Source organism: Spea bombifrons, chromosome 7, assembly GCF_027358695.1.
Source record: "Spea bombifrons isolate aSpeBom1 chromosome 7, aSpeBom1.2.pri, whole genome shotgun sequence".
NCBI lineage: Eukaryota > Metazoa > Chordata > Amphibia > Anura > Pelobatidae > Spea > Spea bombifrons.
Window position 1 is genome coordinate 45,167,396 of NC_071093.1, and position 60,948 is coordinate 45,228,343.

At 47.2% G+C, this 60,948-nt stretch overlaps 3 protein-coding genes across 6 annotated transcripts; 2 read left to right on the forward strand and 1 right to left on the reverse strand.

The window, feature by feature from the left end:
* The first annotated feature begins 3,460 nt into the window (after positions 1-3,460).
* On the forward strand, positions 3,461-35,124 carry PPL (periplakin). Its single transcript, XM_053470485.1, has 22 exons — positions 3,461-3,691; positions 18,142-18,241; positions 18,938-19,092; positions 22,468-22,591; positions 23,258-23,383; positions 23,520-23,561; positions 23,859-24,020; positions 24,955-25,062; positions 25,462-25,557; positions 25,676-25,798; positions 26,038-26,184; positions 27,314-27,465; positions 27,554-27,651; positions 28,394-28,560; positions 28,917-29,095; positions 29,308-29,446; positions 29,767-29,960; positions 30,046-30,196; positions 30,437-30,520; positions 30,970-31,083; positions 31,371-31,463; positions 31,664-35,124. The coding sequence occupies exons 1-22, from the start codon at positions 3,621-3,623 to the stop codon at positions 34,328-34,330; spliced, it is 5,292 nt and encodes a 1,763-aa protein (XP_053326460.1). The 5' UTR covers positions 3,461-3,620; the 3' UTR covers positions 34,331-35,124.
* A 2,687-nt stretch (positions 35,125-37,811) lies between these two features.
* UBN1 (ubinuclein 1) lies at positions 37,812-47,452 on the reverse strand. Of its 2 annotated transcripts, none has more exons than XM_053470487.1 (18): positions 47,403-47,452; positions 46,204-46,684; positions 45,493-45,573; positions 44,436-44,531; positions 44,156-44,290; positions 43,949-44,034; positions 43,354-43,768; positions 42,568-42,638; positions 42,194-42,323; positions 41,659-41,777; positions 41,339-41,461; positions 41,082-41,225; positions 40,722-40,772; positions 40,504-40,546; positions 39,320-40,375; positions 38,650-38,899; positions 38,368-38,460; positions 37,812-38,087 (listed from the first exon to the last, which is right to left on the reverse strand). In XM_053470487.1, the coding sequence occupies exons 2-18, from the start codon at positions 46,432-46,434 to the stop codon at positions 38,035-38,037; spliced, it is 3,177 nt and encodes a 1,058-aa protein (XP_053326462.1). In that variant the 5' UTR covers positions 46,435-46,684; positions 47,403-47,452; the 3' UTR covers positions 37,812-38,034. The 2 variants fall into 2 exon arrangements, with proteins under 2 accessions (XP_053326462.1, XP_053326461.1); XM_053470486.1 differs by having other exon boundaries at positions 45,493-45,576.
* Positions 47,453-47,781: 329 nt separating this feature from the next.
* Positions 47,782-60,693, forward strand: GLYR1 (glyoxylate reductase 1 homolog). Of its 3 annotated transcripts, XM_053470995.1 has the most exons (17): positions 47,782-47,947; positions 50,018-50,054; positions 50,264-50,343; positions 51,614-51,752; positions 53,652-53,822; positions 55,222-55,308; positions 57,522-57,593; positions 57,768-57,818; positions 57,925-57,998; positions 58,259-58,358; positions 58,597-58,650; positions 58,773-58,883; positions 59,142-59,243; positions 59,479-59,641; positions 59,786-59,965; positions 60,250-60,374; positions 60,480-60,693. In XM_053470995.1, the coding sequence occupies exons 1-17, from the start codon at positions 47,910-47,912 to the stop codon at positions 60,552-60,554; spliced, it is 1,659 nt and encodes a 552-aa protein (XP_053326970.1). In that variant the 5' UTR covers positions 47,782-47,909; the 3' UTR covers positions 60,555-60,693. The 3 variants fall into 3 exon arrangements, with proteins under 3 accessions (XP_053326970.1, XP_053326973.1, XP_053326971.1); XM_053470998.1 differs by lacking the exon at positions 55,222-55,308; XM_053470996.1 differs by lacking the exon at positions 58,597-58,650 and having other exon boundaries at positions 47,783-47,947.
* Positions 60,694-60,948: the final 255 nt, after the last annotated feature.

Consider the following 60,948-nt stretch of genomic DNA (forward strand, 5'->3'; position numbering starts at 1 on the left):
TCTCCGGTAGGAGGAACCCCGGAAACACGCGTGGAATTTAAAATAAGGACTATTTGACATTTTTTACGAAGTTTTCTGGACATAGCGGTCTTCGCGGTTATTTTAATGACCCCTGAGCTCGGGGTGAGACCCCCGTGCCGCGCCAGCACCTTCCACCCTAAATCATCTACAGCCCCACATTCATATCTGTTCCCTATCAAACACTTGCCTTCTGCCCCTACACTCTTCCTACGGCTTCACCTAATTATTCTATTCTGGAATTTACTTTCAGCCTAGGGGCAGCCCTGGGTCCCGTCCGTGTGCGCGAGCAGCCAGAAAGAGTGCTGCAGGAGAAGTAAGGGAGGGAGCTGGTGGGGAATGTATGTTAGAGTGTATGTGTACATGTGTGTTAGCATGAATGTGTGTGTTAGTGTTAGAGTAAATAGGTGTAAGTATGTGTGTGTTAGTGTGGGTATGTGTTAGTGTGTTAGGTATGTGTGTGAGTATGAGTGTGAGTATGAGTGTGAGTATGAGTGTGAGTATGTGTGTGAGTATGAGTGTAAACAGGTGTGCCAGTGCTGTATACATTGACGTGGGTTGGCATAAGCCTGGTTTTATCTCATTTCACTAGTATAAGAGTTAGTGTTTGTGAGTTTGCAGTAGCAGAGTCTGGTCAGTCAACTTCTTAGTGACCCAAAAGAGTCCAGCTGGGTGATGAAGACCGAGTCATTCTATTATTCCCCACAGGCAGTATGATAAGGAGTCAAGGTGTTTAGTAGATCGGGGCTCAGATAACAGAGCGAGAATCATACAAACGGCTGATATATTATATTATTATATTATGGGGGCAACAACTACAACTGGGGTAAAAATAAAAACGGCTCGGTATATTTGGAAACATTTGGTGGGAGTTCTCATTTAAGGGGCCGGTGGATTTATAATCCTCTGGATGATTTAAAAGTTCATTTTTGTTTTAATAAAAGTGACTTGTGAGGCTGTTATAAAAATACTTATGTCATATGCTGTAAGCAGGGCAGTTATTCAGCGTTGTGTATTATGTAGCAGGAGGCTGCAGATGACTTCCCTCCTCGTGAAAGAACAGATTATTCCCATCATGAAATCAATCCCGAGCTGCGAGGCTGTCAGGTGAACCCAGCCCTGATCCATTCCAGATCCGCTGTCCATGCCCGATGCTTTATTTAGGATTCCTCTCGGGGCGGCTTCTTCCTCGCCGCTGCTGTCCGGATCCTCTCCCCGCGTTCCATCCGGAATATCGATAATCAGAACGTTCTGTTTACGCTTGTTTGTGTTTTGTTACGTTGTCTACAGACAACGTATCAAAGGTTTCAGAATGTTTCGTTTTCCAACATTCCTTCGGTACCTAGAACGTGACCGTGATGTTCTTACCTCCCCAGCCCCATTCCCGCGATATGATGTCATGGAGTCTGTGAAGGCCCCCTACAGACCATTGATGAGGTCAGAGGTCTCCTATGTAAAAGGACCAATTCAGCAGCACACCAGGGGGTCCTGAAGGCCCGAGGGGACGATTTGCCCCTCTGGTTTTGTGGCAGGGATTCTGATGCCCCACTGGACCTGCTGCCCTAGGCCGAGGGTATCAGACCACGTCGCTGCTCATGGTCGGACCTGCAAACTGCGCAGTGATTGGGGGATCTGCGCTTAACGTGGGAGGGAAAATGTGCAACAGGTTTGAGTTGGGACTGTAACGCAGGGCACGGGGCAGATGGTTGATGTGGAGGACTTTCTTGTGACATGCGGGATAGTTGTCAGGTTTGCATTGCGGGCTGTTTGGTGCCTGAGTCAGAGTTATAGATTATTGTCCCTAATGGGGAGAAGACCGTCCTGCGCAGGCTGCCGGTGATTCGTGTTCTAGAGGAATTTGAATTATTTTGTGTCATAATACAGGAGGGATTGGTCTGCTGTCAGTGGCGCCTATGGTATTTAACCAATTCCCTTCCAAACACCGTTACACCCCACACGTCCACCCCACAGATTCTGCCGGCAGATCGGCCCCACATTCGGCCCCCGTCTAGTCGCCCGTTTCTCCCGCTGTAAAGACTCAAACCTTAATCAGTCGTTGGTCTCGTCTTAGATTCAGGAGCCGTATGTCTATCCCATGCATGTTTAATACCCTCACTGTATTACCCTCTACCACTTCTGCTGGGAGGCTGTTCCACTTAGCTACCATCCAAAAGTGGCAGAGAGACCCAGAGTTGTCGGGGAATCAGAACTACCGCAGACCACTCAACCTTTGAGGCACCCAGGTTCAGCTACTAACTCCGAGACGGTTTAGTGGGTACACCCCAAAAAGACACGCCAGGAAAAATACTAGGTCGGTGCCAAAGGGAGGGGTCTCTGAACCGTATCTGTCGACAAGATGAATAAATCCGATAAACTTGAAAAACTCGTTAAAGCCTCTTCTAAATAAAATATTTACCTAGCAGCGGCAAATAGGTCGGAACCGCAAGAAGCCGCAGATTATTGGGAAATTTCGCCACCAACTCCCTACGGGGATCAATGCCCACGTTTTTAACTATTTGGAGACCAGAGAGAGAGATTGTCACACACGTGCACTTCTGCCCGGTACTTAATGGGTTAAGTACCAAACCCCGCGTGTGAGCGTGTTTGCATGGTGCGTGGGCGCTGTCTTTTTTTAATAACGTTCTATTAAATAATTGATCATGTGATTTGGTTAATGGCGGCTCGCGTCCGCTCCCTGTGTTCGCTATTAGCCATGGCTGCGGGTTTGATCTATACGCTGAGATGGTATGGCTGTGGGTTTGATCTATACGCTGAGATGGTATGGCTGTGGGTTTGATCTATACGCTGAGATGGTATGGCTGCGGGTTTGATCTATACGCTGAGCCATGCACATGGCGGCTGAGGATCCCAAGCTGTATGTGTGGTATGCAGCCTCCCACCGGAGCTCTGGAGCTGTCAGTGCAGAGCACCTCCTCCCAGCACAGGGAGGGAAGGGCTGACTCCCAAAACAAAGCAGGGTTAACCCCTTCTATGCCCGGTTCTCTCTCAACAGCACTTTCCCAGTGTGTCCGCTTACTCTACCCTATACAGTATACAGTAACTCTCTAGTGTGTCAGCTGCCCCACATAGAGTTAACCCTTCCCTGTACAGTCTACAACACCTGCCCAGTGTGTCGCCTAACCCTACCCTATACTCTTCCCCATACAGTGAGCGGTACCTGCCCCATGTTTCAGCCGGCGCTCACAGGGTTAAACTCTTCCCTGTACAGTGAGGGGTACCTGCCCCATGTTTCAGCCGGCACTCACGGGGTTAAACTCTTCCCCGTACAGTGAGCGGTACCTGCCCCCTGTTTCAGCCAGCACTCACGGGGTTAAACTCTTCCCTGTACAGTGAGCGGTACCTGCCCCTGTGTCACCCGCCCCTCCCAGCAGGTAGCAGGGGCAGCTCCCTCTCCTCCCCTCTCCTACCTGTAGAGCAGGATCCCCAGTCTCTGTGATTACTTTCCTCCCAAACCTGCAGCCAGCACCCAGGGGACACCCAGCGCCTCAGCAGCACCCGCAGCACCCTCAGCCAGCGCAGGTTAGGAAGGTGCCCCAGCGCCCAGTCCTGGAACGTTTCTGCACCCGGAGGGCACTGCCAACATGAACTCCTTATTCAGAAAGCGAAACACGGGCAAATACAGCCCCAGCAACTCCGCGATCCAACCCAAAGTGTGAGTATTTACCCCTGTGCAGGGTCTGGGGGGTTACATTACCTACTTCTGGCTGGAGGGGGGGGTATAAACTGCAAGCTCTGTGTAAATATGCCACTGTGTACGATTTAACTCTGTGAGAGCCAGGGTAATCACAGCCACTAGGGCCCTCAGAGGGATCATTGCGTAGACCCCCGATCATTGCGTAGACCCCCGGGGGTAAATGTTATATTTAATGTGGGGACTGCAGCTCTCATAAAATGAACAGACCACCGGCTGGCTGAGATTGATGGGAGTTGTAGTCAGAAGATCCATAAAATGATGGCCGGACGTCGCCCGAATCTTACCCCAGCACCTGCCCCTACCCTTTTGTCCCACGGATGGACGCAGGTGTGGAGTATCTTCTCTACCATGGATGCCAGGGCACCTAATTTAACTGCCCCTTCTGCGCCCCTTAATGCTGCCGCTACCCTCGCTGCGTTCTGTCCGTCCCTCCGCTCCGATACTTTTATTATAAATGCGAAACAGAAACATTATACCTGAATTTCATTAGACTTCAAACAATTATGCATTGTAACCCTGCTGGAAATGCAAGGGTTAAAGTACATCCGTATACATTGTGGGGTAACTGGCTGTACCCCGGGGTCACAGTAATACCCCCCCCCGCACGCGATGTGTTTATATGAATAGGCGATTCTGACTCCCTGGGATGAATTTCTCACGGTTGTTTTCTCAATGAGTTTACGTCGGATTTATTTTTGTGGCGTAAATGAATTCCTGGGATGGCTTTTGGGTTATTATTATTATTATTGTTATTATTATTATTATTATTCCTTTATTTACGGGGATCCCCAGCGTTGCCGTCGGTGTCTGGATACATTTTACAAATATCATTTGTTTGTTTGAGGAACAAAAAGCCTATATTTTAGGGTTGCATTTGGCCCCCTTCAGGGTCTCAGTAGTGTCCTTGGCCCTCCATACTCCATATTCCGAAGTGGTAGAGGGTAATACAGTGAGGGTATTAAACATGCGCGGGATAGACATACGGCTCCTGAATCTAAGACGAGACCAACGACTGATTAAGGTTTGAGTCGTTACAGCAGGAGAAACGGGCGACTAGACGGGTTCTTAGTGATTGTCGATATCTATGTTTCTATAGAGGGCCAAAAATATACAAACTCTAACCCACTCACACTCACCCAATGGGTTTGCGAGTGAGAAGAGTGAAAAATGTAATAAATCCCACGGTACTTTGGATCGGTTGATCTCATTGTAATCTCTTTGCCTGTGCATAAGAAATCCTAATTGGTGGCAGAAGTGGGATCCTTGTGTTATAGAGACGTAGGACAGGCTCAAGCAACCTCCGAATGTCCAAATTTGGACTTATTTTTCTATTATTTTTGGCCAAGATGGGAAGTTATCTTATGGACGGTGGAGTCAACGCGCATTTAAGACCAGTCTTGACCTTGGTGTGGTGACCTTATTGTGGTTCTGCAGAACTGGAGATACTGGTACTCATCTGTAAGTAGGGAATGTAGACGTGATATTCACATTGTGGAAGATTCTTCTGGTTTCTATGGAAACACTTGTTAAGTAATCGTAACTCTTAAGAGGCGTGCAGGGCGATGAATGGCTTGTAGGTGTGTCCCGGGGCAGCACGATGAGCACGGTGACACCTTTCACACATAAGAGGGTGGACCTCATATTTGGGAAGAATGTGGAAACCCCACCTGGTCTACAGCCAGGGTGGAGACTGAGGGGTGACTCAGAATATTGGCAGCACGCATATATTTGTGCTTTCCTCTCTTATATTTACAACCTATCAGTGATTTTCAGGTTTTTCCTGATTGGTCGATCATTTGTATCTTTTTTTTAAAATAATTTTTATTTGCTTTATAACTGGTGCAAGACTCGGACACGGGTGGGTTAGATGTGGGCCCTGGTTTTTTTTTTTTTTAATTAAAATAAAAACCCTATAAAAAAAACTAAGAGGTTTGAATTTTTAAACATTTAGATACAAAATATGTGCAGATATTCGATAAAAAATGATAGAAAAAATTGATTATTCTAAACGTTTTTAGTGACTTATTTCAGTACTTTTTTTCAATAAAATTGGCGTATTTTGGGGCCATCGTGGTCCTCAAAACTCCAAATGTTTTTTGTTTTTTTTCGGAATTTTGACAATGTGTAAATGGCCGTCCACGCCCTCGCTTTAAAGTCACCTGGAATGAATGATGAACGTGAAATTTAGTCACGGAGAACCAGTTTGAGAACCGGTCTTTGCTTTTTATTAAATTTACTGCATCAAGAACTTTAAAGCTCCTTTTTTTAGGAAGAAGAAAACTTTATTAACCATTAATTAACCATTTTAACCAGAGTTCTAATTGGAGAAGTAGGCACAGTAGGACTCTGGATTTCTGTAGAAAGTATTGCTCAATATTTCAAACTTGGTTTGAGAAAACGTCAGTGGATGGAAGGAAGTTGTTTTCTGATCTCATATGATCTTTTTTTTGCCAGTGTGGATGACATCATGATTGGTGGTAACCGTGAGATCCTTGTGTTCTATAGAAATGAAAGGCTTAAGTAACCTGCAGATACCCAAATGTCCTTGAAGATTCTACAAACGTGGGAGGCTGAAACTTAAACTGGATGCCGGATTTAGCTATAAATTATACGAGGCCGGCTCAGCCCTTCCTGTAGGAGAAGCTCCCCGCGGCCAGCCCTTCATAACGCAAACTAGGCGAGGAAGCATTGAGACTCCCGTACCTTCCGGAGTTAGGAAATGCACCTTGTACAGGTTCTCCATGCTTCTACTGGAGGTCCAGTTTGGGAGTGGGTGGGGGGGCACTTTGACCTTTTTGGCTCAAGGTCAATGGGCCAGCGATGGGGGATTCCATAAGGAAGAACACTACAGAGCTACAATGTATCAAACCAGGGGTTACATTTTTTGGGGGAATCTGTTGGTCCTCTTGTCCTCTAATACACTTTTTCAGGGTTTTCTTATACAAAAACCCAAAATAATTCTTTTATTTCTAGGCGATTATATTATATTTAGAAGAGTCTGTGGCTGCCAGCCCTGACAAGGAGCTCCTCTTTCTCCTCCGCGTCTTTGGGTTCAGATTTTCCTTTGCAGGAAAGAAAAGGTTCTTTTGTCTGGGAAATAATATTTTGCCAGAAGGACGCTGGCGTTGGTTTTCATGTCGCTCGCGGGATTAGAGACGGAGCGTTGTTAGCGTCCTCGTCATTCGGAGAGGTTATGGAGATACCGTCACAATGACCCCTCATATCAACCAACGGAGAGTAAACTATATGATTAAATACAGGAAAGGGTTAATTAGTAAATCAATAGTCTGAGCCAGTTCTAAAAAACATTATTATATATTATTATATATACGGTAATATAGGAAGAGGTTTTCAGGTGCACGATGGGATATTTTATCTAAGTACAAGCAACAGGTAACCAAAATCTGCGATTAAAGTATCGTAAAGAATATGGAATTGTTTTATAGTTCATATGATAGTTTTTTGGGGTAAAAAAAATCAGCTTTTGGCCATTTTCAGGGCGTGAAAGATTTTTTTGTTCTTCTTTTTTAATCACTGATATTGCCCCCAAATTGACTGTTTCTTTTTTTCAAAGAAACCGTATAAAAGTCGATATGTGTTGAGGATACAAAGTTTCTCACTGTTTATCAGCGTTTAGTAAATCACAGGGGTTGAAAGTAATTGTTTCATCCGATCTTATTCTGGAACTTTCTAAATGAGTGGACCTTAAGATATTAACCCTTTAACAGTTGTGAAGAGAGTTGCCCATGAATGCATTTTTGGGCTGAAATCCTGGGTTTATAAGAATTAGATCCGGTCCAGAAGGATAGGCTGGATGTTCCGAAATGTTTTTCCGTTAGAAGGAGACCTGGGATGGGTCTCGGCCGTCAGATAACGGAGGGTGCAGAGAATCGGACCCTGACCTGGGTCATCGAAAACATGGGGGGGATGCTGGCGAGATTATTTCAGTGGGAGGGTTATTGGAAAGAATTTATTGGATATATCAGTGTATCTGCGCTGCAGGCATCTAATGGCGTTTAGACCAGCGATTAAATAACTTAATATGAATTATTTTTAATAGAACTCAGAAAAATGACGAGCGAAACGCCTGAATATGAAGAGATTCCTCTCATTTACTTACATTTCACCCCAAAGCTGAATTCTGATCGTATTTTATATAAACGTCAATCGAAATATTTCAGCCGCAAGAGTGTAAAAAATGTGAAGTATTTAAAAGAGTGGATCCAGTGTCAAGTGTATAAAACACGCTAGTACCCAGCATGCACCTGGCCTCCTCCTCCTGATTGGCAGATCTTTAAACATTGGTAACTTTGTTATAACGTATACAGGGCTCAGGATACAGTATCGAGTGATATTAGCGCCCCGAGCGCCATGAGCATTAATACGTCTCTCATGCGGCTCTCATCTCTCCGGCCCTCCAGAATACAGCTCTCTCCGGCGGACAGGAGGGGCATTCTTCTAATTACCCCATGCGGTGCATCTCTGCACGATCCTGGATACTTTTTCAGATACTTGGCCCTGTTGACCTAAACGTTCTTTATTCTTAAAGTTATGGAATGTGCTTCATAATCAAAAACGCATGGGAATAAAAATACAGGAGAAGCAAACACTTTGATTTAACCGGGAGTCGCGATTCTTCAAGGAACAGAAAACACTACAGCTGCATATCAGCCGTTTGTATGATTCTCGCTCTGTTATCTGAGCCCCGATCTACTAAACCCCCCGACTCCTTATCATACTGCCTGCGGGGAACAATAGAATGGCTCAGTCTTATATAACCCAGATGGACTCTCTGGCTAATGGAAGTCTATGGAGGAACGGAGTTCATTAGCATCGCCATAAAGCATCAGCTCAGTGTGGTGTTTGAGCCGGGAAAGTCTCCCAAAATATCACATGACTGACAGCAACGGCGGCTCTGCAGATAAATGCAATTATTATTTTTATTATTTTGCTAATATTGCAGACTTTTTCTGTTGCTGTGGGAGTAACGTGAGAAGTTAAACCTGATCGCCGGGCTTTTTCACGCACACACCCATATACCCCTCTGCCCGGCAGCAGATTTCGAGGCTTTTGGTGACATCTTCCAGTGGGTGCGGTGACAAATTCTGCGGATTCTGAGAATTTTTGCGTCTCGGGTTGACTCACTCTGCGCTCTGCAACGTTGTCTCGCCTGGAGCAAACATAACACGGCGGCGAAGCGGGGGCCGAACCCGGGACCTTCAGGGATTCTCCTTGTAAATGTTTTTTTTTGGTTCAATAACCATCTTAGACATTATTGATTTTAAGTAAATAAACACATTATTTTTCCAGATAAAATGTTCCTGGAGACAATGAGAAAATATAAATATGTAAGCCATTTATTGGCTGAAATTATAAATTAACTTGAGGTCATAAAGTATGAGTTTTACGTAAATGTATAGATTCCCTGCCACGAAGGGGGGAGTATTTAAGGATGCCCGCGGTATATGGATTTAGACACATTAGCCCTCCTTGGGTTATTTCATGCGCTGTATTCGCTATTCCGTGTACAGCCTCCCCTGGATTTGGAACATCATGCCCCAGAAACGCCCATAGACCCGAACCGGACGGGTGCCTTGAGATTATTTCTGCCAGAGGGTCCCGCAGGACCCTCATTTTCTCTTCTGATGGCTGCCCAATTTGTGTTATATGTGTTACGAGATTGGGCAGGGTGAGGGGTCATAAATGGTCATAGAAGGGACACTTTTTGGGATGTGTGGTTGGAGACGTGGCTGGGCCGGGGTTATTTGTGTAACTGAGTGGGGCATTTAGAAGCTGATGTGTCTTATTTACCCTGTTTACTTTTTCAGCCCTTTCCTGGTTTTTCACATTATCGGGGCTTTAAGAGCCGTAGAAGCCTGCGATCCCCTCATACCCAGCAAACATTCTGACCTCCTAGAAAAGAGGGGCATCAGGGGAGGAAAGAGAGGGGTATTGGAGCAGGAAAGAGTGGCATAGGGGAGGGCATTAGGGAAGGAAAGGGGGCATCAGGGTAGGTAGAGGGGCACATAGGAAGAAAAAAGGGCCACAGGGATTTAGGACCCAAACAGGGACACTTGGGAGGCACTCAATTTCATGTGACAGAGAAGGCAAACCAGTAGTGCAGGTTGGGTTGCCAGAGGGGTTTTGCTAAACTACTGGGCATCAATAATCAGTGTTTGTCACCAAGGAGAAATGCACGTGCCAATTGGAATGGACAAACTGGTCAGTTACTGGACTTTCCACTATAAGACTGGACCCCTGAATCGGGTAGAAGGAGCCCGGCTCGTACGCTAATGGTGATGTGTAGTGTGTGCGCAGAATTTATTATTATTTGTGCAGGGGTAATACAAGCCGTACATGAGCCAACCAATGGCCCCAATGGCCCTCGATCCTGGACCATGATGTCTGACCCCGGAGGCCATGCTGTAGTTACGTGATATGATGGTGTTTACCATCTTGAGACCTTGTGACCTGTCCTGACCTTCGGGGTGGACAAGTCCTAAAGGGAACCATGGTTAGTTCAACTGGTTTCAGGACAATGCAGTAATTCCAGTAAGAAGAATACGATTCACTCGCAGGGCTGTCGGACAGTTTATAGTCCTAGAGCTGGACGAAAACTTTTACCCATGTCCTGGAAAAAAATTCTTATTGATTCCATGTCTTTTTCCGCCCCCCCCATCCTTCAGTTTACGCAAAACTTAAATCTATATAAATTGAGATAAAGTTTAGCGCTTCCAGTGACTAAGATAGCAGGTTGTAGAGTTTATTAGGTTTTTGCAGTCTAACCGGAATGTTTGCAATTAATGATTCATACATAGCTCTGGGAAATGTTATAAAATCTTATTTATAAAACTTTACATAAAAAAACACATTTCTTAGTCAATACTCGAAACTTATCTATCAAACGGAACTTAAATGGCGACTCTGCAAATGTTATTACAAATAAATACGCATTTAAATAGTGTAATTAAATGATTATAACATATTATCTTAGTAATTTAATTACTAGGTAGTACATTTTCATGTACATGTTTAAAGATTCTTAAAAATGGCACTTGGCGGCAAAGAAGAAAATGTTCAAATATATAATTTATTCTACATATTTAATTATTATTATTTTTATTTTTGATTATTATTATTATTTGCAATAATATATTAAATATTAAATGCCATAATTATTATTATAAATTACTGAACGTAGCGACGTTGCCCACTTATTACTGAATGACAGATGCCTTTAAAGGTCAAATTATAATAAAAATGTCTTTTAAACATGCGTCACTCCCAATATGGTGCTATTAGCCCTGACCCCTCCTTATAAAATCACTTGTCTAATTTTTAGGACACCCGTCCTCTCTCGAGGAGCTTCTGACGGTTAAATGGGTTTTTATAGGCGCTGTTAAGATTAAAGCGATTACTCTGGGATCGTCTTCTCTGGTCTCTCGGGCTCCAGATTAAAGCGATTGATCAGTAGCTCTGGGATTGACTCCTTCGGCCTCTCGGGCTCTTGATTAAATCGAATGATCCTTGGCTCTGGGATCGACTCCTTTGGTCTCCCGGGCTCTAGAAAAGAATGCAGAAAATAGGATATATTGATTAATTTTATAATGAATAATTAGATTAGAATAAGAGATGTTTCTTTTTTTAAAATAATTGCAATAATATTGCTGGTTACGTGTAATGATTAATTCCAATAAAATGTATGAAAAATGAGGATAACAAAGAAAAAAAAAACCCACGAAAATAGTATAATTCAGGCTTTTTATTGACTGTGTGGACTTTGGGCTTCTTGAACAAAAAATGTAAATACTTGTTGTGCTTTCGGGAGACATAGATGTTTCCCCGTTCTCTGGACACGTCTGCGTAATGCCATTACCGGCCTTTTCTGTTTTAAGAGGGCATTTTTCCGGTTATTTCTGGTTATTGGTGAAATCGAGGGTTAGCCTCATCAGAGTTGGTGGAACAGCGGCTTTAATTGATGAGTTAATATATTTTTTTATCACAGTAAATTGAAAAAAAACGCATTTGGGACAAAAAAGGTAACTTTTTAAAAAAATTCTAAATCAAGGATTTGAAAGTAATATAAATTCTCGTACGGAATGTTTATGAGGATAGAGGGATTTCTATCGGGACAGTTACAGCGACAAAAAAAGACATTTATCTTTCAATCGGAAAGGAGTGTCCGTGCTCGCTGTCTTAAATCAAAGGAAATGTGACAGCAGGGTCAAAAAAATAAACTTTATTAATGCTTGGATGATACATTGTATCTGCCGCCAACGCCCTGCTCTACAAGATTATCCGGTGAAGAGGATCTGAATTATAGATGAGATCCGCGCCATGCAGAATATTTCACACGTCGTTTACATGACGACCTGTAGTCGGTGGTTTAAATATTTCTGCGTTGGTCTCGTCTTAGATTCAGGAGCCGTATGTCTATCCCATGCATGTTTAATACCCTCTGCCACATCTGCCAGGAGGCTGTTCCACTTATCTACTACCCTCTAGTGTTAGATTCCGGTCTCTTGTAACTTTTCTCGTTCTCTGAAACAAGACCCCCCCCCATACTTTGTTAAATCCCTGTTTATATTTCTAATGTCTAATATACGTTCGCATTTACAGAAATAAAAGGGTGCTCCCTAACTCCAAGAGCTAACACTCTTCACCCAAGTATTCATTTACCAGAAGGCTCTTATACAGAAATAAATACTCATTTTTATCTGATGAAGTCGTTTCCTTCCAAATCTGAAAATATATTGTTAAAATCCTCTCATCCCCCTTTATACTGCCCGGGGGTCTACCAATAAAACGGACTGGTCTGCGCAGGACCAAGTTACCATTATAGCGCCTGTAAAGCTGGCTTTGGACTGTTTTCTCCGTAGGAAACGGATGCATGTGGGGAGCCATTTTGTGTGTGTAAGACACACCCACTTCCTCTCTCTGGTCAGAGCACCACACGTGGATGTTCCTTGGTGATATCTTTGACCAAACGTAGGGCCCAAGGGTCATTTTTAAAGTTCCCATCCACACTTCAAGGTATACTTACTTACAGCTATGAGGAAGTGGTATTATTAGATCATCATAGAGGACAGCGAGAAGATATCAGCAATACTAAAATGTGTAAAAGAGAGTAAATTACAATCCAAAGCAAATATTTGGGCTGGGAATGACTTCATGGGAATTGCCCATCGTTTCATGGCAACAAAAGAAATAGAGGGACCAAAAACATTCCCACCGAGTTCAGGCTTTTCCTTCCTATTTATGAAACTTTGGGATTAATGAGGCGTTTATTGGTGAAGACGTGGGATTTTATGCCTCGTTAACGTTTATTGGTCTTTCTTATGTTATTCTGTTGAGAGGACTCTGTGAAGACAGGAAGGTATCGGGGGAAGCGTTGGTATAAAGTATAAAGTTGGTATAAAGTGGGGACTATTTGAGTTCAAACCATTTTTTTAAAAGAATTTTGGTGAATTTGGTGCCTCTTCTCCGGGTCTTCGGTGAAAAGTTGTGGAATCTCCTAGAAGAGAGGGCTCCGGGTAGCTGGAGCCTGGATGATCCCAGGAATGGCGGCAAGTCCTGGGGCAGTCCGCCCTCTCCAGCAAAACTGGAGGACTGATGGCCTTCTTGGGTGACCAGGCCCCCCGGTGTGCCGCTGCTCAATGGGCCGGTTACAAAGGAGATCTCTGATTTCCCCAAACTGGTCCATTTACACTACGGCTTCTGTGTCGTAGACTGTATTGAAAGGCTTTGTGCTGCTTGAAGTTACGGAGAGCTGGGAAATGATGATGCATCTAGACGCTCCGCAGTGACGAGAGACAGAAGCTTTCGGGACCTCAGAGGTCTATCTGGAGAACCTCTAACTTTACATTTAATTCTATGTTGGCCAAACACAATGTATCAATGGGGAAAAAAAGAAACAAGTTCTGGGTTTGGGCCTCGGGTGGAAGTCTATCCTGAACCTCCAGCTGAATTATTGGCCTTTCGACGACCACCATGGCGTAGCTTAAGTGGGTTTGTTTAAGGAACGTGAAGCTGGGAGATCCGGTGACCTCCCCTTCGACAATCGTGAATATGTGTCAGGCATAAATTAAAAGCTAAAATATTTTATAAAGAATTCATCCAACAGGCTCCGACCTGCCTGGGATAATACGATTTCCCTTTGAGGAGTCTTCGCAGGGAGAAGATTTCCTACACGCGACTTCTTCTACCTTAACCGTGGCGCCTCAACTGGCTATCAGGGTGGGAAGCTATAGAAACACCACCAGAACAGGAGACCTCCAAGCCGCAACCTGATGGCATCAACTGGAGACTCCGCTTGGGTCTTCAGAGACGGTCAAGTTGATGTCATATTGTTTCGATATTGTGCCAGGGAGATCCTTGAGTTGGCCAAAAGGAGGAGGCCATGTCTGCTAAACCTTGACTGTTACTATCTAGGCAATGAAAGGTGTTGACTCTAATCTGGTTTATCGATATGGTTCCTGGAGTAAGAAGTCCGGATCAGGTCTGCAGTAATAAGTATGAGAACATCACTGATGCACAATTAGGAGGCAGGGTGACCTCTTTGTAAAAGCTCTGCAAAAGCCAAAAAGTTAAAAAATTGCAACAAATTATATGTAGCAACAGATATTTGCAATGCAACATTTAAGACATACAGTGATTCCTATTGGCCGTTGGGACACTTTGATGTCACACCAACCAATAGAAAGTAAGGTCGAGGGTAACAGTAATACATCATGGACAGCTGCTCAAGAACTGGGTGAAAAGGGGAAAAGACATTTAAAAAACATGTTTTTTTTTCTCATTTTTTAACATTTTTCTGTCTCCGTGACGGTTACCCTGCTCGTTGTCTGTGTCCCAGCAAGCAGCAAAACTTGGATAAGTTACAACAAAACCCTCAGAATGGGCCAGGAGTCAGGATGGCCTCGGGATCCTCCGAGAATCTACTTTTATTTTTAACCAAACGTGTTCGTTGGAAATATTTCCCCCCCGGGAACTTTAGAAAGTTTTGTATTTGGTTATGAGAAGAAGTGCGGTATTTTGCAAGTCGATGCGTGTTTAGGAGCCTGAAAGGGTTAACACAGGTGCGATGGGACTTTGGCACCCGCAGGGGTTTAGAGCCTCAGATGGTTGGTTCCTACATACCACCCAACTGTCAGAATTACTGCCGAAATGCCCCGATGTGGGTCCTAACTCGCAGCTTTCAGCATTGATCAAAAATCATTAAGAATTGGCTGTAATGTATCCAGATCCAATGTATCTAATACTCGCCCGTTTCTCCCGCTGTAACGACTCAAACCTTAATCAGTCGTTGGTCTCGTCTTAGATTCAGGAGCCGTATGTCTATCCCATGCATGTTTATATCCCCTCACTGTATTACCCTCTACCACCTCTGCTGGGAGGCTGCTCCACTTATCTACCACTCTTCCAGTAAAGTGTCTCTTCGTATCTCTATAACTTATGAGAATATCATTGATTGATAATTAAGAGGCAGGGTGACCTCTTTGTAAAAGCTCTGCGGAAGCAAAGACATCAGACCAGAACAAGCACGGGGAAATCTGGCCCGCTTTAAAACGCGGGACTGTTGGCACGTAATGGGGAGATCTTGTAATCATAGTCAGAGATTTAGCACTTTGGCAGCAGAATCGTCCATCGTGGGTGAAACGTCAGGTCCTGCATTTACAGACCAGGCTCAAGGTCGCCGGCCGAGCCAGGAGATTTCCACATCTGTGACTCCAAGCATCCTTTATACAGTAATAACCCCGAGCGCTGTATACAGTAATATAACCCCCCCGCTGTATACAGTAATATAACCCCCAGCGCTGTATACAGTAATATAAACCCCAGCGCTGTATACAGTAATATAACCCCCAGCGCTGTATACAGTAATATAACCCCCAGCGCTGTATACAGTAATATAACCCCCCAGCGCTGTATACAGTAATATAACCCCCCAGCACTGTATACAGTAATATAACCCCCCAGCGCTGTATACAGTAATATAACCCCCAGCGCTGTATACAGTAATATAACCCCCAGCGCTGTATACAGTAATATAACCCCCAGCGCTGTATACAGTAATATAACCCCCAGCGCTGTATACAGTAATATAACCCCCAGCGCTGTATACAGTAATATAACCCCCCAGCGCTGTATACAGTAATATAACCCCCAGCGCTGTATACAGTAATATAACCCCCAGCGCTGTATACAGTAATATAACCCCCAGCGCTGTATACAGTAATATAACCCCCAGTGCTGTATACAGTAATATAACCCCCAGCGCTGTATACAGTAATATAACCCCCAGCGCTGTATACAGTAATATAACCCCCAGCGCTGTATACAGTAATATAACCCCCAGCGCTGTATACAGTAATATAACCCCCAGCGCTGTATACAGTAATATAACCCCCCAGCGCTGTATACAGTAAAATAACCCCCAGCGCTGTATACAGTAATATACCCCCCAGCACTGTATATACAGTAATATAACCCCCAGCGCTGTATACAGTAAAATAACCCCCAGCACTGTATACAGTAATATAACCCCCCAGCACTGTATACAGTAATATAACCCCCCAGCACTGTATACAGTAATATAACCCCCAGCGCTGTATACAGTCATATACCCCCCACCGCTGTATACAGTCATATACCCCCCACCGCTGTATACAGTAATATACCCCCCAGCGCTGTATACAGTAATATACCCCCCAGCGCTGTATACAGTAATATAACCCCCCAGCACTGTATACAGTAATATAACCCCCAGCGCTGTATACAGTAATATAACCCCCAGCGCTGTATACAGTAATATAACCCCCAGCGCTGTATACAGTAATATAACCCCCAGCGCTGTATACAGTAATATACCCCCCAGCGCTGTATACAGTAATATAACCCCCAGCGCTGTATACAGTAATATAACCCCCAGCGCTGTATACAGTAATATAACCCCCAGCGCTGTATACAGTAATATAACCCCCAGCGCTGTATACAGTAATATAACCCCCAGCGCTGTATACAGTAATATAACCCCCCAGCGCTGTATACAGTAATATAACCCCCCAGCACTGTATACAGTAATATAACCCCCAGCGCTGTATACAGTAATATAACACCCAGCGCTGTATACAGTAATATAACCCCCCAGCACTGTATACAGTAATATAACCCCCAGCACTGTATACAGTAATATAACCCCCCAGCGCTGTATACAGTGATATAACCCCCCAGCGCTGTATACAGTAATATAACCCCCAGCACTGTATACAGTAATATAACCCCCCAGCACTGTATACAGTAATATAACCCCCCAGCACTGTATACAGTAATATAACCCCCAGCACTGTATACAGTAATATAACCCCCCAGCGCTGTATACAGTGATATAACCCCCCAGCGCTGTATACAGTAATATAACCCCCAGCACTGTATACAGTAATATAACCCCCCAGCACTGTATACAGTAATATAACCCCCAGCGCTGTATACAGTAATATAACCCCCCAGCGCTGTATACAGTAATATAACCCCCCCAGCGCTGTATATAGTAATAACCCCAGGAAGTTCGTTCCTTCATAGACTTTAATTAGCCAGAGAGTCCGGCTGGGTGATTAAGACGTAGGCATTCTATTGTTCCCCACAGGCAGTATGATAAGGAGTCGGGGGGTTTAGTAGATCGGGGATCAGATAACAGAGCGGGAATCATACAAATGGCTGATACGCAGCTGTAGTGTTTTCTGATAAATCAGGGTATTTCTTTCTCCTATATATTTATTCTCATGCGTTTTTGATTATTCCGTAACAAACGGCGAATATGCAGCTGCCTGAAAACATTATATTTTAGGGCCAACGCATTACCCCTATTCCCAGATTCTCAGGATCACACAGTCTGGAGAGGCCAACGTGTGAGCTGAGGGTGCTGAGAGCTGGAGTGCCCTTGGCACTGGATCTGCAGTGTAACAATAGCCCCTGGGGTAAAAAGGAATTCCAGGTGTTCCCTCTAAGGTGACTCAGCCCTGAAGGAACATAGTGTTTAAAAAGCGTATGTTACACGGGATATACACGCGTGTGTGGGGTGCTCATGCAAGCCGTGTTTACAGCAGGCGAAGGCTCCGGGGTGGCACCGTTGGCTGTTCAGACCGTGGAAATAACAAGGGTGATGCCGAGCGTGCCGGCCAAAGCGCGCGGCTCTCGTCCCATCTGGCTGAAACTCACACATAGTTTATAAAGTAATACAAAAGGCGGCGGTGAGTCAGCGGCTAATGAGCTGGCGAAGCGCCCGGCCGCGCAGGAGGCTCCTGGCACCGGGCCCCGTCCCGCAGAGCTCCCAGCCCAGGGCTGGGAAGGATAGAGGAGAACATGTTCTGCCTGGCTGACGTTAGCTCTCCTTCTCTCTCCTTCTCCAGCGTCTCCAGCAAGGAGCTTTCGGAGCTCATCGAGAGGCTGCAGAAGAATGCCGACCAGGTGGAGCGCAACGTGGTGGACACCGACTCCAAGCTGCAGAAGGTACCCGGGATGGGTGGGAGGAGTGGGCACCGGGGCGGCTTCCCAGCGTCAGGGTCCCGGAATAAAACTCCATCGGCTCTTAATGTCGGTTTAATGTGTTTTAGAAGCTCACAAACTGAGACAGGGAGGGTAAAGGGGCCCCAGAGGGATGACAGGAACACCTGAGACAAAGCAGGTGCACCTCAACGCTGTCCTGAGTTTGAACTATATGTTTGTTCCATACGAAGATGTTAACGCTGTGAGGTTTATGTGTGATGGGCGTTAATTCACCTGCTGGGAGGGGCTTAATATACCTGGGGAAGGAGCTGGATGTACCCATAGGGAGTGGCCTAATGCACCTGCAAGGAAGAGCTTGGTGTACCTGCAGGGAGGGCCTAATGCACCTGCAAGGAGGAGCTTGGTGTACCTATAGGGAGTGGCCTAATGCACCTGCAGGGAGGGGCTTGATGTATCCATAGGGAGTGGCCTAATGCACCTGCAGGGAGGGGCTTGGTATACCCATAGGGAGTGGCCTAATGCACCTGCAGGGAGGGGCTTGGTGTACCCAGATTACATCCTGTTTATGTACCGACGCGTTTCTAGGAGGAACCTGGAATAAATTATTATTTCTGGGAAGAAGGGGTTAATGTCCTGATCCGAACGGATCCAGTATTAAAGGAGTGTTATGAATAGTAAATATCTAATGTTTTTTTTCAGGATGTGGATAAGATTCGCGCCTCTCAGTCTGTGATTTACAAGGATCAGACGGCGCACACCATGACGGAGTCCGAGAGACTGATAGTGGTGCTGGAGACGGACGCCATTCTAGCTCGTCAGCTCAACCACCCGCAGGCAGACATGATATCAGAGGAGTGAGTATCTCACCTTATACAACTGTGTTATATAATATATAATATGAGGAATATACAGGATATAACGGGTTATAAGGACGGGATTAGTTATACGGGGGAGAGTATATAATATATAATATGAGGAATATACAGGGATATAACGGGTTATAAGGACGGGATTAGTTATACGGCCGGAGAGTATATAATATATAATATGAGGAATATACAGGATATAACGGGTTATAAGGACGGGATTAGTTATACGGGGGGAGAGTATATAATATATAATATGAGGAATATACAGGATATAACGGGTTATAAGGACGGGATTAGTTATACGGCCGGAGAGTATATAATATATAATATGAGGAATATACAGGATATAACGGGTTATAAGGACGGGATTAGTTATACGCCCGGAGAGTATATAATATATAATAGGAGGAACATACAGGATATAACGGGTTATAAGGACGGGATTAGTTATACGGCCGGAGAGTATATAATATATAATATGAGGAATATACAGGGATATAACGGGTTATAAGGACGGCATTAGTTATACGGCCGGAGAGTATATAATATATAATATGAGGAATATACAGGATATAACGGGTTATAAGGACGGGATTAGTTATACGGCCGGAGAGTATATAATATATAATATGAGGAATATACAGGGATATAACGGGTTATAAGGACGGGATTAGTTATACGGTGGGGAGAGTATATAATATATAATATGAGGAATATACAGGATATAACGGGTTATAAGGACGGGATTAGTTATACGGCCGGAGAGTATATAATATATAATATGAGGAATATACAGGATATAACGGGTTATAAGGACGGGATTAGTTATACGGCCGGAGAGTATATAATATATAATATGAGGAATATACAGGATATACCGGGTTATAAGGACGGGATTAGTTATACGGCCGGAGAGTATATAATATATAATATGAGGAATATACAGGATATAAGGGGTTATAAGGACGGGATTAGTTATACGGGGGAGAGTATATACGGTAATATATAATATGAGGAATATACAGGGATATAACGGGTTATAAGGACGGGATTAGTTATACGGGGGGAGAGTATATAATATATAATATGAGGAATATACAGGATATAACGGGTTATAAGGACGGGATTAGTTATACGGCCGGAGAGTATATAATATATAATATGAGGAATATACAGGATATAAGGGGTTATAAGGACGGGATTAGTTATACGGCCGGAGAGTATATAATATATAATATGAGGAATATTCAGGATATAACGGGTTATAAGGACGGGATTAGTTATACGGGGAGAGTATATAATATATAATATGAGGAATATACAGGATATAACGGGTTATAAGGACGGGATTAGTTATACGGCCGGAGAGTATATAATATATAATATGAGGAATATACAGGGATATAACGGGTTATAAGGACGGGATTAGTTATACGGGGGGAGAGTATATAATATATAATATGAGGAATACACAGGGATATAACGGGTTATAAGGACGGGATTAGTTATACGGGGGAGAGTATATAATATATAATATGAGGAATAAACAGGATATAACGGGTTATAAGGACGGGATTAGTTATACGGCCGGAGAGTATATAATATATAATATGAGGAATATACAGGGATATAACGGGTTATAAGGACGGGATTAGTTATACGGCCGGAGAGTATATAATATATAATATGAGGAATATACAGGGATATAACGGGTTATACGGGGGGAGAGTATATAATATATAATATGAGGAATATACAGGGATATAACGGGTTATAAGGATGGGATTAGTTATACGGGGGGGGAGAGTATATAATATATAATATGAGGAATATACAGGATATAACGGGTTATAAGGACGGGATTAGTTATACGGCCGGAGAGTATATAATATATAATATGAGGAATATACAGGATATAACGGGTTATAAGGACGGGATTAGTTATACGGCCGGAGAGTATATAATATATAATATGAGGAATATACAGGGATATGACGGGTTATAAGGACGGGATTAGTTATACGGCCGGAGAGTATATAATATATAATATGAGGAATATACAGGATATAACGGGTTATAAGGACGGGATTAGTTATACGGGGGGAGAGTATATAATATATAATATGAGGAATATACAGGGATATAACGGGTTATAAGGACGGGATTAGTTATAAGGGCGGAGAGTATATAAAATGAGGAATATACAGGAATATAACGGGTTAAAAGGACGGGATTAGTTATACGGCCGGAGAGTATATAATATATAATATAAGGAATATACAGGGAATATAACGGGTTATAAGGACGGGATTAGTTATACGGGGGGGGAGAGTATATAATATATAATATGAGGAATATACAGGATATAACGGGTTATAAGGACGGGATTAGTTATACGGCCGGAGAGTATATAATATATAATATGAGGAATATACAGGATATAACGGGTTATAAGGACGGGATTAGTTATACGGCCGGAGAGTATATAATATATAATATGAGTTAATAACAAGAAAGCAGGGATTAGGACAGGATTTTTGAGACTTGAATATTTTTTCGCCTCGTGTTATAATGAAGACGTAAGATACCTCGCCCCGTTACTCGTTTTGAGGATTTAGTGAATGCAGATAAAAGGACATACAAATCCCTCCTTTACAAAAATAGCCGGTATGCAGACACTTGATCCGAAGCAGGTGGTCGGAACACACTGGCCCTGAGCGGCCGGACTTCTTGTCCGGTCAGCTGAACATATTACAGCCTCATTTAATACATCTTCTCAATAAATATATATATACACTAACTATATATACCATATATATATATATACACTAACTATATATATTGCCACAGAAAAAAAAATCACACAAAAAAGACATGCTGGTAACTGTTACCGGAATCTGCCAACATTCTATAAATAAACTGAAATAGTAAAAATAAAAAAAAGTGATAAAAGACCAAAATGTAAATGAAATCCAGGAGATCGGACGCTAGCAGGCGCAGCTCTCTAGAGGGGCTGGACGGGAGCCACCTTCGGAAGCGCGGAAGGAGACCTGTGTGGAACTCATTCTAGACTTGGCCGTATCTGAAGTCCACTTAAAACCCCAAAAAACATCACTTTTTAGCCATTACTTCTTGTTTTTGTGTTCTCAAAATTAAGTCCTTGACTCGTTCTTGGAGGACGCGTGTCATGGGAGCCCACCTTACCATAGGAGCCGTGTTAACCCACGAGGAAACAGAGTCTTTGCTCTAAGTTGATACTTTTTATTGGGCCGCCTTAGAAAGAGATGTAAAGTTTGACGAGCTTTCGGGGGTTCTTTCTCCGTGTCCTCTCTTCATAACGATCTTCTGTCCTCGTTTCAGTATCCGCCAGCTGAAGGAACGTGTCGGTAATCAGAAGAAGAAGCACGAGCAGATTTACAATCAAACGGCCCCAGCAGGACAAGTTCCCAAAGTCAACTGGAGCAACGTCATCGACGATAAGATGGTAGGACATACCCGAGTCACACCGTGTGCCGTACAAATAACTATAAAACATTCTTTTATCACATTATTTGTATTAAAATAATACAAATAAAAAAAGCAAAAGTGTTAAAAGGCTAATAAATGAAATACATTAAATATAACGGAATCAAAACATTTTTAGATGAAAAAGTCCCATTTTATTCAGATTTCAGATACATTATTTATTATTTTTTTTTTTCATGGTGGTCCCCCAGTATGTTTAAGTAAAAGGTCCTCTCTTTAGGGGGGAAGGACAACGGGAATAACCAAATCCGTTCTTACAACTAAATCGGGTTTCACCCTGAAAGTTTCTGCGATGAATCCTTCGTGATAAGAAATATTAATTCATGTAAACTATTTTTTTTCATATCAAATAAAAGCTGTGATTGAGAAAAATATATATTTTTTTGTTTTTATTTACTTTTATTTGCCACCCCCCCCCCAGTTATGCACATCTGCCCCCGAGGCTTGCCACTCTGCCTCCAGAAAGGCCTTATACCCCCCATATATGCCACTCTGCCCCATGATATGCATTTTAACCCCCTAAATGCCACTCTGCCCCATGATATGCATTTTAACCCCGTCGGCGGTGTGGGGGGGCTCCTAGACTTTTTTTTTTAAAGTATAATTAATTGAATGACTTTTGCAGGATCTGCTTAGCAAGCAAGGCTTCGCCACGGACCTCCCGAACCTGGAGAATCAGATTGAGGAGCACAACCTCTTTCACAACGAGGTCAAAGCCATCGGGGATCACGTGAACAAGGACAACGACAAGGTCAGGCAGGGCTGGCCCTGGGTCATGTATAATAAATGTAAAAGTCATCTCGGGGATTATCCCTTTTAACAAGGAAAGAGAAATCCTACCCGGACCCCAAATATATATCCGTTTATCTGTAATCCTTTTCTTACAGGAGTATATCAGCGGCCTGCAGGTCAAGTACCAGAAACTTTTGGTGAGTAATTACCTCCCCCCGGTTACTAGTGTCCGCAGAGTAACGTGCCCCCCCCCAGTACTGGTGTCTGCATAGTAACGTGCCCCCCCGGGTACTGGTGTCCGCAGAGTAACATGCCCCCCCCCCCAGGTACTGCTGTCCGCAGAGTAACGTGCCCCCCGGGTACTGGTGCCTGCAGAGTAATGCCCCCCCCCCGGTTACTGGTGTCTGCAGAGTAACGCGCCCCCCCCGGTACTGGTGTCTGCAGAGTATTGTAGCCCCCCGATACTCACGTCCGTCTTTTGCTTGCGCCCGCAGTCTGCGTCCCAGAAGCGCCAGCGCGACCTGGGTACCCTGCAGGATTACATGCAGCGCTGCACCAACGAGCTCTACTGGCTGGATCAGCAGGAGAAGGAGAGGATGGAGTACGACTGGAGCGACCGCAACACCGACTACATCAGCCGCCGCCGGCAGTACGAGGTGCGTACCCCAAACACACACCGGGGGGTCACTACATGAAAGTCTGAGCAGGCGCTCGAGGTTCAGAGACCCCTCCAAATCCAATCACCTCTACACAACACAACCGAACTCAACTAAGTCAACTCAAAGAGCAACTCAGCGATCCACAACAAGTACAGAGATGCTGTCAAGATGACTTGAGTGCTGCCGAGTTGAAATCTGCGATCGACTCGGGGCGCGTTGCCTCTGACTTCAGATCCAAAAATATATGGAAGGCAGCCACACACACTCCAATAAAATTAGAATCTAAAACTAGAGGGTCAGAGGCGTAGATGGAACGGAAGGAAGTTTTACTTTACTGAAAGGGTAGTGGATAAGTGGAACAGCCTCCCGGCAGAAGTGGTAGAGGGTAATACAGTGAGGGTATTAAACATGCATGGGATAGACATACGGCTCCTGAATCTAAGACGAGACCAACGACTGATTAAGGTTTGAGTCTTTACAGCAGGAGACGGGGGCCGGATGGGGCCGATCTGCCAGCAGGTTCTAGGTTTCTATGCCGATTTGCCTGTTTTCTGGGCACGAGGCAAGTTGGCAACTTCAACTGTATAAATCAACCTGGCAGTTTGTTTCAAGCAATGTAGCAAGATCATAATCTGTTTGTAATCAGATAAAAAAGTATCGCTTTTATTTTATATTCTTTGAAAATTGAGAGAAAGAGAGGGAAAAAAATCATTGAAAAAAATGTATATTTTTGGCATTGAAAGGGTTACGCGGGCGGACGATATTATCGGATGATCATTTGCCTTGATTTGAATTATAACCCGGAGATGCAAATCGTTCGCACGGACCGGATCATCCAAATATATCTAACCAATCAGCAGCGACGCTAGCAATTATTTTTATTATTTTTATCATATTATATCATTTGTCCTGATTTTCCCAATTCCACTAGAATTTCATCCAGCGGAGCCTGGAGACCAAGGAGCAGGAGATCAGTAAACTTCAGGAGGAGGGCGACAAGCTGCTGGAAGCCGGTCACCCCGGGAATGTCCCCATAGAGGTAACGAGAGGGCTGGGGGTCTTCCTGGGGGAGATGTGCGCACGGTGCGGCCAGTGGGACAGGAGCTTCACCGGCTTCGAAGTTATTCCCTAGGGCCTACATATGGGCTTCTAATACAAAATATGGCCTCGTTGGTCCAAAGCGACCAACGTTCATGGAGGAGGGTGTACGGTTCTATTAGCTTTCAAGGCCTCATTGGTCCCTTCTTTAGACATTTTAATGAATACATTGTCCGGGGTCACTCATGATGCCTGACAAGCCTTTGGCTGTTGCGCTGTGGCCGGGAGCAGCCGGGGAGAGGGCTCATTCGTCTGGTGCTGAGCACGGAGAGCGGTGTCTTGTACACCACTCTGGCGTATGTTGGCTGCTGGAGACGTAACGTGTTCCTGCCCCCCCCAGGCTCACATGGAGGCCGTGCACGCCGACTGGAAGGAGTATCTGAACCTCCTGATCTGCGAGGAGAGCCACCTGAAGTACATGGAGGATTACCACCAGGTGAGCAGGCTGCAGCGCCTCGCAGCTGGGGCTGGAGTATAAATTGAGATTGGGGGCTTTATGAGCTGAGGATACCCCCTCCCCCCATGCAGTCTGAGTGACTTTTACCCCGTTATAGTTCTACAGAGACGCCAAAGACGCCCAAGACCTCCTGAAGAGGGTGGACGGGGACCTCGACCATCGCTACAACCCGGACTTCAAGGATAAATTTCAGATCGAGGCTCAGCTGAGGGAGCTGGAGGTGCGACGGGAACCGGGGGCAGGAGAGGGGACCCCCCCCATCTAAAATACATCGCCGCTGCTTTTATGAGCTGATTTATTATCTTTCTGCGCTTTTCAAGCCGCATTGACCCAAATTTACAATTATTCACCCGTCTGGTTATAAGCTGCGCCCTTAAAAAAATGATTTTCAACCTAAAAATCTGGTTTCGAGTCATTCTGCCCCATTTTTGGTAACGTTGGCTGCTTCCTTCCTGCTAGGATCAGGAGAAAGCGCTGGATAAGTACGAAGACGTCATCCGTTCCTTACAGACGCGGAGTCATCAGGTTCTCCCTCTGAAATACCGCAGGGAGACGCCGCTGAAGCCGATCCCCGTGGAGGCGCTCTGTGATTTCAGCTCCGAGGAGGTAAAACATAAAACAAGGACTTCTCTGCCGCTCGTTTCATACACGCATAATAACACATACACTAACCTAACATACTCGCATTATAACACATACACTAACCTAACATACTCACATAACAACACATACACTAACCTAACATACACGCATAATAACACATACACTAACCTAACATACACGCATAACAACACATACACTAACCTAACATACTTACACTAACATACTTACACACACACACTAACATACTTACACACACACACGCACACACTAACATACTAACATAATAACACATACACTAACCTAACATACTTACACTAACATACTTACACACACACACTAACATACTTACACACACACACACACACTAACATACTAACATAACACATACACTAACCTAACATACACGCATAACAACACATACACTAACCTAACATACTCGCATAACAACACATACACTAACCTAACATACTAACACACTAACATACTAACATACTAACACACACGCACTAACATACTTACACACACTAACATACTTACACACACACTAACATACTTACACACACACCAAAATACTTACACACACACACTAACATACTTACACACACACACTAACATACTTACACACGCACTAACATACTTACACACACACTAACATTCTTACACACTAACATACTTACACACACACTAACATACTAATATTTACACACACTAACATACTTACACACACACACTCAGTAACATCTAACATATTTACACACCCTAACACACACAGTAACATACTTGCTACTATACTAACATACTGTACTTACTTACACGCACCGGCACACTATAACATACTCACACTCAGTAAGTTACTCATGAGTACACACTTACATACTTACACACACATACTCAGGCCACATCCAATCTCATATGTTTGTTGTCCACCAGCCAATGACAGCTCTTCTGCCCCCCCCATGCTGTCTACGTGTTTTTCTCGTGAAAGTTGGCAAAATTAAATGAAAGCCGCCGATCTGCCCCTCTCGCCTGTTTGATATCTTGGTATCCAGAAGGATGGTTTCAAAAATTAACCCATTATGAGAAAACGTCTGTCTCTACTGCCCCTGTCATGTCTCCGCTCTCTGCCCCGCAGGGTGATATCAGCCGCGGGTCGAGTTACACTCTGAAGACCAATAAAGGGGAGCGATGGGAGGTGACAGACAGCAGCGGGAAGAAACTCGTTGCCCCTGGCGTTTGTTTCACGATCCCCCCAACAGACCCCGAGGCTACGGCTCTGGGCGAGAGGTAAATAATTCTTCCGATACCCTCTCCTGTAACCCCCCCCGGTCCGCTGCTCGTGGTTCCTTGACCTCGGCTTTTTCTTACCCGACAGCATCAACAACCAATTCCAAGCCACCAAGAAGAAAGCCGCGGGAAGCCGGACCGCCCTCATCCAGCGTTACGAAGACCTGAAGAAAGAGTCCGGCAAGGGTAAGCGGGGACCCCCAGGGGGCCACAAAGGGCCTGAGTGAACAGGCAACCCGGTAGACTCCCGTGTCCTCGACGGACATAAGACGGGAATTGGCAGTTCCTAGTAACTTCCAAGCAGTATCATCACAAAGAGACTGCCCAACGTTTCCACATCCCAGCCGGGTCTTCATCAAAGATTAAAGACAGCAGGCGTTAAAGCGCGTCAGTCATCGTGTTTACCCAGCTCCGTGCGTCTGCATGCTTCGCGTCGGCCGGTCGTATTAAAACGTGTATTACATTTTACTAGCTGTAGCTCGGGCAAAGCCAGCACTTTGATATCTAATCCTCAAAGAGAGGCCCGATCGGCTCGGCCTTCCACGGTTCATTCCGGAGATCAAAGACGACGGAGAGCAGGATTTAAAATGGGGTGGAAAAACCCTAAAACATGCTATAGGATAAACGTATGCTTCTATTCTATCAGCGGCTTATATAGTGAAGTCCGCTGTAGAATCACCAAACGGATAAATGTATGGAATAATAGAACGTTTACAAGCCATAAAATCAATGGAGGTCTGTGCTGCGGCCCCTGCGTTGCTCATCAACCCCCCCCACGAGTGTCATTAAGATGCTGAGCAGACAAAAAAAACATCTATCCTTTTTTTCTTTTTTCTTGTAAAATTAAAGTTACTTTTGGTCCAGGAGACCCTCTCGCTATGATGTCACCTGCACTTCGATGACCAACATATAAAATTATTATCCGCAGTGGTTTCCAACGCCCAGGACATACAGGGCCGACAGCTGCTGGCCGGGATGGACAAGGTCATCACAGACCTGGACAGGCAGGAGAAGGCGGTTAGCGCCAAGCTACGTCCGCCATTGGAGCAGAGCCGAGCCGTGCAGGACAGCTCAGAGAGGCTGAAGGAGCTCAAGGTAATGTCGGGCCACATCCAGCGCTGCCCGTTACCCAAAATGCATGTTTATGAACATCTAAAACTAAAAAGATTTTACATCTTATCTTCTTATCCCATGTATGTTTAATTCTCTCACTGTATTAGCCTCTACCACCTCTGCTGGGTGGCTGTTCCACTTATCTACCACCTCCTCTGTGAATTTAAACCTTCTTCCATTCCATCTATACCTCAGACTCTCTAGTTTTAGATTATGGCGTCTTGCTCTAACATGTCTTCTCCTTTCTATCACATCTCCCCCGCCCCCCCCACGAACTAACCAGGAGCGACCCCCAGGATATCGGACTTTTTGTCTAATGCGTTTCTTCTGCTTTCCAGAATATCTCCAACCAGGTGCAGCGCATAGAACCCGAGAAGAACCAGCGAGTCCAGGAGTGTGAAGCCTACCTGGCCAACTCCTCCGACGTCTCCAGCTCATCCGTCCTAAGGAGCAAGACGGCAGAAACCAACAAGAAGTACGACCGGGTCAACGATCTGCTCGGTGCTGCGCAGGACAAGTAGGTGGCATTTTATAATGGCCGGCCTTAAAGAGGTCCTCAAATGACCACAGCTGCTTCATCGTCTAGTGAATGTCTCAAAATAAACAAGTCTATGTGTATTTGTCCTCGACCTCAGATGTTTTGCGGTCAATAAGGACGCTCAAAGCATCTGCCTGCTTATATTTTCATCTGACTGGTGGTCTGTGTTCACTTTTCGTGATTTTTCCTAGGCTTGAGGGAGCCAATCGCCTGGAGGGCAGCCTGCAGAAGAGCCGCGATCTGCTTGCCACCTACGAGAGCAAATTGTGCCAGGATGACACCGTGCCAGAAGACCCGCGATCGGTGGAGAAGAAGCTGCAGGAGCTGGCGGTGAGTGAGGCCGAGAACCTGCTATGACAAAAATCATACCAAACCAACATAAGAACATTTACAGAACCTGCCTCTTCTATAAATGCCCTCCTCGCCCACTCATCCTTTAAATTAACTGGTAGGGGCAAAATTCCAGGTCCTCCTCTTCTGCCGATGGTCACAGTTATCTTGGGTACTTTTAGTTTTAACCGACGTGCTTGTTCAACCCACCTCGTCAATATCTCATATAGCCTCCCCTTATATTTTCACTTTATTGCCATAAAGGAATTTGGTCCCGCCCCCGAGGTACCGTCTCTTACTTTTACGCTTTTCTCGTGTAGGTGATGAGTACAGAGCTGCAGATCGGAAGAGGCGTCCTGGCTGAGGCCGAACAGAACTTACACAACTGCAAACTGAGCTGTAACAACCTGGCCAACCGTTTCCAGGAGCATTGCCCAGATATTGAGCGTCAGGAAGCCGAGGTGTCCAAGCTCAACCAGCGCTACAGTCAGCTGGACCAACAGATCCAGAGCAGGTTAGACGCGGAGGATCAGGTGCGACGCTTTCAGGGAAATAAAGGACACTTTTTGATACACTGTTTTTTATTTTTTTTTTAACAGGTCGTTGGCTTTGCAGAAGGCCAAGGCCGCCTATTCTAACTACCGTAACAACTACGACAGTGTCGATGGCTGGCTCCGTAACTTACCCACCTATGAGCCCAAGGACACGGACAATGTCAAGCAAGTGGAGACCAAACTGAAGAACCAACGGGTAGGTTAAGAATTTCAGATCATCGTTTCTTGTGTTATATTATGGAATAAAAACCCACATTTATGTGTTTTCTATGGAATTGGACATCTTGACAAACCCTGCAAGGTTATTAAGTTATCTCTGGTGCTGATAAATGTGAAATAAGGATTAGATTGGACCTGAGGAACCAGGAACATGGAACGACATCTGAGCTGAAATGATGCTTTCTCCAATGAGATTTATTTTTTGTCTCGTCTGAAGCTCCTGCTCGCTGAGATAGCAGACCGGGATCAGGACATGCAGCACGTGTCGAAGAATGCCCAGCAATACCAGCAGGCGGTAAAGGTAAGATACCTCCCGACAGGGGCATTAACAAAAACGTTCAAGGAAGGACGTGCCCTTCCAGAATTAAGGCGACTCACAGGCTCACCAGGGAACAGAGAGCTTCCCAAGGGGGAATTATCTCAATGGAAAGTAGGTAGACAGACTAACTCCTGTGGCCACCGCTGAACCATTACTTCACCTGTACAGACAACAGGTGAACATCTAGTACCATCACCAACCCCAAGTAACAGGGGTCTGGGGTTCTCCTTAAGGAGAAAAGTGCTGAATGTTACCCCACACCACCTTCTTCCTCCCCAAAGAGCTTGATTTTAGAGATCCCTGTTATATATGGTATGGGAAGCGTAGGAATATTTCCCCATTATGCTGGTTAAAATCTGCTTAAAGGATCGTCCTCGTGTAAGAGGCGGAAGTTCTAATGCAGCAGAGTAATTCTTGATGTGCCGTGTTAGGACTACGAGCTCGATGCAGAGAAACTGAGGTCTATCACCGACATGGAGAACAGACGGAACACGTACGGCAAACGAGCCAGGATCCAATCTCCGGCCACCAAAGTGAAGGAAGAGGTACGTGGGGCCGCTCAATCATCTACAACGTATCTATCCCTTCCACAATCTTACCGACCTCTCCGGTCTTACTCACGTTGTATTAATAGAGCTTCATAGGATTCTGTAAGCGCTATCACCATAAAGGAGAGAATACGGACAATATACTAGATTAACGACAACAAGAAGGCACTGGTACAGAAAGAGAAGCGGGTTCTGGTCTTGTGAGCTTACACTCTATTGTCCAAAAGCCAATGGATAATGGATGGGTTAATCATCGTCTGAATATTTACTTTGTCTCCATTTAGGAAGCGGACCTGGCTGCTCGATTCACGGAAGCCAACGCTGTGAACAAGCAGAGGATGCAAAGCCTGGAGTTCGCGCAGAGCCTCCTACGTCAGGTAACAAGAAGCCGAAATAAAAGGCAGTGGGTATTATAATATTAAAGGACATCATTCAGTGACTCCTGCCTTTCCTCTAACGATAAGGAAGGTGTATATTGTTTGATTGGCCAATCCCGGTTATGAGTTGTAAACTGGTAACAATTCATGTAGAATTACACCAAATTCTCACAGAGCCAATGTTTTTTCGCTTTACACAGCAGCCGGACGTGGAAGTCCAACAACAATCCGTTCAGATGAGCCGGTCGGAGAAACCTGCCGAGGAGACCTGGAAAATCAAGAATATGTTGGATGACGAGGTCCAGCGTCGGCAGCAGCTGGAATCGGAGATTAAGAGCACCCGCGAAGAGATCGTCTTTCTCCAGAACCAGAAACCTCAAGAAACCATTGTGAAGAAAGAGGTACTGAAGAAAGTACCCGATCCGCAGCTGGAAGAAGATTACCACAAGGCTCTGGAGAAAGTCTCAGAAGATCAGCGTAAGAGCAAGTCCTTGCAGGATGAACTAGAGTCCCTGAGGCTGACGTTAAGAACTCTGGAGTACGAGCAAAAGGAAGGAGGCCAGCAATACATCGTCAAAGAAGTATTGAGGATTGAGAAGGACAAGCAGCAGCAGGAGGACTTCTTACGGCTCAAAGAAGAGTTAGAGGAACTAAAGAGACAGAAGGGGTCAAAGACAAATGAGATTGCGAGCGTGAAGGAGAGATTGGCCATCCTGATAGAAGAAAAGAACAAACCACAGGAAAAGATAACTGAAAAGGAGGTGGTCAAGCTACAGAATGACCCCCAGCTAGCAACAGAATACAAATTACTTCAAGAGACCATGCAGAGAGAGAAGGCAGAAAGGCAGAAAGAGGAGGAAGAGCTTCTCCTGCTTCAAGAAAAACTAAAACGTCTGGAGAAAGAGCGAGCCATGGCCGAGGGCAAGATCACAGTGAAAGAAGTGCTGAAGGTGGAGAAAGACATGGCAAGTGAGAGAGAGGTGGCCGACCTCCGCAGGCAGTATGAGGAGGAGACCTCTAAGATACGTTTAAATCTGCGCGAGAAGAATGAGCTGATCCGAAAGATTAACGTCTTGGAAGAGGAGAACTCCAAAGTCGTCGTCCAAGAAAAAGTGCGAGAGATTGTCCGCCCGGATCCCAAAGCAGAGAGTGAGTTGGCAAACCTGCGCCTGGAGTTGATTGAGCAAGAGAGGAAGTACAGAGCATCGGAGGAGCAACTGAAAGTTCTCCAGACTGAGATGGAATCCATAAAGAAACGTGGACCTCAGATAGAGATAAAAGAAATAACCAAGGAAGTCATCAAGCATAAGACAGATCCAGAAGTCCTAGCTGAACTAGAGAAGCTCCGAGGAGAGATCTTGGAGAAGACCAGAGTGGTAGAGCGTTCGGAACTCGAGATTACTCGACTGAAACAGGAGATCCAAAGTTGGATAGACACTAAACCACAGGTACAGATAAAAGAGGTGGTCCAGGAGGTGCTACAATACAGAGAAGACGCTGCCACCAAGAAAGAAGTTGAGACTCTAAGAGCCAAGTTGGCTGAAGAGCAGAAGAAGCGTTTGGACCTTGAAAGGGAAAGGATGTCCCAAGAAGAAAAGATAAGGCAGAAAGAGAGAGAGCTGTCCCAGGTGAAGGAGAAGGTGGTTCACCAAGAGGTGGTGAAGTACGAAGAAGATCCATTGCTGAAGTCGGAGGTTAACAGTTTCGCGAAGAACATCGAAAACGAGCTGAAACAAAAGGACTCTCTTCAGGAAGAACTTCGCAAGTTGCAGTGGCGGAAATCAGAACTCGAACGTCAACTCGAAGAGCTTGAGAGGGAGAGGCAGGCAAGGAGAGAGGCAGAACTTGAGATCAAGAGACTGAAGATGAGGTTGAACGAGTTGGAACAGAGAGAGATAGAGACCAAGGAGAAAGTAACCCTGAAGCAAAAGGTGGTCTTGCAACAAGATCCACAGCAAGAGAAAGAACACAACTTACTGAAGCTCCAAGTGGAAGAAGAGAGACACAGGAGGCAGATGCTTCAGACAGAACTGGAGGCGCTGCAACATAAACTCATCACGCTGGAGAAGACGGAGGTGAAGGAGAAGGTTGTTTTCACAGAGAAAATCGAAGTAGAGAAGGATGCCGAAACGGAGAAAGAAATAGAGAGACTTAAGGTCAGCCTGGAAGAAGAGAACAAGCGCAAGAGAGAGCTGGACTCTGAAGTCGATCAGCTTCAAGCTCGACTTTCTGAGCTGGAGTTCAGCAACTCCAAGTCCAACAAGGAACTGGAGTACCTGAGGGAAGAAGTCCACAAACTACAGATGGAAAAGCAAAGCTTGCAAATGGATGTCCGTCACCTGGAGTCAGAGATACAGCTTACCGATAGAGAGACATGGGATCTCCGAAGCATGACTCAAGTAGACAGCGGTGTGAACCTAGACTCGCGCCTGTCTATCTTGGAAAAAGAGTTGAGGGAACTCAGGAGAATATCCAGCGAGAAGGATCTTGAAATCGAACAGTTACAGAAACGCATGGAGAACACGGCAATCAAAAGGGAGCAGAGAGAAAACCACTTGCGCAGGTCCATCGTAGTCATCGATCCGGACACGGGAAGAGAGATGTCCCCAGAAGAAGCTCGCAACCTGGGTCTGATTGACTGGAAGATGTTCGTTAACCTCCAGAGCCAAGAGTGCGATTGGGAAGAAACCTCAATCAAGGGGCCCAACGGCGAATCCTCGGTCATCCACGACAGAAAATCCGGCAAGAAATTCGACATTGAGGATGCCTTGAAGAGCGGCCGCATCACCAAACGTCAGTACGACAGTTACCTCAACAAGGAGATGTCCATCCAAGAATTTGCCGCCTTGGTGTCCGGCAAGAAATAAATCGTGGTCCGGCGACCACCCACGGGGTATAAAACGGACATTGAGCGGCGATCCAGCTGCCGTTAGCCACCATCCTACGTATAGATTATATGGCGTTGAGACAACGCCGGTGACCACCTGACATACAGGTCACAAGACGGCACCGAGATTACTTCTCAGGTATTCACAACGCTGTTCCTTATCACCCGAATAGCACTGATTGGTAAAAAAAAATTGAGTGAAAATGTATGCATCCTACACTTACCGTTCTGCTACGTTTTTTTTTTTTAACCTCACCATTTCCTACACAGCTTCTTAAAAAAATTATATTAAAATACGAAAAAAAGAGGAATGTTACAGAAACGATCCAATTTATGTTGCGATATAATTTTCTATTGTTACGTCTTATTCTTAAACCAAAGATCCGAGGGAAGGTTGCCAAGACGACGTGCACTGAACAGAATAGAAAAGTACAAATAAACCAAAAAAAAATAAAAAATTATATATATATATATATATATATATATACATAAAATAGATTACTGGTTTATACCCCCCCTCCATGCCATACGGGGGCAGAGTATTTTATATAATATGTTTGGTAAATGGTTTGAATTTACTTCTATCCGCTCTCCCCCTGCCCAGCTGCCGTAGTGCCTTACTAACCAACACCTTTCCGGCGTAACTTTGCGGTGCTTCGACCACCGCTTTGTCCTCGTTTCTGTGCATCTCATTTATTTCTGGGTGGAATAAGGGGATTATAAAAAAATGTATTTTATTTATGTTAATGCTAATAAAAAGGCGGTGGTTTTGAATGTTTTTGAATCATTATTTTACTGGGATTCAATTCAGCAGTCTAGGCCTTTATACCATGGGGGGGGGTCAGTGCGGCCCTGGGAAAAGCTAAAGGGGCCTTTTTTTAAAAATGTATTACCTCCCGACACATAAAAATCACATAAACGATAGATATATACCCAACAACTTCTGCCTAGTGGGTTAACAAACGAACAGATGGCACAGAATTGGGCAAGGACTCCCTGCAAGGAGATTTGGTCAAATTCGAGCACCAGGTAACTCAGTGGTAGGTGAGGTTTAACGTTGACAAATACAAAGTTACGCATTTTAGAAAAATAAATTGGCAAGCTTTAGCGGGTTGGGTTTACGCGGGGTTAATAATTCCGCAGACACTGAAAATTAGGAACCAAACGAACGTTTATTACACGCAGTCAAACGAAACGTAACAAAACGTATCTTTACATCTCAATTAACCCAACGTCGATGTCTAGGAGCGTCTCGGCGCGGCTGTCAGAGGCGACTGAAAAGTCCGTGAGCTTCTGCCAGCAGCGAACGGCTAACCTGCTGCCAAAGTGCATAAGAAGAAAAACAAAAAACTACAAAAAAAAATTAAAAAAAAAACCCAGCAAGTTTTTCAGGTTTTTTTTTTTGGATGCTTTGAAACCTTTTCTTTAACATTTCACCCGCGCATGGTTATCGCTAGCCGTCCGCTCCTTTCGCCCTATGTGCGTTTCAATGTATTTTCAAGTATATCCTATAAAGGCACAAATTAAGGCTCATTTAAACTAACCGTCCACAACGCACGCACCTAAAAACCCCCAAATTCTTCCTCATCCCGATCATCCCCCCTAGAACAGTTTCCCGGTCTCAACTACTATTTCAGGAGCCGGGCTCCCCGTTGAGCAGCGTCTCCCCTCGAAGCCTCCTTTGCTACCCACGGGATCGGAAGAGGTCCGATAAACACGCGCCAGGGGCCTTTGGAAACATTTTACAAAAGAAAAAAAAGGGTCAGCCACGCGGTCGGTCAACAGCGTTTAATACAAACATCGCGGAAGCCGAAACAGTCACAACATCTGTACAATCTTCAGATACAAAAAGGTGCAGCCGAGTCATCAGAAAAGTGTCCCGCCAAGCCGTGCGCCGGGGGTCTACAGGGGCTTTTATAAAAAAAAAATAAAGTTCAGCACCTAAGAGGGGTAGAAAACTAGGTCCGCAGTGTTGCATAGAGAAACCAGTCGCGCTGTTACACCCCAAAACGCTCAAATTATGATTATTTTGCAATAAAGCAAAAGCTACAAAAATCGGGGTCTGTCACTCGAAGAGCGGCTCACGCAAGACATCGCGACATCTTTACCAACCCTGACGGACGGAACGTCACGAAGATGCTCCGTCCGCGCATTGTGAAGACCGCCGTTCCCAGGGATGTGATTAAATATTCCACGTGTTTAGAGGCTTATCTTCAGCTCCTAAATCACCCGTAACCCTTACGGGCCCAGCGGGGTCGTGTTGGCCAAACGCTTGCCGAAACCCAACGTTGAGTCTATGGAGGCCACCATAGGTCAGCTGAACTCGGTGAGGACCCGCTGCCACGGTGGCCGTCGTCGGTTTTCACCAGGAAGAGTCGATTGAAGTCAACGAAGCCTCGGCTTGATAGAACGCGGGGTTATATTTGTTTTAGAGGATGTTCAAGGTCATCAAAGCGATGAGCTGACCGGATATGAATGGCTTAGATCAGCACCCAACGCTCACGTCTTGACCGAGTGGAAACGCATTGGACTTCCATGAAAAGGTGGTCACTTCCAGGTAAACATACAAAACGTCATCAACACCCCTCCTTAGGATCTCGGGTCTATAAAACCAAAAGTAACCGACGAGCACCAAAAAAAATATATTTCAAAAAAAAAATTAAAAAATCCAAAAGCGTCACCAGCCAACTGGCTAAAATATGGCAAACGACATCTTATTTGGACTTTTATTAATGTTAATCGCCCATGTGCCCCTCGCATGAAAATCCTAAAATACTTCTCTGCAAACAAATCACTATAAAACTATGATAAAAATGCCAACTTTTCAATCCTTCATATAGAAAAAGGGGAAAAAACCATTAAGACAAAAGTATCTACAATACCCAGGACTTACACGCCAGTCATACGGGGGGGGGGGCGATGGGGGCAATATTTCCCATTTGAGATTTATCCGTGGCTGCAGAAATAAAATTATATAAAGAAAATTACTGTGGATAAGGAGGAAGATGTCTAGTGAGCAAATTGCGGGGGGGAAAAAAACACTCCTCCTTAGCTCAAACTGGCCATTTGACAAGATTTAACTTAAATGAAAACGCCATTTCTGCGTAAATCCGCTCATTTACAGCCAAGCCACATCTTACAAAAGTCAGAAAGATTATTTCTATGAACAAAAACGATTTTTGGTCCACAAACACTGGCCATATTTCAACAAATACAAAAAAAAATAATAAAAAATAATAAAAAATACAGAAATGGATGAACGGAGTCGGGGGCGAGAGGTAGAGGGGTAACGATACGATGAAGCCGGAGGGAGTCGGGTCAGAAATAAAACGCAGAGAGGGGCGGGAAATCTCTCAGAAATAAAGACTTGTCGAGCGCGCTAAAAATCTATAAAAGTCCATGCAAAAAAAACAAAACAAAAAAAAAAACAATAAAAACAGTCGCCTTGTCGGCTTAATAAGATTAAAACAGTATAAAAAAAAAATAACTGCAGCAAGCTGTACAGCAGGGATAGCCCCGCGGCTGGGAGTCAACAGCGTGGACTACAACTCCCATCATCCTCAGCAAGCCACTCCTGCCATACACAGAACAAGTGCTTTTCGTCGTGCCGCGGGGAGCATTCTCGTGCAAGTGCTTTTAAAGTCGTTGGCGCCGTGACCCATATTCCAGGGGGAGGTCGACAGATTAAAGCTTTCTCTGAGGACCCGAGGGCCCCTTCCCGTGGAGGTGCGCGCCATCTGTGAGGGACAGAGCGAAGAGTTACAGAAATGCAGGAATTCATGGTTACTACACAACAAGAGACCGGAATCTAACACTAGAGGGTCAGAGGCTTGACTTTACTGAGAGGGTGGTAGATAAGTGGAACAGCCTCCCAGCAGAAGTGGTGGAGGGTAATACAGTGAGGGTATTAAACATGCATGGGATAGACATACGGCTCCTGAATCTAAGGCGAGACCAGCGACTGATTGTTTAGGTAGAGGATATTCCACGATGTAAAGGTGCGGGAGAAATGTTTACCTGTCTGGCCCGGCTGGACATGCGCCGGGAGGCCTGAGTGCGGGACAGACGCGGGGTGATGCTTTGTGGCTGGATGTAAACCACCTAAAAGATCTGCACAAGGAGAGAGCGAGAGCGTCACCTCAAAGCAGGACCCAGGGGGCTTCTGAGCCCCTTAGACTAGAAGAGATAGAGCCTGAAAATACAAGCGACAACCCCAACGCGATTCAGGGGTGACCGCGAGGCTTGGGGGGGGTGCGCTATTTCATAAAGAGACGCCCCAATGTGACTGCGAGTACTCACTGCGCGATAGCCCGTGGTGAAACGTCCCGGGGGCCGGCCCGGTAACGATGGCGTCGCTCGAGGCCGCGGCTTTTGGCACAGGATCCGCGGTGAAGGAGATGACGTGGAGTGGAAAGGTGTGGATGGGCGAGAGGATCCCCAGGGAGGTCGGCGTCGGGAGCTTCCCGCTGCTTGGTTTGTACGATGGAGTCAGGACGGTCAGCGACTGGCCCGGCGCGAGGAGCCCGGAGCCTACGCTGCTTTTTGCCGACTGCGGGGAGAATAAAGAGAGGTCTATTCACTAAAGGGAGAGTTTGCGCTCTTCGACTTCACTATACGTCATGGAGGTCCGGGAAGAGCCTGCACGGCCCTGTATAATGCGTAGTTAAATCAGTGAGATTTCTTTAAGCCATTGAATTATACATTATACAGGGCCAGCTCAGCCCTTCGTGCCGGAGGAAGCTGCCGGTGTCGGTCGTCCGTAACGAACAGTGAGGTGAGGGCGTTAAAACCCCAACTGCCAGCTCTCCTTTTAGTCAATAAGCCCCAAAACGTCAACACCGTTCGTGATGTAGAAAGACACAGGTGTGGACGCCCCAGGCAATGTATGAATTAAGCACTGGTAGTTTAGTACCTTTAAACACTCGATACTTTGGCCCGGACCAAGCACACCAGGCACTTGCCTACTTACAGCGATGTTAGCGGGAGAAGCAGCGTTTCCTCCTACTCCGGCCACCATTGAAGAGGTCAGCAATTTGGCAACGCCCTGGGTGCCCCCTCCGGTGTCCTGCGGCGCCACCAAGGTCAGCTTTTGAGGGGGCAACGTAGGTTTCTTGACAGGGACCGTAGAACCGCGCGGGAGGGTCGAAGAAGATGGGCTTGGAGAGGCTGAAGCACTTGCGTTCTGCCCCCCCGTGCCCCCCGAGTTTCCGCCAGTGGGAACCGGGTGTCTATGCACCGGGGGTCGGTATACTTGCTGGTTGGAGCCGCCGGCCGGGTGTTTGCCCACAAAGCCCGGAGAGATGATAGTCTTGTGAGCGCTGCTGGCGGAGGACGACGCGGAGTGAAATGCCTGGGGTTTGGAGGGCTTGGTCTGCTGCGTGGTGGGCCGCTGCGGAGGGGAAGGGGCAGAACCTCTAGGGTTTCCGCCATGGCCGGGATGCGAGAGGCTCCCCTTGCTGTGCTGGTTCGTTATTTGGAAAAGTTTCACCGAGGGCTGCAAGGACGCGTTGAGCTGAGAAGACTTTACCGCCCCGTGATGGAGATGCTGTTTGAGCTTCCCCTGGTGGCTTTCAGAAGAAGGCGGCCGGGGGTTGTGACCAGCGGACATCAACTTCTTCTCAGGTCCCAAGTGCAGAGACTGCTCAACCAGATACCCGCGCGGGGGCTGTGGGGCGACGGTGGGGACCGACGGAGAAGGAAGGGGAGGGCACGACTTTCTCTTTTCCTCCACCGCCATGTTTTTCTCAGAGGTCCCCAGTTTGGAGGTGGAAACGTCGAGACCCGCAGAGCGGTTAGAGAGCGCCGTCAGGTGTTCTGACACACCGTCCAGCGAAGGCGGGTTGTGGATAAGGTCCCCGTCCAGAGAGTTGTCCTGGGCGTACGTCTGAAAGGGTGAGGCTGCCGGCTGCGACGGCGAGGCCGTGGAGGACGGCGCCGGATGCTCCTTGGCGGAGGCAGATGCGGTTCCAGCCGCGTTCTCCGATTGGGGCGACGCGGACTTCTTGTCGTGCTTGCTGGAAGGTTCCTGTAACAAAAAGCGGGATAGCCCACCCATGGGCATCAGAAACACTGGTAGAAAAAACACTACTAAAAATGGGAAACTTACAGAAATATTACAAAATATCTAAGAAAATAAACCCAAGCTTGCTGTACCTTTGCTTTGGGCTTTGGTGAGACCAGCGCTCTGTTCTTCGCTCTAATTGAGAGAGAGAGAAAAAAATTGTAGGTCGGCCGACTGCTGGCTCTATCCGGTTAACGGCAGAGAACGGGGCGCGAGACCAGCCACAGGACAACCGGCTCATTTTCAATGTAGAATACAATCATTCAGAGGCGGCGGGCGCGGGGTTAATGAGTTCGCGTCAGATACTCACATGATGGAGGAGAGCTGCGGGTAGACACGCCGAGTCTCTTTAAAGAGCGTCCTGCGAGCAAAACAAACGGCAACGATGTAAAGGCAACGGAGAAACTACACACAGCAGCTGCAGGGATGAAGTGACTGTTTCCCGAGTAGCCTCAGACAAACGACTCCCCCTTTACTGAAACCTCTACGGACCTCATCCATCCAGCTGCGCTCTTCACTCGCCCAAGAGTGGGATAATCCAACCAATATCCGATTAATCGCAGCGTCTAATAAACCGGCATCTAGTCAGGTGGACCGCTTGATAATCCCATCGACAGAGCGCCTCTCACATTCAGATCTGCCGGATCTTTTAGGTGCCCCCCCCGCTTACCGTGCCTGCATCCAGCCCCGGGGCCACAGAGGCTTCACCTCGACGTCCAGGAAGGATTTGAGATAATCCTCCAGGCTGAGCAGGCTGCTTCCCTCCGACTCAAACATCTCCACCTTCATCCGGAACAGCTGGCACAGGAGCTGCCTGTGTGAACAAGACAACGGCGAGGCGGGGGTTAAAGGTAAGCGGACAGGAGACTCGCCTGACCTCCTCCAGCGTGGTCTCCTGCCTCGTCCCGTCCATCCCAAGCTCCTCACCGGATCTCCTCGTTCCACTGGAACTTTTTTCTGGGGCTGGCCGACTTCTTGTTGCTCTTTTCTTCCTCCTCCTCCTCCTCTGAACCTGCCCTCTGCTCTTTCTCCTTCTCCTCTTCAAGCATCCTGGGGCAAAAGCAGGAAAAGATCCATCACGCAATGAGTTTTACCGGCCGCGCACTGCGCTCCGGGGGGCATACAGGGTTTGGGGGCGGCAGGCAGGAACGTAACTTAACTATTATTTGGAGCAGGGCTTAGCGGGCGAGTCCCTTCCCTGACCGCGATAAAGTCAGTACGGCTCCCACACCCGGCCGCTCACTTACTTGGCGTACTTGGACTGGTTGTGGACTTTGCACTCTTCGTGGTACTTGTTGATCTGCTCCGGCATGGCTTTGGCGATGGCGTCCTTCAGCTTCTTCAGAGGTTCCCATAGAGGGCTGCCCTAAAACGAGACAGAGCGTGTCATGGAACCGTGTCGCGCATGACCTGCAGGTCTTCGTGGAGACGGTTTCTGCTAAAGCAAACAATTTAACACCAACACCCATCACCCAGAGCTAACAATTGAGTCTTAAGATCTTCCATCTGTTCCATAAAAGTCGATTTTTAGTCTCTATCAGCTTTTTTTTGTATATTCTCTAAATCTTCTTAATCTACATGAAAAGCTATTCCTGTTACTATGCATCTAACTTATAAGATCTAAGTAAATATATATTTAAATCCCCGTGTTCCAGCACTCCGATGCGCAGCCAATCAAAACGCTGGGATTATTTTTAAGGTCTGCTCTCTTATTATCGAAGCTTGAATGGATTTATCGATGAGGTCGGGCCGGGAAGCGACGTTTGGCACTCGCCACCTCACCTGTCTGTGCAAATAGAGCCGACTCGCCCATTTCACCAACGTGTCCTTGTTACAGGGCAGGACGGAGGAGAGGTGGGTAAACACGGCAGAATGCAGCGCCGAGGGCAGATCCCGGGACAACAGGTAGATGCTTCAAAGAAAGAAAGATAAATCAGTGAAGGTCGTCGGGGGCGACGCCGTCGGCGAGAAACGAAGATATTAAAGATCTTTATCGCTGGAACCTGGATTTTATTTCAATGCTTTAAGCAGCCAAGAAACCAGGACCACAGAGGCGTGCGTGCGCTGCAGCTCTGGAGCTGCAGCTTCATTTAAAGGCAATTCTTTCATTTACACCATCTTGTTTCGTTATGGATTTTATGTCCTGTGACACTTACTCGAGAAGCGCTCTGTTCATGTCCTGGGTAAACGGGATCGTTTTCTTGTCCCCCTCGGACACTCTGACAGCCTGAAACAAGAGAGTCAGGTTTTATCGAGACTGATAACCCCCCCTTAAAGAACCCACAGCAATCGGTATCAATGCACTCGGTTATTTATGTGTTTCTATGTTGTGCGCTTCTCTTAAATGTCTATGAAAAAAAAAAAAGAAGCGGAACGATCACCATTTTCTTATCTCAGGCATCAAGTACATTTTCAAAAACATCGGGTCCCCCCACCCGTAATATAAATGTTTTCAGGCAGCTGCATATCAGCCGTTTGTATGATTCTCATTCTGTTATCTGATCCCCGATCTACTAAACCCCCCGACTCCTTATCATACTGCCTGTGGGGAACAATAGAATGGCTCAGTCTAAATCACGCAATCGGACTTTTCTGACGAATGAAAGTCTATGGAGGAACTGACTTCATTAGCATTGTCATAAAGCATCAGCTCAGTGTAGTGATTGAGCCGGGAAAGTCACCCAAAATATCACATGACTGACAGCGACGACGGCTCCAGGTCTGCAGATAAAGGGAGTTTGAGCCAAAAGTGGATAAAAACCAGGTTATTATCAGCAATGACCGACATTATTGTATACAGTGCTGGGGAGTGCGCTTTTTTTTTTTTTTTTTTTTTTTAAACAAAATGCTCAAGGAGTTTTTTCCCCCTTTACGTGCGTAATTAACCTTAAAAAAGGAATAATTAAGCCGACCCGTCGTATTTGTCGGAAGCCCAGCCTCACCTTGGTTAGCTCCTTGATCCGTTTCTCCAGCGAGGAAGGCAGCCCATCTGGGAGGGACGGGGGCTTTTTAAACTCCTCCGCGGCTGCCGGAGCTTTCGGGGCCGCGTCCGGTTTATCCGGCGGGTTCGGGACTAACTGATCCAGATCCTTCTCGCTCAGGGACTCGATGGCGCTGGCCGCTTGCAGCAGCTCGGTCTCAGACACCAGGGCAGAGAGAAGAGGGTCCGGGGCCGGCTCGGCCTCCTGCGGGGGGGTGGGTGGTATCTGTGCGGACGGCTTCAGAGTAGGTGCCACGGGGGGAGCGGCGGATTTAACTTTCTGAGCTTCCTTCTCCTTCTGGAATCTGGCCAGCATATCGGTCAGGTTTATAGAACTCTTCTTTTTCTTCTCTTTAGTGCCATTCAGCGCCGTGAACCTGATTAAAAGGCACAAGGGTCAGATCAAGGTGCCCTCCAATCGTTAAATGATCCGTCTGACCCTGTAGGGGGTTTTACCCCTTCCGGGTGCAACATCCCATGAAGTGCTTTAGTCCCCTGAACGTAACGAGGCCTAAGGGTCCCCAGCGAGCCCCGTTTTCAGGCTTGAATTTTCTTACCCGCTCTTTGGATATTTGGATTTCTTGGATTTTTTCTCCTCGTCTCTTTTCTTCTTCTTCAGTTTTTCTCCTCTTTCCTTCATTTTCTGTCGGATTAGAAGCACGCGTAGTATGGAAGGCAAGCAGAGAGTATGGTCAGTGTAGCCTCGGCCCCGGCTCGGAGAAGACTTCTCCTGACCCTAGAGGTGAAAGACGATGGAAGCCTACCTTGGGCGACGACTTCTTCTTTTCTTTGACCCCCTCGTCCTCCGATTCGGACGCCTGCCTGAACTGCAGAGTTCCAGTGTTGATGTAAAAGCCTCCGAACTTGGTGCTCAGAGACGCGGGAACAAGCTCGTCGTACTGAAAGGCAAGAGGTTCCTTGATAATAAAAAACCCAAAGCCGGAGATCTCTTTTGAAGAAGGCGCCATCTTTACTTTTCCAACTGGGAACCAGCAGGAATGCCCTTAACCCTACGAGTTCTGGACTGGTGGTTACTGGACTCACCGCCTCGGAGTTGTCTATGAAGGAGTCGGACTCGTCGTATCCGTAGCCCATATCGATCAGGTCCTGCATGCGGTCTCTGCGCCTCTTCTTGTTCCCCTGCAGAGACAGGGACAGGGAGAGGTCAACTTTACCCACCCAAAATATTTAGGAGCTCAGCGGCCTCAGCGTTTCTTATTCCGGACCGGCAGGGGTTTACCAGACCTCTAGGAGTCTTTACACAAGGAAAGCGGTCGTTTGCGTTCCAATAAAGGCAAACATATGCCGCCGACGTTTGGACCGCAATGAGGTCTTCATCAGGTGTTATTTATTTATCGTCCTGATGAAGACCTCGCTGTGTGCAAAAACTACGGCTGTATGGGCGGAAATCACTGAAAATTCACTAAACATTCAGAAAACGAAGAGCCTTTATTCTGAGCTCATTAAAGGCTCTGCCAAGGAGTCTTAGTATAAAACGGAGTTCTTTTGTTTCGTCGCGGCGCGGGGCTCCCCGCGGTGTAATCTTATCCTCCGTCTGGGGCCGGAGAAACCGGAGTCATAACGACCCAGCTAGGATATTCACAAAGGAATCCCCCATCGTGACGAGTCTTCAATCCAGGTTTGGAGCGGAAAACGTACCTGCGCTGCTTATTAGCACATTTCTGTCAGTATACCCTGTGCTGGCGTAAACTCGTTGGGGAGGCGGAAATCCCTGGAAAGGCCGCCTCGTAACAGCCGGGATTAAACTATATTCCCGTGGAGATGTTTGCCAGACATTTAATTGTCTGAAATCAGATTCACGCGAAACACAGAGACACCGTACAGGCTGGTACCGGCCCTTAGTGGCCGAAGTCCGGCTAGGGAAAGGCCACATCACCTGCATGTCAATCACATGGGGGAAACTGGGACTAAGGGAGACCCTGCAAAACTTAACGGGGGTTTCCTGCTCTTCAAGGAACAGAAACCTACTTAGCAGACAATGCCGGGAACCCGACTGCCGATAATATAATATAACATGTGATCTACAGAAATGGCGGGAGATGCCTTTTAAATTCTATAAATGGGTTAAAACGTCACTTACGTATTTCTCCTCAAACCTCTGGGCTATGTCCGCCACCTCCTTCTTCTCGGCCTCTTCATCGTTGAAAGGATTTACCGTCTTCTTCTTGGATCGGGAACAGAGAACACGCAATCCGTTACGCTATTATTATTATTATTAACAACGGGGTATTTAAACACACCAGCATGCGCCACGGACGGACGGACAGACGGGGCTCTCGAATTATCAGCGTATATATACGTCACAAACATCCATCACTCACCAATGTGAGGGCACACTCCAACAAGACGGCAGAGGATTGGCTTATCTGGACCATTTGACACCAGAATATAAAGCCTACTTTTTTTTTTTTGTATAAATATTAGGTAAAAAATCCGCCAATTTTTAATAAAAATATTGAAAAAAAATTAAATATTTACACATCTGATTTAAATAAAAGGACGATAATAATAATTAGGATCTATTTCTCCTGATTGGCTGATTAGACCGGTAACAGCTCTAATGCTGCAGAACTAAAACTCCCATGGATCTCATCCAGGCTTTGGCCGCCCGAAGGGTTTGCCCGGAGTCATGAGAGTAGTCGTTCAGCCACCCTCCCTGTGACTGAATCCTTTTTTCTGCTTTTATGTAATTTAACAAAATTCTTTATTATTCCTTCCCCGTAGAGGAAACTTTCAGCGGTTCGCTAGGCCAATGGCGGCACGACGGAGAAGAACCCGAGATCTTTCTCACCTTCTCAGAGGACGATCTCTTCTTGCTGGCGGCCTTCGCTTTCCTGATCAGCTCGGGATAGCAGAATTCGGGGCATTTTTTCTGATCCGGTTCAAAAAGCTTCAGATCCAGGCGGATGGTGGCCGGCGTCTCCGATTCCTTCTCTTCGCTCCGGGGTCTCATTGGAACCGGAGGATGCGGAGGGCCGCTTGGCGAGAGACAGGCCAGCTGTACCCGCCGGGGCTCTGCCATTCTCCCCCCCACCCCACACAAAGAGCGTATGAAACCTTAGCACGGGGGTCCCATTGACGCAGGGTGGGACGCGGGTTCCAGGTCAGTAAATCACGCTTATCTAGACACGTCGTCGGCCGGTTCCGGTTGGGTTGGAGAGATCTCAGACGGTATGAAATCAGCGCATGTTACGTGTCTACCCCACGGCTTTATGGGAAGGCGCGCATGTGACATTCCCTCTCCATACCAGATGCATCGCTCCCGGGGCGTCCTGTTGATGAAAATAATTGCGAGGTCAGTCAGCCAATGAATTTGCACGAGTCACACGGAGCAGCCGCCGCATTATAGCACCTGCAATACCTATGGAATGACTAAGTACCCCCTATGGGTCATCGTGTCCATCACAAGCAGCGGCCCCCCTCACGCACTCTTTGCCGGGAGTTACACGGTCGATGGTTTAAGGGGAACTCGCGCCGTCAAGGAGCAGCTGAGGTGGAGATGACAGCAAGGGCACCCCGACAGTCACAAATGGGGGGCACTAGCAGCAATCTAATGACAGGAAGTGAGGGGACAAGGGGTACCCCAATGACACAAAAGGAGGGAGCTACAGACACCCAAATGGTAAAGGGGGCTCTGGGGGCATCCCCATGGCACGAAGGGAGGGGGCTCTAGGGGCACCCCCAGTGGCACGAAGGGAGGGGGCTCTAGGGGCACCCCCAGTGGCACGTGGTGGAGAAGTATGGAGAAACCCCAATGAAAGAAGAGAGGGGAGACACCCCCGTTGCACTTAAATGAAAGCAGGGCCAAGCCATCTTTGGATTCACTTTTATACGCGCAGGTCGCTCCACTGCACCTAAAACAAGAGGTGGGACCGGACCATTATAATCTCCACGGGGGGCCACCCGGAAGGGCGCCCGAACAATGGCCCCTGAATTGCAGTGCAGATGGTCAGCGCGGCACCTTGTACGGATTACTTAACGCGCACTCACAGTAGGGATCTCCGCTCCGCCGGCACCGTTCACTGGCCGTTGAGCGGCGCGCCAGGATCGCCAACCGCCGCTGGAAAAGGAGGGGGCGGGGACAAGCTGTCACGTGGTCCAGAGGAAACAAGTCGTCCCTGGTCACGTGACATTCCTTCCCTGGACGCCGATAATAACAACAACAACGACTGACAGGCCAGAACAGCATCACGTTACCTATGCAGCCTATCGGCGGCCAGGGAAACCGCTCGCGCGCGACTTTCCTCGCTAGCAGGCGTAGCTACCCCTTGACGTTACCTCGCACCTTACTCCGGATTGGCTCTTGATACGCCGTCGCTGATTGGTTGGTTGACGGAGACACAGGGAGGTGGCAGGGTTGTTGGTGTTGCGCGCAGAGCGTGGGCTGGTGTCGCGCGCACGGTGGGTGGGAGTGTTTCCTGTTCCCGGCATCCTCCGCGCGGCCTGTATTCCTTCCTATCCCCCCCAATCCTTTCCCGATTCGGCTGTGTCGGTAAGATGGCGGCAGTGGGCCTGCGACAGGGAGACCTCGTCTGGTGAGTGTGAGGGGAGCAGACTGGGCGTACAAGGCCTAAAGCCTGCTGGGAAGGCGGGGGCCATGATGGTGAAAGATGAGGGGTAAATAGCACAAGCTGTGGCAGTGAGGAGGGGCTGAAGGTAATGCGCAACCAAGCTATTCCGGGTTTAACCCTTCAGGGATGGTGGGGTGTGATGAGGGATACGTCGGGGAGGGCGCCCTAGGTCAAAGTGCACAGGCCTGGCGGGGTAATCCTGGGAAGTGTGGGTCGAAGAGGCGCTGGCTATTATGGGTTTAATCCCTGCTGTGTGAACATAATGATTTGGAGGGCAAGTGCTGGGCTACCCCAGGGGCACCAAGAGGGGCTAATTCTGTCATGTTTTTCTTAATGTGAAGGGGTTGAGGGGTACATGGGGCCGGTGAGCGAGAGCTGGTTATATAAGTTCACCCGGATGCTGAGCATTGTGACGTTAATGCCTAGTTTGGGGTAAGATTGTTAATAAAGGGGCAACTGGCGTACGCTCGGGCAATCGGGACCTCGTGGAATGGATGGGGAGGGGGCAGTGGCAGCCCTGGGGGTAACAGATCTAACTGGGGGGCCCGATCCGCAGCTCTGCCTCTTAAGCCTTAACCGTCTCTTTAACAAACTGTGGATTTTTTTCACCCCCGTGTGGCACGACGAGGCACCAGGTGTAGGACTCCCTGCCGCAGATGCCCCGGGACGGGGTCGTTCAGTTCACGTGTATGAATTCGCTTTTGGACGCTGTTTCGATTTATTGAGTAGGAGGGAAGGTTAATCCTTGGAAAGTTGGAACGTCTTCTCTCCCGGACGCTGTTCCAGTCGCTTCCTTTTTATGGTCCGATCCGGGTTTTGTGGATCCGTCGTTTTATTCTTCTCTTTAATTCTGGATAAAATAATATAAACATGACCCGTAGCATTTATCATTATTGTTATTATTGATTCGTTTACATAGGGCTGTCGTGTTCTCAGCGCTGTGCTGCGGGACCCCGAATCGTACGCAGGAAGACCTCGGTGTGAAGCTTTTTTTTTGGATATAAAGGATACTTTTTTGTTTAGAAAACATCCCCGTGTGAATCAGCTTGTGTTCGCGATGCCAACGTGTTTGTGGTTGGTTCACGTTGTTTACTTTAAACCCGGGAAGGAGTGCCCGGTACCGCTCGGCATCGGGGCGATCGAACGTCTGTTGCCAATTGGCTCACAGTCCGCTAGAAATGTTTTTTTTTTTTTTGAAGGACTTCTTCAGGACTCTTTGTACAGAAATAGTTTGTAACTTTCATTTAAAAAACAAAAACAAACAACATTTTAAAGAAATATATATCGGTATCAAGTATTTACCGGTTTATCTGCCACTCTCCGTGTCCGAGATTGTTAGCGCTCACGCCAACCAAATCAAATGTCTTTGGGTTTTTAATGTAAGTAGAGAGTTCCTCAACTGGAAAGACCGTCTCCGGCCCCTTCTAGTCCTTGAACTGGGAGACGATTGTTTTTAAATACTGGTTTATGTTGATTTTCTCGATAGGAATTATCCATGCTTTAGGGCGCACCGACGTCTCTAGAGCGGACGCATCTCTCCTCCGGTGAGAGTGAGTGAGCGTGGTCAGGGTGTTTTTATGTCGTCCACTCGCGGTGGTTACTGTCACTATATGAGCCGTCATTTGTGGCGTCTGCGTACAGACAGCGCTCGCTGCGCCAGGCGGTCTCTGGGTTTGTGGCTGTTGCGTCGCCGTGAGTTCTGGCTGGGAGTGATGCCTGGGCATCCGGCGCGTCGGATCACTTGGTTTCTAGAGCTGAGGCTCCTGTCAGAGAGAGGTGGGTTCTGAAAAGTACTGGTTCTGAAACCTCTTTCGAGGTTGGGGTATCTATTGGAACTTGCCTTCCGGAATACTTGTCTAATTCGTATCGCTTCAACCACCTGTTGAAGACATTTTTCGGGTGGTCTCATGCGCGTATCCGAGCTGGTCTTATAACGGCGTTTATGAAGTTTGGCGCTGAAGATCCGCCTGCTCTTTGTGAATTTCTCTCTATTTCTCAAATAAATCTTATTCTTTTTTTTCTCTTTTTTTTTAGGGGCAAGCTTGGCCGATACCCACCATGGCCCGGCAAGGTGAGCTTTATAATTCCTACCTAACAAAACATAATAATAATAATAACACAACCATAATCTGACCCAGGCGTTTCGTTCGAAAGGATTCATGTCGGGTCTTGCAGTCCGAGGGTCCTTATTTCTGTAAATTGTTCAAGTGCATTATATCTTTTCTGAATATTCCATAGAAAAAAATATTTTTTTCTCATTTTCTTTCTAATGGCTTTTAGATCGTCAACCCGCCTAAAGACTTAAAGAAACCGCGTGGCAAGAAATGCCTGTTCGTGAAGTTTTTTGGCACAGAGGACCAGTGAGTATCTGACGCGTAGTTTATACATTAGAATGAGAACGTCGCGGTTCTGGCGTTCACCTCTGGACAGTTACCCATCAGAAGGGTATGAGTGGGAAAAGCACTTTGTGGGCTTAAATGTTATCGCCAGCGGAGCCGGTATTAAAAAAGTGATTGGATTCATACTTTGCCAAACTGCTTGGAGATCAGAGGTATTTATGGGTCTTTTGGGCAAATCCCTGTAGCCACGGGAGTCACAAGCGTTTGCTGCCGATGCCGAACTTAATCTGTATGAATGAATCCCATTCTGGCGGCTCAGCATTTTGCCGGCACCAAACTATTTGAGGCAAACTCCTAAATTCTACATAGAACCCCCCCAGCGGCGAGTCCCTTGTCTGGCCGAGGTGAATTGCACAAAAATAGTTCAACTTATTTCCTGTGAGTGATGTCATTAGCGAGGTTTGGTTCAAACTTTTCCAGATCTTCACTGTGTTTGAGGGCAAGTTAAAGAGTCCTGCAGCTTACACGACTGTTGAAAAGTTTGGGGTCCCTGAGACTTTTCCTTGTTTTTATTTAAATAAAAGCAGTTTTTCCTCTATTAAAAAACGTGAAATGGATCAGAAATCCAGCGCAGACGGAGTTAATTTTGGAAATGACTGTTGTAGCTGGAAACGGCTGACTTTTAATGGAATCTCTTCATAGGCGCACAGAGGCCCTTTATCACTCCCATCACTCCTGTGTCCCAATGGCCCTTTATCACTCCCATCACTCCTGTGTCCCAATGGCCCTTTATCACTCCCATCACTCCTGTGTTCCAATGGCCCTTTATCACTCCCATCACTCCTGTGTCCCAATGGCCCTTTATCACTCCCATCACTCCTGTGTTCCAATGGCCCTTTATCACTCCCATCACTCCTGTGTCCCAATGGCCCTTTATCACTCCCATCACTCCTGTGTCCCAATGGCCCTTTATCACTCCCATCACTCCTGTGTTCCAATGGCCCTTTATCACTCCTGAGTTCAGATGGCACACTGTTCGCTGATCCAAGTTTAAGTTTAAAAGTCTAATTTCCATGAAAACAGCTGTGACCCCAAATGGTTAAAAAGTCGTGTAAGTTATATATTTTTTTTTTCGGGTTGTTTTCTTCCGGTTTTGGCAGTGCTCCGTCTCTCCAGCTTTTCACGTGCCAAATGATATGAGGTTCGAGTCTTTTAGTGTAATATTTGTACTTGATCCTTGTTTTCCTGATCGCCGGGGGCCGGTTTCACTCTCGCTCTTTCTCCCTCCTAGCGCTTGGATTAAAGTGGAGCAGCTGAAGCCGTACCATCCCCACAAAGAGGAGATGACCAAAGTCAACAAAGGCAAGCGCTTCCAACAGGCTGTGGACGCCGTCGAGGAGTTCCTAAAGAAAGCGAAGGCGAAGGAACAGGTGAGCTCCATCCTACCTGTATAACAGAAGGTTTTATTCTTTAAATTCAACAACTGATTACCTCTCTCCCTTCCTGTGTTGCAACATACACAACCGTTCAAAACTTTGGGGTCACTCTGCTGTTTCCATGGAAAACAAGGACATAATTTGCAAAAGGGTTTTCTAGCCATCAATTAGCCTTTTAAACTTAAATTTGGATCAGCGAACACAACGTGTCTTTGGAACACAGGAGTGATGGGAGTGATAAAGGGCCATTGGAACACAGGAGTGATGGGAGTGATAAAGGGCCATTGGAACACAGGAGTGATGGGAGTGATAAAGGGCCATTGGAACACAGGAGTGATGGGAGTGATAAAGGGCCATTGGAACACAGGAGTGATGGGAGTGACAAAGGGCCATTGGAACACAGGAGTGATGGGAGTGATAAAGGGCCGTTGGAACACAGGAGTGATGGGAGTGATAAAGGGCTATTGGAACACAATAATAATAATAAAAAAAAACTATTCTCAATTTTGCTGGAAAATAGGTGCAGGGTTATCTCTAACTAACCAGTGGTAGTGAGACACTATTAGGCCACAACTATCAACTATTAGCACAAATATCTCAGTATATTATTTGGTTCAGTCTGCAGATTTAATTTTTTTATCTGCTTTTCATTGTTTCTCGTGTTTGTTGTCCAGGAATAGGTCATCGGTGCCTGCTAGTGTCTGGGAGACGCTCACAGATTTATGATATTCGGACAATTTTAAGACCCGGGATTCAGACAAACATATTTTTTCTTTAACGCATTTAATTACTGATGATGGAAGTTCCTGGTGTGCGGCTGTCTACTGGTTCCAAGGCTCCTTGCGCGAAACATTTATAGCATCTGAAAAGTTAATTGGACGCGGCGGTGTCCCCTAGCGGAGAATGCACATTTATGTCCTTTAATATGTTACTTACCCGTGGGGCAGTGAAAGGGGCAAATGCCTATGGGGGCAGTGTGCAGAATCCCCCCCATGTATTTGGATGGAGGACACCGTAGCTATGATATGCATGCAAGTGCATGTGGTGGCTGGATTGTCCCTTTAATTGAGGTGCTTCTGTGTTTAGTAAATATTGCCTTTTTTATTTTATTTCGCTGCACCTCTGCGTGGGATTGGGGGGGCTGTAAAATATTTATTTTATTTATAGCGAGCTGCGGTTAAGGTTTTATTTCTGGGCGCCGTCTGCATGGCTACGGGTGTAAAATAGTGCATTTTGTTGACATCCAGCGAGCTTTGGGTAAAGGGACAGAGCAGACGGATAAACGTCTGTACCGCCCTCCAAATGAAACGCGGTTTTATAGTGAATGAATGTTTGTGTGGCCCCTAGGAGCTGTTCCCGGCTAGCTCTGTGATACAGAGATCCCGCACAGTCGCCAAGGCAACGGGATATCCGTGTTGGTTTTTTTTTTTGTTGGTTTTTTTTTTTAACTCCAGGAAACTTGTGCATCGAGTCCATATTACGGTATTTTTTTAACCGTCGTAAGCGTATGGTGGCTTTTTTGGGGATTTCTGTTGTGACGTCGCTGTATACCGAGCCTCCTGTATCTAGTAATTACTACGTATAGATTCACATAGAGCAGGGAGCCAATCACTTCTTAGATGTAATGGACAGTAGTTTGGTTAACCCCTCTTGGTGCAAAACGTCACTGAGAGGGTGGTAGGTAAGTGGAACAGCCTCCCAGCAGAAGTGGTAGAGGGTAATACAGTGAGGGTATTAAACATGCATGGGATAGACATACGGCTCCTGAATATAAGACGAGACCAACGACTGATTAAGGTTTGAGTCTTTACAGCACTAGAGGCGGGCGATGGGAATTCTGTCCTTGGATGTAGTAGAGTAATTCCATCGCGTTGTTGTTGCCTCTCCCCGCAGAGTAATGAAGAGAAGGGCAAAGGAGCTGGAGGCAAGAAAGGCGAGGGAAGAGCCAAGAAAGTCGGTGGAGAAAGGAAGAGGAAGTCTTCTGATTCCGGCAGTCACTCCCCGCAGAAAAAGTCCCGTGACCAGAGTCCCCGCAAGCGCGGGAGACCCCCGAAAGAAGACAAGGTAATGCTTCAGGATCCTGTCATGGCGTCTGTAAATTGGAAGTAGCGGGTAACCCTTTCTCGACCGGTGCGGGAGTTCAGCGGGTTTAGGACCGGATTCTGGAACGTGCCGGGACCCCAAATCCTGCTTGGGGTGGAGAAGTCGTTGGTGGGTTTCCCAGTGCCTAGTGTGGAAAGTATAGCATGCCTTCATTAACTCCGTGTGTGCTGGCGGCTGAGTTCATTGCCACAGTGTCTTGTGCCGAAGTGGCGTTGTTGCTTTATTATTGAATGCCACAGAAAGCGTTGCCTGGCCCCTGAATGTGTGTATGTTATATCGCTGTGCGTTGTTAGTCTTTTGATGGATATGTGGATATTATCTCACCCCAGGGGCAGCCGAAACCTTCCTTTTATCTCATATCCCAGGCAGGCGGGTAGCCGGGTGTTCCTGGGGCGCCCACAAATAATGCCGCATCAGCAGCAGGCTGTGGCCGATCCCGCGCATGCTGTCAGGAGGCCCCTGTGACATGTTTTTAGCTTTAATACATATGGAGAACGTCCCGCCGGTTGCTCTCTGTAGAGGTTTTTACAGGTTAAGTCTGGTTAATGCCCGAGGCTCCTGCGGATGAATGCGGTTTAAACCACAAAGTCCTCGGTAGGACGCGGTCGGACTTACAATACACTTATTGTGAGCAAAAGCCCTACGAGGTGCAGGCCGGTGCCATCTGGGTCCGACCCGGAGTCTCTGTGTTATTGCCCGAGTAAAGGGGCAGATTCTCGGGGTCTGGAAACTTATTGCTTCCATTTCTACTGCTTGAATGCAGGTGACTCAAGTGTGTATTTAAATAACAAGTCGAGGTATTGGAGCCCATGTTGGATATAGACGGCCCTGGAGCTGCCTGGTTTGGAGGCTGGTGGCATGGTGGTCCGGTGACATGGTGGTCCGCTTGCTCTTTGTGATCTGAACTCGGCAGCTCGCCGCCCATCTCGCTTCTAATCTCTGCTATTCCTCCCCATGTCCCGCCGCCCTTGTGCTTAACGTTTTAGTAATAGGGAGCCCGTTCTCACGTTGGTTCGTCCAGTAATGGGGATCAAAATGTGTCTTTAAGGGTCCAAAGTATGGATTTGGAGCGAAAAAGTGTCATGAGCTGGTGGTCTTCATTATCACTGGAGACGGTATCTGCGTGAAGGCTGCTGGATTATTATATTGGGGGGCAGGTTTTGAAGCAGAGGGGTCCAGCTCCATCTTTCGGTGCCTTCTGTTGGGTGGTCAACGCGATCCCTCAGTGGGTGCTTAATGCCCGAGGTGTTCGCCCGCGCCCCGTAAAGACCGGAGTTGGGCGTCCCTGATCCATAAGCTCTCTGGGATGTACGTACGTCGTGAATGCATCTCCGTAACACTCTCCACCCTCTCTGCTTAGGACCCATTGGTGCCACAGCCCAGCACCCTGAAGAAGCTAGCAATGAAAACTGTCTCTCGGTTCAGCTGGCCCCCGCCTTCAAGCGAGGTAAGACTAGGCAGTGGCGGCTGAGGGCTGCGTAGGCCGGGCTTGGCCCCCCGGCGGCTGAGGGCTGCGTAGGCCGGGCTTGGCCCCCGGCGGCTGAGGGCTGCGAAGGCCGGGCTTGGCCCCCGGCGGCTGAGGGCTGCGTAGGCCGGGCTTGGCCCCCGGCGGCTGAGGGCTGCGTAGGCCGGGCTTGGCCCCCGGCGGCTGAGGGCTGCGTAGGCCGGGCTTGGCCCCCAGCGGCTGAGGGCCGCATAGGCCGGGTTTGGCCCCCGGCGGCTTTAACGTTCCGGGTCTTTGGGTTTCTTGTCATCCTGTTGGATTCCAGTGAAAACGAAATGTTTCTCATCTACTAAAAACCCTTAATATTCTACGCCCCTTCTCCACGCGCGAGCCATGGGACCAAATGATCGAGGCCGCTGTCCGCCCCGAGCAACTCCCTTGGCTCACGAAGAGCAGAGGTTTTACTTCTGAACCAGTTGCCGGTGGCGGCTGCTGTGTTGTATACAGATGTCAGGGCTTAGGGCTCTTTCTGAGAGAAGCGGATGGTTTGATTGAGTAGTCAGTGGCGGCGCCGCGTAGCGATCCGTGTGTGAGGTCCGTGACCACGTGTGGACCTCTCTACTCCGTACCGGAGGCTGTTGGAGGCCGGAGCTGCTACGTGCGTTCGGCTCTTAATGTCTAGAAAACCTCGGAGTCTGAGAACCTCAGCCACGTAGCCACCTTCTTTATTTCAATGATACGATTTTAAGAGGACAACCCGATGTCTTCAACTGGCCAGAAGCTCTCACCCGTCACCCGTAATAATAGAGTAACGCGGCCCAGCCATTGCCTTACCTTCTCTCGTTGTCCATGATTGTGGATGGAGCGGAGGTTGTAAAGCTATGTTGCTCCCCCAGGGTCCGTGTGAGACCCCTAACTCCTTGGCGCGGCCCCCCATGTGAGTTGTAGGTTTATCGCCACGTCTTTTTGGGCTCTTTCACCTCTGATTTTGAACCCAAGAAGCGCAGGAACGGCTCTGAGGGACGCGCGCTGTCTGCGTTCGGCGGGTTCATTCCCTCCGCCAGAGCTTTAAATATTCTGGAATGATTCCGAAGCCTCGGCAGGGAGTCTGGTGGCCCCGACCGCTTTTGGTTGCCGTTTTGTATGTTGTTTTTTCCTTCCCGTGTTTGTGGATTAATCCGTGTGACGGAGACGCTGCTGTTTGGTGCCATTTCTTATACGTTTGATTTACCAAGAATTTTACGTTTTTGCTATTTTGCAATATATGTGTATTTAATAAAAAAAAAAAAAATAGATATTTTACCATATTTTTCAGTAAAAAAAAAAAGGAAAAATCTTTGCGTCCGATTAACAGAGGCCGTTCACGCCATCGTTTTGTATTTAATTTGGTAAAATGCTGGCGATTATCTTTCAAGATCAGAGCTCGCATTTCACCGGCGTTCGGGGAGATTTTGGTTCAGGAGCCGTATGTCGATCCCACGCATGTTTAAATCCCCTCGCTGTATTACCCTCTACCACTTCTGCTGGGAGGCTGTTCCACTTATCTACCACCTACTTGGTTAAAGAAAAGCTTTCCTTCCAGTTCCCCGAGAGTCTTGTGTTTTACCAATTATCAATATATTGATACATTTTTCTCGATGCTGATACGGTGATTTGGGGGGGACGCGGGAAGGAAGGAGTTCTGTGAGTTATCAGGCGTTCGTTCGTTGAACTTCTTTATCTCCGCTGCAGCCGGTACCTGTTGTTTAAACGCTGCGTCGTTATCCGTTTGGTTCTCCTGGGTTTTGTTCAGCTCGCCCTGTCTCCTAAAGCTGTCGGGACTCTTCTGCCTCAGGGGCAAAATCATTTGGGGGGGGATTATAATGTAAATGCGGCCCCATAAAGAAGGCCTTTTTAGCCAGGACTCGCCTGTGAATCGGAAGCTGGATACCCGGGGGGCGGTGTTGATGCGTACCTGCGCGGGGGGCGGGTGTTGATGCGTACCTGCGCGGGGGGGTGTTGATGCGTACCTGTGCGGGGGGGGTGGTGTTGATGCGTACCTGCGCGGGGGGGGCGGTGTTGATGTGTACCTGCGCGGGGGCTGTGTTGATGCGTACCTGCGCGGGGGGGCGGTATTGATGCGTACCTGCGCGGGGGGGTGCTGTCTCGCGAGTCACTGTATTGTACGATACGTTAAGTTACTCTCGTTGTGTTTACCCTCCTTTTCTTATTTTTAGGACGAGCTTCCAGGAGACAGCTGGCTGCTTCACAGTCACAGGACCCTCGGCACAGAAATGATCCTGAAAAAGGTAAAGCGGCTCTGCGGGGATGTAATAAATACTGTGTTTGGCTCAACTCACCCAGATCCCGTGGGACGTGGTATTTAAAGCCCCCTTTGTGGTGTTTGAGGCCTGCTGATTGGCTCGTAGGCCGCGCAGGTGCTTCTTATGGACTGGTTAATGTTTTTTATCCTCTCCCCTCAGCCCAGCGTCACGTACCAGGCCATCAGTAAGAGGCTCAAAGTGTCCGAGGAGGTGAGAGCGTGTCTTCCTTGGATCCTCATTATTATTATTATTATTATTTGTATCCCGCGCATGTTTGTCTTTGTTTTACTAGTAACCGTCTCTTTACCGTTCACAGGACAGCGGCTCGACGTCCATCCAAGCAGCAGACAGCACGGCCATCAACGGCAACATCACGCCCACCGACAAAAAGTACGGAGGCTGAGTCCGGCTCAGGGCCGTTTACCATCACCCCATCACCTACCCCGGGCCATCTGCCTCTGCAGAGATTAATACCCTGAGAGATCAGCGGGCATTCTCGCCTGCCCGAGAGGGTCTGCTGGGGTACTTGCTGTATGGGAACCAAGTCCGAACCAATCCCCCCCCCCCGTGCTTTCTTTAGTTAATATTTGGTTAAGCGATTGAACAGATTTGGCTGGCTTATGATGATTTTTCACTCTGTTCATGCGCAGGATCGGTTTCCTCGGGCTGGGGCTGATGGGAAGCGGCATCGTTTCCAACCTTCTGAAAATGGGACACAGTGTAACCGTGTGGAACAGGACAGCCGAAAAGGTACGGATTTTGGGAAATATATATTTTTTAATGATTATTTTTTTATCCTCCTCCCCAAAACCCCCCCTAGGGGGGCATTCTACATCTAGTGCTTAGAATATGATCTCATACTTCATTGGAATGACTGCAGCATGCTTTCTGAAGAGTCGAGGGTTAAAGTATCGCGCTCGGTTTCTTTAAAAAAAAAAAAAGAGACTAAGCCTCCCGCATATGAATTTCCGTTATTTCTCTAAAATAGAAAACGGCTGGAGGAATTCCCAGTGAAGTGTGGGATCAGGATGACAGCGTTAAGGTAAAGGCGATTTCATTTACGGCTTTGTTTATGTGTCACGGGGTTGGGCTTTGCCTTCGCGCGTCGCACGTGGCCGGCGAGCGGTCGTTTTTCCTGATCGCGCCGCTTCCTTTCTTTTTCAGTGCGATCTGTTCATCCAGGAAGGAGCCCTCCTGGGCCGGACTCCAGCAGAGGTGGTCTCCACCTGCGACATCACGTTCGCCTGCGTCGCGGATCCCAAAGCAGCGAAAGATGTGAGTTTTCGCGCTGCTGTACAGCGCTGCGGAATATGATGGCGCTACGTCAATTCATAATCTCATAATCCTAAACCAGTTATTGTACTGGAATTGTCTGGACGTTCTAGTCTTTGGGTAATTTTGTGCCGGTTTGGTCATTTTTCTATAAATCACTCGGCTGTTTTGGGTGGGCTCCTGTATTTTGCGGCACTGGTTAACCCCCCGCGCATGGTGCTGCTGACTCTGATATCTCCCGCTCTCCTTTTCCCCGTCCAGTTGGTGTTGGGACCCAGCGGCGTCCTCCAGGGTATCCGTCCAGGAAAATGCTACGTGGACATGTCGACGGTGGACCCCGAAACTGTGGCCGAAGTCGCTCAGGTAACCGCGGGGGCTTGTAACGTAAACGTTCCCGCTTTAGTAATTCACCCAACCGGGTCTCCTCTGGACTCTCCCCGTTGGGCCTTTTGGTTCTGGACGTTTACAACAAACCAACCAATCGCAGCTGGATATTGGTTGGAATATTCTCTAAATCTGCCCCTTTAATCTGTAAATTTAAAGGGCCGAGACGGGCCGTCTGGTTCTTTTCCGCTGTCACAATGCGAGTCTTCCACAGGTGATCGTGTCCCGGGGCGGACGGTTCCTGGAGGCCCCGGTGTCTGGTAACCAACAGCTGTCCAATGACGGCATGCTGGTGATCCTGGCCGCCGGGGACCAAGGCGTCTACGAAGACTGCAGCAGCTGCTTCCAGGCCATGGGGAAAGCTTCGTTCTTTCTAGGTGAGGAGGCTGCCGCCATTCTAGGTTCTCGTACTATCCGGTGGAGACCTCGTTTCATCCAATGGCGAGAGATGATGCTGATCCCGCCGGTGGAGTAACGGCACACCGCGTTGGTTCCTGACAAACGTCCGTCTTGTCTTGTAGGTGACGTGGGGAACGCAGCCAGAATGATGCTCATCCTCAACATGGTTCAGGGCAGCTTCATGGCCACAATAGCGGAAGGAATGACCTTGGCGCAGGTCACCGGCCAGTCCCAACAGACCCTGCTGGACATCCTGAATCAGGGGCAGCTGGCGAGCGTTTTCCTGGACCAGAAGTGCCAAAGTAGGGGATTTACCGGTTACCGGCGGTGGGGATTTATTTAAAGGGCCGGGTTTGGGGTTAAAGGTACATCCTGGGCAGAGAATGGTAAATTTCAGCAGGTTGGCTTTCAGGGTATTTTGTTTTCGGTTTATTTTATTTTTTTATTGGGACGGCCTGCCCCCTGTGTTTTTTTTTGTTGTTGTTTGTTTGGTTTTTTTTTTTTTTTTTTTTTTGTGTGTTTTTGTCCGCGTGTTTCGGGGGACAGACTCGGAAGACGCGCCTCAAACTCTCCCATCTGTTTTCAGACATCCTACAAGGAAACTTCAAACCAGACTTCTACTTAAAGTACATCCAGAAGGATCTGAGGTTAGCCATCTCGCTCGGGGACTCCGTCAATCACCCGACTCCAATGGCGGCCGCCGCCAACGAGGTAATACGCGCCCCCGTAACTCTTACCGGCCTGTTAGCCGCCATCGAGCGGTCGGGTCATGTGCTTGCGCTGCTTTCCAACCTAATTGGCTCCCTCTCTTTGCAGGTCTACAAGAGAGCGAAAGCATTGGACCAATCAGACAACGACATGTCTGCCGTGTACCGGGCCTACATACATTAGGCCCCCCCGTGTTCTCCTCTGAAGATTATATCTATACCTTGTTTTTAACCCCTCACCAAGTCCATCCCTGACTCCTCTCTCATGATCCTTCACTTTTTAGTTTTTGGCCCCCCCCCCAACACCGACGTCCGCCCCGCCGTCCCCATCTTCCCGCGAACTCTCCGTACACTGACTCCTCTCCGAACGGTCCCGGGAGCGAAGAGATGGCCGCTGGAACCCATCCAGTCTTGCACTAAAGGTCACAGAGAGCTCTCGGTCCTTGACGTCCTCTCCTCCCTGGATACCCCCCCCTGCCTTTGCTTTACCCCCGTCGGTGCGCGGAACGTCAACTGGAAGCAGATCTCGGGGCGAGCGCACCCCGACGTCTTGGTTTAATGGGCGTACGAACGTTTGG

Excerpts from the sequence above, each read along its gene's own strand:
- PPL (XM_053470485.1), top strand. The coding sequence starts at position 3,621 with ATGAACTCCTTATTCAGAAAGCGAAACACGGGCAAATACAGCCCCAGC. Across the intron at positions 23,562-23,858 it reads TCAAGTACCAGAAACTTTTG|TCTGCGTCCCAGAAGCGCCA; the intron begins GTGAGTAATTAC and ends TTGCGCCCGCAG. Across the intron at positions 25,063-25,461 it reads CCGGGAATGTCCCCATAGAG|GCTCACATGGAGGCCGTGCA; the intron begins GTAACGAGAGGG and ends TGCCCCCCCCAG.
- UBN1 (XM_053470486.1), bottom strand. The coding sequence starts at position 46,434 with ATGGCAGAGCCCCGGCGGGTACAGCTGGCCTGTCTCTCGCCAAGCGGC. Across the intron at positions 42,324-42,567 it reads ATGAACAGAGCGCTTCTCGA|CATCTACCTGTTGTCCCGGG; the intron begins GTAAGTGTCACA and ends CTTTCTTTGAAG. Across the intron at positions 41,226-41,338 it reads CAGTGGAACGAGGAGATCCG|GCAGCTCCTGTGCCAGCTGT; the intron begins GTGAGGAGCTTG and ends TTGTTCACACAG.
- GLYR1 (XM_053470995.1), top strand. The coding sequence starts at position 47,910 with ATGGCGGCAGTGGGCCTGCGACAGGGAGACCTCGTCTG. Across the intron at positions 57,999-58,258 it reads ATCACGCCCACCGACAAAAA|GATCGGTTTCCTCGGGCTGG; the intron begins GTACGGAGGCTG and ends GTTCATGCGCAG. Across the intron at positions 59,642-59,785 it reads GAAAGCTTCGTTCTTTCTAG|GTGACGTGGGGAACGCAGCC; the intron begins GTGAGGAGGCTG and ends CTTGTCTTGTAG.